Source organism: Coffea arabica, chromosome 2c, assembly GCF_036785885.1.
Source record: "Coffea arabica cultivar ET-39 chromosome 2c, Coffea Arabica ET-39 HiFi, whole genome shotgun sequence".
Classification (NCBI taxonomy): domain Eukaryota; kingdom Viridiplantae; phylum Streptophyta; class Magnoliopsida; order Gentianales; family Rubiaceae; genus Coffea; species Coffea arabica.
The window spans coordinates 32,262,263-32,334,351 of record NC_092312.1 but is presented as its reverse complement, the minus strand read 5'-3'; the positions used below and the strand labels follow the sequence as shown (position 1 = coordinate 32,334,351).

At 35.4% G+C, this 72,089-nt stretch overlaps 1 protein-coding gene across 4 annotated transcripts; it reads left to right on the top strand.

The window, feature by feature from the left end:
• Positions 1 to 40,972: 40,972 nt before the first annotated feature.
• Positions 40,973 to 53,194, top strand: LOC140035310 (beta-glucosidase 11-like). Of its 4 annotated transcripts, XM_072075763.1 has the most exons (15): positions 40,973 to 41,296; positions 41,441 to 41,510; positions 41,764 to 41,819; positions 43,008 to 43,083; positions 43,175 to 43,246; positions 43,424 to 43,511; positions 43,639 to 43,894; positions 49,138 to 49,378; positions 50,600 to 50,735; positions 50,876 to 51,096; positions 51,360 to 51,388; positions 51,469 to 51,556; positions 52,065 to 52,155; positions 52,463 to 52,718; positions 52,984 to 53,194. In XM_072075763.1, exons 1-14 carry the CDS (start codon positions 41,120 to 41,122, stop codon positions 52,710 to 52,712), a joined length of 1,851 nt encoding a protein of 616 aa, XP_071931864.1. In that variant the 5' UTR covers positions 40,973 to 41,119; the 3' UTR covers positions 52,713 to 52,718; positions 52,984 to 53,194. The 4 variants fall into 4 exon arrangements, with proteins under 4 accessions (XP_071931864.1, XP_071931863.1, XP_071931866.1 ...); XM_072075762.1 differs by lacking the exon at positions 52,984 to 53,194 and having other exon boundaries at positions 52,463 to 52,975; XM_072075765.1 differs by lacking the exons at positions 49,138 to 49,378; positions 52,984 to 53,194 and having other exon boundaries at positions 50,620 to 50,735; positions 52,463 to 52,975.
• Positions 53,195 to 72,089: the final 18,895 nt, after the last annotated feature.

Genomic DNA, 72,089 nt, shown 5'->3' with positions numbered 1-72,089 from the left:
TTCCTTTGGACAGGATTGAAATCGAGCACATAAGCACACAGCAAACATGATGTCAGGCCTACTAGCAGTTAAATAAAGTAAACTTCCAATCATACCTCTGTACTTCTTTTCCTCAACTTTTGTACCTTCTTCATCTTTGTCAAGTTTGGTAGATGTGCACATAGATGTTCCAACAGGCTTTGAATCCTCCATTCCGAATCTTTTCAGCAACTCCTTGGTGTATTTTGTTTGATTTATAAATGTTCCATCTTGGGTTTGAATCACTTGGAGTCCAAGAAAGAAGTTCAGTTCTCCCATCATGCTCATTTCAAATTCTTTTTGCATGATAATGAAAAAATCCTTGCACAAATTCTCATTAGTAGCACCAAATATGATATCATCCACATATATTTGCACAATTAAAAGATCTCGTGAGCTTTGTTTTGTGAAAAGTGTAGTATCTACAATGCCCCTTTTAAAACCATTTTCAATCAAAAATTCACTCAGACGTTCATACCATACTCTAAGAGCTTGCTTTAATCTGTATAAAGCTTTTGAGAGTTTAAACACGTGATTTGGATAAGATTCATTTTAAAACCAGGAGATTGGTCAACATAGACTTCTTGATCTATAAAGCCATTTAAGAAAGCACTCTTAACATCCATCTGAAATAATTTAAAATTCTTGAAACATGCAAATGCTAAAAACATTCTTATGGACTCCAGCCTGGCCACAGGTGCAAAAGACTCATCGAAGTCTATTCCCTCTTCTTGAGTGTATCCCTTAGCCACCAGTCTGGCCTTATTTCTAACAACCTCCCCTTTATCATTCATTTTGTTTCTAAAAACCCACTTTGTGCCAATGATAGGATGACCTTGTGGTCTGGCAACCAGGGTCCAAACCTTTTTTCTTTCAAATTGAGTTAACTCCTCTTCCATAGCTAAAATCCAGTGCTCATCACTCAATGCATCAACAACATTTTTAGGTTCAATATGTGATATAAAAGCAAGATTATCTACTAGGTGTCTAGAGGAACGAGTTCTGACCTTTTCAGATGGATCACCAATTATAAGATCCCTAGGATGATTATGAACAAATTTCCAGGCTCTTGGAAGATCATTAGGAGTAGTGGTGTTTCTCTCATTCACTTCTCCAGCTGGACTGACCTGAGTGTCAGTATCCTTTGAATCAGTTTCTGGTGAGGCAAAGTCATGATTATTGATTGCTAGCTTCTTTAGTTCTTCTTGAACACCTGTATCATCATCTTCACCACAACTCTTAGAGATGTCACCATCAGATTCATCAAAAGTAATGTGTATCGCCTCCTCTATAATCAGTGTCCTACGATTATAAACTCTGAAACCTCTTTTGTTTTCACAATATCCCAAGAAAATTCCTTCATCAGATTTCTTGTCAAACTTTTCAAGATGTTTCTTGATATTCAAAATGAAACATCTACAACCAAATACTTTGAAATAACCAACAACAGGCTTTTTGTCAAACATGAGCTCATAGGAGGTTTTGTTCAAAATTGATCTTAGAAGAACTCTGTTCATGGTATAACAGGCTGTGTTTATGGCTTTAGCCCAAAAATATTTTGATAAATTGCATTCACTAAGCATAGTTCTAGCAGCCTCTTGGAGTGTTCTATTCTTTCTTTCTACAACTCCATTTTGTTGGGGGACTCTAGCAATAGAAAATTCATGAGTAATGCCATTATGATCACAAAATTCTGAAAAATCACAGAACTTGAATTCTGTCCCATTATCACTTCTAATCCTGATAATTTTCAAGCCAAGCAGATTTTGCACTTTGGCAAATAATGAGGTAAAATTCTTAAAGGCATCATCTTTATGAGTAAGGAATATCACCCAAGTATATCTAGAATAATCATCAACAATCACAAAATAATATTTTTTACCACCAAGGCTTGTAGTTTGTGTAGGACCAAACAGGTCAAGATGCAAAAGTTCAAGTGATTTTGAAGTAGAAACACATTTCTTGGGTTTAAAAGATACTTTGACTTGTTTTCCAAATTGGCAGGCATCACAAATCCTGTCCTTTTCAAATCTGATTTTTGGGAGACCTCTAACAAGTTTCTTTTTAGAGATTTCTTTTAGAAAATCCATATTGAAGTGACACAGCCTTCTGTGCCATAACCAAGGGTTCTCATTTGCTACTTTGAGACATTTGAGATAGGAGAAATCAATTTTTTCAAGAACAACTACATAGACATCATTAACTCTTTTTCCTTTGAAGACAATGTTGAACTTTGAGTCAAATATGAGACATTCAAACTTTTTGAACAATGCAAACAAGTTCCTATCACACAGTTGGCTAACACTTAATAAATTGTAGCTCAGATTGTCAACGAGAAGAACATTGTGGATAAAGGTCTGACCATTCTTACCAACATCACCAATACCAACAGTTTTGGCTTTGTTATCATCTCCAACGTTACCTTTCCATTTACTTTTTGCTTGAGTTTAATGAATTGTGATGCATCACCAGTCATATGTCTTGAACATCCACTATCAATGAACCATTTTGATTTTTCAGGAATGTTATCCTGATTCACCTACATACAAACCCACAAGATAATATTTGGTACCCTTTACATGTTAGGTTCTTGAGAGTTAGTCTTATGTCTAACTATGCACATGCATCTCATGCCATTCCTCATGTTTTTTTTAACATAACAGTTGCTATTCATGTGGCCAAATTGGCAACACAAGCTGCATACTGACATTGGATCAATCAAATGTACAGGTTTAATGAATCTGACTAGCCTTCTCCTGTGAATAGTAAACTCATTTGCATTCTGATTCAGTCTTATTTGATGAATGTTAACATAAGGTACAGTTTCATTCTTTTGAAGATGGTTATGTTTCAAATGGTGTAACAATTTACATAAATCATCCATCCTTCTTTTTAGGCTACTTTGCTCACTTCTGAGTATGTCACATAAATTTTTCTTTTTGTAAAGTTCAGCAAGCACATCAGTTTCAGTCCTTTTCAGGTTATCATTTTCATGCTTAAGACACTTGTTTTGTCGAAAAAGATTTGCACTGTCTTGTATTAGAAAGCTAATTTTTTGCTTTAGTTCCTTGTTTTTAACATAGGATTTTTTCAAACTGTTATGCATTTTTTCTAGAAAAGAATTAACGTCATCATCAGATTCACTATCACTATTAGTTTGAGAGTTGCATTGTGTTACCTCTTCATCTCCAATGGCCATGAAGGCCACTTGAGCAGATTCCTCTTCTTCTTCAACTTCTCCTTCTGAGTTGCAATTATTTCAGATAATCTGGAAATTGTTGAACTTTGGTTTTCGTTCAACCTTGCTTTCCTTCTTTTTCTTCATTGGACACTCATTTGCATAGTGTCTTGGTTGGCCACATTCAAAATATTTATCAGTTAGCTTCTTGTTGAACTCCAGTTTTCCTCTGTTTCTGAAGTCATTAGACTGATTTGGGAAGGGATTACTGGATCCGCATTTTCTAAATCTTCTCTTGTTGAGAAATCTTTTGAAGCCTCTTATGATAAGTGCAATATTACTGTCATCACCTTCCAAATCATTTTCATCCTGTGAGGCTGGTTCATCTTCATCTTGTGAAGCTTTCAGAGCAATACTCTTTCTTCCTTTTGCGTCTTCTTCATCCTGCATCTTAGATTTAAGTTTCAGTTCGTAAGAAGTTAGAGAGTTAATCAGAGATTCAATGGATAAAGAGTTTAGATCCTTGGCTTCCTCTATGGCAGTCACTTTACTTTCCCAATCCTTTGATAGAGCATTCAGAATTTTCCTGTTCTTTTCACCGAGAGAGAACTCCTTCTCAAGCACCTCTAAATCCTTGATCAGATCATTGAATCTACAATACATTTTGTCGATGTTTTCATGAGATTCCATCTTAAAAGATTCATATTTAGTGACCAGAATGGACTTTTTTTGTTCTCTCACGTTGTCACTATCCTCATGAATTTCTCTTAACTTATCCCACATTTCTTTGGCAGATTTACATCCATTTACTCTAATTGACTCATTTGAGTCTAAGGCACTATAAAGAACATTCATGGCTTTGGCATTCAATGTGAGATTGGTTCTATCTTGAGCATTCATCTCAACTCTTGTTTTTTGCCGCAACAAACCTGTTTCTGCATCAAGAAAGTTAGCATCATGCGGTCCTTCATTCACAATAAACCATAGCTCAATATCAATGGATTGCACGAAGATAATCATTCTTTCTTTCCAACTAATATAATTGGAACCAGTAAACATGGGAGGCCTAGTGACCGATTGTCCCTCAACAAACATGGCATGATTGGTTGTCATTTTTACTCCAAGCCGCTTGAGCTTAATCTTTAGGAGATCAAGCTCTAATACCAATTGTAAGGATCGAAGACAACCTAAGAGGGGGTGTGAATTAGTTTTCAAAAAACCAACTAAGATATAGACTACCTTTTTTTTTTTTTTTTTACAGTCTACCTTTCTTTTCTCAAAAATCACCCAATGGACCAGGTAACAAGAGAACACAGGTATTCGTAAGATGAAGAGGAGAACAGTTTATATATAAGAGCAGTAAATGAAAGTAGAAAACCAAACTAGGGTTCAAACACAACTGAGGTTTGAACAACACTTTTATATACCAAGTTACTTCAAGTTGAACAAACTTGCAACCAATATCTTGTGTATAAGGGAGGGATCACTTCTTTCTTGTCCCAAACCACACTTGGTCAAGTAAGGAAGTTTTATAAACACTCGAATAACCCTCACTGATCTACACTATTGAATAAGCTGTGTCACACTTGAAAAACCACAAGAAGATTGCACAACTAAGAGCACACGAGTTCTTTTTGAGTTTTCTAACCCTCAAATCACTCACTATCTGATGTAGACTTGATGTACAAAGTTATTCTGAGGTGGTTGACTTTGTTCTTTTTATAGGAGACCAGAAAGTTCTTCAATTAATGCTGTCAACGGGTAGAAGGCAACTGAAAAGTCAACTAGCCGTTGGTGCTGTCGGACGTCCGATGTTTAGTTTTTATGCGTCCGAACGAGATCAATGAGTTCTGGAAGTTTTCTTGAATCCCTTAGGACGTCCGATCATGCGTCCGAGGGCAGGATGCATACTTGAACTTTCTTCTTCAATTCCTTCGGACGGCCGATGCGTCCAGAGTGTTGCGTCCGAAGAGCAGCAACACTTGTCGGACGTCCGATACTCAGGTGTTGAGCGTCCGATTATGATCAGTAATTATAGAAGCACTGGCTTGTCTTCTTCGGACGTCCGAGTCTGAGTTCTTCACACGTCCGAAGATACTCAAAGGATGTCGGACGTCCGATACTCTCCTTTTGTGCGTCCGACATCATCCTCAGCACTTTTCATCCTTTTTGATCTTCTTTTTCTGCTTTAAATCCACAGACCTGTTTGGTGTCATTTCTGAAAAGGATCTCTACAAAAAGTATTAGTAACATTCATTTGTTTTGTAATCATCAAAAGATATGAATTGAGATAAACACCATTGATCCTAGGTTCCAGGAATGTTCGGCACCTATAAAGGGATAGCAAAGGGAGAGCCGAAAATGGGGTTAGAATGACGGCTGGAAAAGAGTGAAGGAAAAGTTTGAAGGCTACGGGGGTTTCTGGGAAAGAAAAGGGGCAGCCGAGAGCAAGAGAAAGAGGGAACCACCTTGCGGGATAGAAAGCTGAGAGTGACGAACCAGCGGAGAAGAGAAAAACTGGAAAGAGAGCAAAGGGACAAGGGTTGCCAGATCTCCATACTTTCACTTGCGTTTCCCTTCACCAAGGTGGCAGCAGGTTTCGTGGATCTATTGTGAAGCCCGATCATCTCTCAAGGAGTCCGCTACTGTTGCTGTCAACCGTAAGGTTCCCTTTTCGTTCTTGTTACCTGTAGTTTTGTTAGCAAATTGATGCGAGATATAGTTATCGGCTCGCCGGTCTCCTGTCTCTGATATTCATGTCTTCCTAAGGGTTCTATCTTTGATGAAAGGGTCAGTCAGGTTGTACATGTTTTTAGTTATGTTGTACATGTTTGGTTTTATGATCTTCATCAGATTTTGATTCTTAATGTTTTGCTGGGTTGCTGTTTCTTTTACGTCTTGTAATGTGATGATGGGTTTTAGCCGTAGAAGGTATGGGTAGCCTGATCTATGTTGGTTTGGAAAACTGGATTGCATAATTTGTGGTTTGAATAATGAAACCCATAGAGGTTGCAACAGGTTTTTGAATTTGAATGATGAAATCCTTGATAGATGTCATGGCTGGAAATTCAAGTTCGAAACTTGATTAAGTTTTGTTGCATTTTACAAAGAGGATTGCAATTCTGAGATTGAAATTTTACTTTGTTTGAACTGCTGAATTTCTGACTAGGCTGAGATATTATAACAATGTGCACAGAACCTGTTCTTTTCCTTGTTTTCTGATTGGGTCTTAAGTCTATTTTGGCCGAGTGAAAGTGGTATGAATGTATGTTGCGGCTGAGTTTCTTTTGCTGCATTTTCTTTGTTGTTTTCGGTTGGAATGGTTAGGGGACAGATTCATGTTTAAAGATGTGTGTGAGTTGATTCATAAATGATGAATGTTGTGCAATGTTCTCGGCAATCCATTCATGTGAGTATCAAGCTGTAAAAAAAGATTTTGCAGCAGGACAAAGGTTACGCACCTACTTGCTGTTTTCCCCACTCCCAGCGGTAACAAACAAAACTGGTTTTTAGACATCTTTTGCTTGTTTCATTTGGTGTTGAAGGGATGAGAGAGAAGGTTTGGCGTTGATGTTTGTGTGTTTGTTTAAGGAAAAGCTTGAAACATGCCTAAACGTTGCTGGAAAATATATCAGCCTGCTAAACTCAATGCTTCATAATCTTAGTCTTTTGTTTGTTTTTTGGTTTCCAAGCTGATATTGCATCTAGATAGCAATGTGATCATGTCCCTTCTTGGTTGGCTTGCATGAATATGTCAAAGATGCATAAGGAATTGCGTGAGAATGGGGGGGAAGGAAAAGAAAATTTCTGAAGTAGTTTGCTGAAACTTGTTTTTCTTTCCTTTCCTTCGTGGATTGCATGTTGTGCATGGTAAATGTCCAAGAAAATTGCAGCTTTACTCCCCTTAGTTTCCATCTATGCTTCAAAGGCCCATTTATGAGTTTTGTTCTTACAATTAGGTCCTAAGTAATTGCAATTTGAACAGTTATTTGGCCTTTTATTATTTTAGGACCTTTGAAGTTCTTAAATGTTTCAATTGGACTCGAATGATTGATTAATGTTTGCAATTGGGTCCTTAGAAGTTCTTCTATCTTAGAAGTGTGGTCAACAATCTACCTCCTTTGAGATTAAGCATATTTTGACTACATTTAAGTCGCAATTAGGGAAGAATTTGGTGATTTGTTAGCACCCTTTTTGAAGTTTCTAAGGTGTTCTGAGTTTCCTTTTTGCCTTTTATTCTACTTATCTCTAAAGTGGTGCGTTAATCCCTTGCTTTGATGGTTTTAACCCAAGTTATCTCTTTTTTTGGTGACTCTAGCCCAAGTTAAGTCTTGTTCACTTTATTAACATCACAAACGAGAAGGTATAACTTCTTTTATCCTTTTTTGTCTCTCCTCTATGTGATCCAATGTGCTAAGTGAGAATTGCATGTCTACTTTGTTTTCCTTGCCTTTCCTTAATTCCTTTCATTTATTTTTGCTTTTTTCAAGTTATTCTTTTATGGGGTATGTGTACACCTCTTGACTTGTAATAGATAGCGTTTGGGAAGCATTTGATGAAGACCTATTGAAGGCGTGTGCCTAGCTAGCAAATGTAATAGGTTTATTAGTTTGATTGCTTGCTTTTGTTACTATGTGTTAATTTGCTTTATTAGGCTCTTGCATTTAGTTGAGCATGCTAAGTGTTATGTGCTACGTGTTTATAGGTGACTAGCATGTCTACTTGCTTTCTATAATCATAGATGAATGTGATGGATGAATGCGTATACCATGGCTAGTCCAATGCTAGTCATGGTCCTCCCTTTTAATCCTCACAAGTCCAACGCTTGTGATAAAGCATTTAGTGAAGGGCTAGTCCAATACTAGACCCAATAGGCCGTCCCCTCTCGTTAGTACATATTTGCATGTTTCACTACATATCATGCATTTTTCTTAGTTTTCTAGCATTTGGCATGCCCCTCCAATCCTTTCCCCTTCATTTTAGGTTTTTGCATTCTCATACTAGTTATAGGGTACATTTGCTTGAGAGTTCCCTTTTGGTAAGGGAAACAAGCGAGTGTGGCTACAAAATAGCCTTAGCATGCTAGTTCTTCCTTCTAATCAAAGGAAAAATTAAAATCGTGAAGTTAGAAGTCATTCTCGTACCCAACTTGATGCATTCCTCTAGGTTCATACACTCTCATTTTTATCATATCACCTCCTCACTTTCTTCATCCACATTTTCTCACTACTTATATTTTTCTCACTCCACATGCCATGTTCACACACTTCTCTTCTTTCCCTATCACTTATTTATTTTCTACCTCACAAATTGCACCCAATTGCACTAGATGCATTTACTACTATTATACCATATTTTTATCCATTTGCACACATACACCTTCATTTTCTCAATTGGCACACATGCACTTTTCTTACATTTGCACACATGCACTTTTCTTACATTTGCACACATGCACGTTTTCTCACATTTTCACACCTGCACTCATGCTTGAGTCTTCATTTGCATCATTCGCGACCTCTATGAGGACTTTCCTTATTGGCCACCACAACTCATGTGGTTGGGACCAAAAAGTCTCGTAAGAGACATTTTAGATTTAGGATTGCATTTCTTTTTCATATCCATTAGTCACATCCAACATGCAACACATATTTTGGGTAGAATAATCAAGAAAAGAAGGGCTAAGTCACGCAACTAGCTTTGGCTAGGGTAAGGGAGTGCCTTAGGCTTTGCCTTTGCCTTCTCCCTTATCAAATGTGACCCCCGATCCCTTTCTTTGGTTACGTAGACCTAAAAAGTTCTTTAAAAGGGTTTGCTTACTTTTTCTTTCAAAAAAATAAAACAAAAATCATTTTTGGGTGACTTGGTATACCCTAACTCCATACCAAGTGGCGACTCCATTTTTCATCCAAAAACCCTTTTTGAACTTTATTTGGCCAAATCGTTGCATTTCACAATCCCACGGCCTTTATTTTCACTTTAGCACACGTTCACATACATATTTCACACACTACTTCCACACCATTTCAAAAAGTGGGGCGCGACAATTTGCATATGAGATGTGCTGCCCATGTTTTGAATTTGATGGTTAGGGAGGGATTGAAAGACTTGGAAGACTCCATTGTTAGGATTCGATCAACTGTGAGATAAGTTTGGTCTTCACTTGCTAGAGCTCAAAAATTCAAATCTTGCATAGAAAAAGAAAGAATTGAAAATAAAAGTCTTGTATGCCTTGATGTTGAAACTAGGTGGAATTTCACATTTTTAATGTTAGAGGCTATTCTAAAATTTTAAAAGGCATTTGAGTTGCTAGAAACTGTAGATAACAAATATGTCGAAAAGTTAATTCCACAAAGTGAGAATGATACTTGTAAGAGTTCTAAGGTGAGGGGTGTGCCAACTAAAATGGATTGGGAGCATGCAAAAGATTTGTTGCCTTTTCTTAAAGTTTTTTATAATTCTACTGTGAAAATGTCAGGCTCACGTTATGTGATAGGAAATGTATATATGACTGAAATTTTTGGCATTAGTGGTCTTCTTAATTCATTTCAAGAAAGTGATGACTTTGGTTTGTCAACTATGGTTGAGAATACGAAGAAAAAATATAACAAATATTGGGATAATGTTGAAAGGGTTAACATATTGATTCTGATTGCTGTTGTTCTTGATCCCCGGCATAAACTAAGTTATGTTCAATGGACAATTGATGAGGCATATGATCCTAAGAATGCTGAAATGTTAAAAGTTAAGGTGGAAAAGGTGTTATATTCCCTATTTGACTTTTATTTTACTGGAAAATCACCTCATAGGGAAGTAATAAGTCAAACTCAGTTTAGAAAAATGGATAAAATGGACATTGATACAATTACAGTTAAAGGGGTATCAGATTACATGCATGCAAAGTATTTCAAAAAGTTAATACATTGGATAGCACTCACAATAAAATAGAATTGGACATCTATTTGATGGAAATGAAGGAAGATCTTCACTGTCCAAACTTTCATATATTGGATTGATGGAGAGATAATGCTCATAGGCTTCAAGTTCTTGCTACAATTGCTAGAGATGTATTAGCTATTCCGGTGTCTATTGTTGCATCGGAGTCTGCTTTTAGTACGGGAAGCCGTGTGTTGGATTCTTTTCGAAGCTCTTTAACTCCACGAATGGTGGAGGCTATAATTTGTGGACAAGATTGGCTTCGCAAGGGTAATCAACCAATTAATTTGGAAGAAAGTATAACTGAATTTGAAGAAATGGAATCGGGTAATACTTTTCATATATTGTTATCATTGCATTGAAAATTTTTATTTGAGTTTCAACTTGTGCTAATATGTTTCTTGGTTGCTTTTATTTTTGAAATTTTTTTTCAGGTTTGACAGAGGAGCATTCTATTATTAATATTGAAAATTGATGATTTTAAGAGTTACTTGTGCTTCTTAATGTGCTGTAGAAGAATGAACCTTTTCTATTGATATTCAATGTTTTAATTTGTATTTTCAGTTTAAAAATTTGTTCTTGAAATACTTTTGAGGTTGTTGAAACATTTTAGAGATTGTAGCTTTTCTTGAAATTTTATTGTATTTGTTGGCATTCAAATTCCAAAGCTGATGGTTGAATTATCTCGTAGTCAATATTATGAAAGTGGTGATGGAGCTATTGGTATTGTTGTCTTGGCTGATGCACTCCTTAATTCTATGCCACAAACACGTGGCCTTTGATTCAGACTTGTATCTTGTATGACTACTTTATCTTCTAAGGTGTAAGTGTCAGGTTACTTCAATCTTTGGTATATTTTTGCATGTCTTCAAAATGGCATGATAGGTAGATGACAGATGTTGTTATTATAAGTTACAGATACCAAACTTGGTTATATATTGCTGGATATTTTTATAATTTTGGTTAAGAAATCATGAAGGTTAAGAAGTTTCTTAGTAAGCTATTTTTTTTTAAATTGGTATTAGGGGGGGTACCCTATGACCTGCCCCTATTTTTCGGGTACCTGAGGACAAGCGGAGCAGATTAGGGTCAAAAAAATAGTGACCCGATATATTAGGGTCGGATTAGCCATTTGCCATTCGGGGCGGGTACTCGAACTGTGCCCACCCCTACTCTCATCCATCTTATTTTGAATACTTCTAACTCATACCCGTTCTACCCAACATGCAATATATTTATTTCTATCTGCCTATAGCTCCCAATCAGTATAGAGCCAAGTATCCGGATGCATAAAGGATTAAACCTTCGTAAACACTACACTGACCACCTCCTTTTTATAAACTAGGAATCCACAAGCAATTCTGAATTGTTCGCTCGATTTCTGCACACTGCCATGACATGTGAACAAGGAAGCCTATATTGCTGTCACTTGCTATAGGAGTATGTTTTATCAAAATACTTTATCGTTTGTGCATTATCCCATTTGTCATCCATACGTTGGCCTGTAACAATCCTGTATACCTCTGATGAGGTATCAAACTCCACAATCCTGTGAAATCCCACTTTCTGATCAGAATTCTTAAATCGGCGCCATATGTTTGGGAAAAAAGGATTACAATAATGTCTAGCATCTTTCCTCCTTGTTTTAAATAACCCAACTGTCTGATGAATGTCATATCAATACAAATATGAATTAACAAATAACGTGCCCTTTTAAATATATTATTATAACTTTCGGATATGTTAGTGGTAAGAATACCCTAACAATGCCCACAGTCATGTATCAAGCACAAATTGTGAGTCAAATGTCAGACAGATAAATCCATGTATCTAAAAACCTGCTTCTTAGTTCTCGCTTGAAGTCCCGCCACTTGTGCAATTGTTTAGCCTTTCTCATTGTCCAACATAACATTTTAAGGTGCGTACCTTTGAAATATGTCATCAAATTACTTTTAACATGTAGGTAAAACCTATGAAAGGCCAAAGGTTCATTTTAGTAGTTAAACTCCATTATGGCATGAATGATATCATTATGACGAACGAAAATGATACCAATAGGGTACCGATCACAGACCACATGTTATCTAAATTGCTCCATGAACCATGATCAACTGGAAATAGTTTCCTCATCGACTATGGCATAAGCAATTAGAATTATTTTGTTATTCACATCTTGCATAACTACAAGTAGTTTGACCTTGTATTCACCATGTAAATGAGTACCATTAACATATATAACTGGCCTACACATGTAAAAGGTATCAATAGCCGATCCAAAAGTCCAAAATATAAATTTAAATGTCATGACACAATCTGTATAGTTTGAATGGTGGAACCACTTCACCATAGTTGTTGGATTAGACTGCATAACTGCATCAAGATACTTTGGTAGTTCGAAAAAATTGGCCTTCCAAGACCCAAATACAATCTCAATTGCTTTACGTATGGCGTACCAAAATTTTTTTCTAAGAAACATTCGCCTTCAAAATTTTCTTAACATAACTTATTATGTTTTTGACTTTAAAACCAAAATCATCTTCAATGCTACGAACTATGTGCTTAGCAATCACTAAAGAAGCGAGGCTTGTATTGCTGTTACTTACTAAGTCACCTAAATAGTTATGGTCATTGACTCATTTGGTTATTTACCACAATCCATGAGTCTTTTTTTTAATTGTTCTAACACACCAGTCGCATATCGAATACGATGAGGCGTTTACAGTGGCAGTGCTCCTATCAAGTGCAGAATTGCATTTGGCAACCCACATATTACTTTTGCTCTTAATAACCTTGAATTCCTTATTATGATTAATGGATCACATCCTAATAGTCCTACTGAGTTGTTGCTTGCTTTCAAATCTCATATGTAGCAGTATATTATTATTCTCCTCACTGATTGTGATAATGAGCTCCAAGTCACCTTCATCAGTAAGGTCATCATCATCTGTGCTTCCATGCTCGGAGAAGAATGCCAATTTGATTAAAACATACAAGAAGTTGCCATAAGCAGTGTGTCGTGCATTATCTCCTCACTCAGCATTTGCATTTATGCTGCCATTAAAGGGTTGTTGGGTCTCGAGATCCATTCATAATCCATAGGTTTCATGCTCCCCATTTGAGGCGCTAGCAGACACATCTCGTGACTCAGACTCTTCTACATCTTCGGTATCAATTTGTAGATTATCATCTTCCTCTAAAGTAGGGAGCTTGCCATGCCCACTGACATATACTTCATCTTCAGCTGTTCTAGGATGAATTGGATCTGGGATGGACTCAAATCCATAAGAAAACAAATGATACTAGAATCCCGAATCTTCAAAACTTTGAATCGAATCAAGGCCGTAAACATATTCAACATTACCCTTGGGCCTTACCGTGATCCTTGGTCCTAACGAGTCCCTGGCCAAATCTCCCTAGGTATATTGGGAAGCCGATGTTATCTCCGGAACTGCTGTACTAGAATGGGATCGCAACTTTGTTGGATCCATACATGTAAGGATAAGTGACATCATCAGACCAACATTTCTTGTTGGTGGAATTAATATGATACTAACTCTAGGAATTTGGACAATTTCCTCGTTCTCGATATCCAGTTCTACTATATATGGAACTATTTCATTCCATAGATCACACATTATGTCCAGAGTTTCATCATCCACCATAGCGGAAACATTTATAAGAGGTACGTCCACAAGGTTGGCAAAAAAACAAACTCAACTTGAACATCCCCCTATCAGCCCCCATATATTGATAAATTTTGTCAACCAACTTCTCATATCTAATTCTATGCTGCAATGTGACCATACGTGATACGCTCCTCGATCAACACGTTTCGAGGCACGTAGCACGATTGCCCAAGGATCTAGAGGGGTTACTCAACCGTTTGGATTGGCGGAACCTAGAACCAAGAGGGACGACTCAACTTGGCAAAAGGCGGTAAAACGACGACTCCAATTGAGGTGGTTACTCAAGTAGATAGGTCAGACGAACAATTAAGGACGTTCCGCGAGATTGCTTAAAAACCCTTGCCAAGCAAGTATGAATGTAACTCTCAAAATCATAAGAGAACAAACTGAAATTTCATTATCAAAGTGTCTACTGAAGGTTCCCAAACTTTGGCTATATATAGCCATACACTTGACAACGTAAAGTGAATTGGATTCACTTAACTAAACCTAAAGTGGTTTGGAAAACCCTAACTTTGGCTAAGCTAGGCCTGTGGGCCGATTCTACTAAGTAAACTACTAACTAAGGTTCGGCCAAGACAAGTTTTATGATTGGCCGACTTTATTACAAAATTAAATAACGAAGATAGTGACTAAATGACTGAATTGCCCTTGATCTTCTAAGCAACTATCTTTTATTTGATTCTTCAATTTGGAGTAAGGTGTATATTGTTGAATCTTCATTCTCCAAGCCTTTAATGATCTAAAAACCATCTCCAACTCTCACTTGAGCATCATCAATTGGGCTTGACTCAAGGTAATCATCCGTGCACACATCAGTCCCCTTCACTTGAGAAGGATTTGTCCTCAAATCTGGATCATCCTCGTCGAGGAATGGGCTCAAGTCCATGACTTTGAAAGCATTGTTGTTGACACAGTGGAGTACTCGGAAAGGGGAACAGATTGCAGCCACTCTTCATTTGACTCAATAGTTTGGAGGATGATCTTCATGTTTGCATTATTCCCCTCCTCTTGAAAGCGATTTGGCCACAAATCAATGGTACGCTTAGAGGACAACCACGTTGGAAAGAAATGAAGGGTCACGAGCCAAGTTAAATGCTGTTTGGCTAGCCTCAAGGGGCTCTCAAACAAGAACATTGTTATTCTTGGTTTTGATGATCACAAAAGTTTGTTTATACAGACCAAGAAAGTGAACACTTTGATTTATCTAACTTTCTTCAAATATGAGTGTTTGTGTTTAGAATCAGGTTCGAATGTGTCATGAAATGCAAAACAGTCAAAAAGGAGAAGCAAAAACAGGACAAACAGGTCGGACGGCCGAAAGGAAACTGTCGGACGTCCGAAAGAAGTAAGAACATCAAGAAGGAAGCTATGTCGGACGCTCACAAAGAGTCATCGGACGTCCGGAAGGTTCGGACGCACATCTCGGACGCACATCAACCGCATCGGACGTCCGAGAAATTCCAAATTAACTTGCCAACTCTCGGCCTAAGCTCGGACGCTGTACTGTCGGACGATAAACACTCATCGGACGTCCGAACGTCAAACTTGCTGTTTTTCGGACGATTGGTTCGGACGATGATTTGTTCGTCGGACGTCCGACAGCCCCAACGGCTAGTTGACTCTTCAGCTGCCTTCTATCCGTTGGAAGCATTGATGAAGCCCATTTCTGGTTCCCTTTAAAATCAAACTGGTCTGAACGAAGTAGGGACTTTTGCTCACTTTGTTTACAAGTTCTCAAGAGATATTTTAGCTAGAAAATAGTCTCCAAAGCAGATTTGTATTAAAGTGGTGTGAATTTCTGTTGAGCATTTCTTTTGTGGTTGAAAGGATCTTTAGTGTAGCTTTGTTGAGGGTTTTCTGAGTGATTGTAAAACTTCCTAGCTTGACTAAGTGAGGCTTAGGGCAAGGAGGAAGAGCTCCCTCCATTGTACATCTAGTTGATCTTCGTTCATCAAAGAGAAGTTGCTCTTCCTAGTGTTTGGTCTTCAAGTTTGGGTAAAGCTTGGTAGACACTTGGTTTGTTTCTCTATTTTATATTTCTGTTTAATAAAATCTTCATTGTTTATCTATACTTGCTTCTCTGATTAATATTGCTATTGTCTTCTAATCTACTTGGTTGATCATTACTAAAAAGGAAGGTAAATTTTCATTAAAGAAAAAGTGCATAAACTTGGTTAAGATTTTAATCAACCAATTCACCCCCCTCTTGGTTGTCTGTGGGTCTTACAAACATTCGCCAAGATAAGGAACACGTAGTTATAGGTGTAAGACTAGAATCACATGCTCAAGATAGTAGTCATAGCTAGAAAATCATAGGTATAAAACTATGCAATAGCTTACCAGTCACGTGCTCAAGATAAGGATCTTCATAATGATGTTCATTGAAACTAGAAAAATCCTGAATCGGGTTGTACAAGGTGGTATAATTCGGCCCTTTTTCACAACATGCAGCTGGAACAAGCATAAAATCAGGTTGCAACTCTTTGGTCAAAGCTGAAAATTTTCAGACAGTTTTACTACCTGCAAAAATGAAATAAGTTTCAGTTTGTTTTGAATCAGAAATTGGATAAAGAAGCAATGGGACATCATTAGCTAAATGGTAAGAAGGTGTAGAACAAGAGTTAAATGTGAAAACTCCCTTTGACACTTCAATGTGCCTTCCACCACTTGATTTAACTTGAGAATCTAGTGCGGGTTCTCTACACTTCTCATCAAAATCTATAAAGGAACGACAAGATTTAAGATGAGTAACATGCTCAAAATAAGCCAAAAATGATGAATGAACCATAGGTAAAGAACAAGAAGTGAAATCTGGGATTCCCCTTTTAAGATGAGCTCGAATCAATCCTCCAATGGTGTGGACAGGTTTGAGTTGACATGGTTCCATGAATTGAGACCAAAGAGGTTTAGCTCTTAGAAGACAAATTCCATGGAAACTCGCAAAGTGTCCAAGTGACTTGGGTATGGAACATGTCATGACCAACTTTACTTGACTTTGTTTAATCTGCACAAAAGAAGAGGTACTAAACAAAACACATGTTAGCTTGTTAGCAAACAAAACATCCACACTTTCAACTTTTGAGAACATGGCCAACACCTCCTCTTTACTCATCAATAAGGTCAAATTATTTTTGCCTTTTACATTCTTCTCGGACCATTGTTCATTCATTGCACTTGAGTTCGGATTTTCATTGTCTAGCCCATGTTCATGACTCAGTTGCAACTCATTCATATATGGCTCTTCAATCAACGAGGGACTAGGATGAATTTTCCCTTTATTACCACCGGTTGACACGTGATTAAGTTGCTCCAAGTGGGACTCCAACACTTGGCTAAGTCTTTCCATCATAGAATCAACCAATGCTTTAGTCTGACTTTGGAATTCATCCTTTGATTCATGAAGCTTTGCCTCAATTCGAGAATTCTCAAACTCCTTGTCTTGATTGTCAAAACACTTCTTAGATGAATCTCGTTTGTTTGAGGTGGACCTCGATTTAGATGCTTGGCGCAAACTTCTTTGCTCCTTCTCATACTCATCACAATCTCGTTTATACCTTCATATACACACGAAGCACGGTAACATTCCATCTCTTCCCGGAGTGAACGAAACTCATGTGTGAACTAGGTTCCATGGTACTAGAGTGCTTGGGAGTAGGCCGCTTGGAACCCCTCCTCTTGAGAGGCTCATCCTCCAAGAATTCTTGATTGTACGAGTAAGAGGCAACTCCCCTAGGCATGATTACGTGACCTGCTAAAATGGTTAGCAAAGAAAAAGAGATTCCTCACGACACACAAGCTCACGTGTATGTGCTCATCACTCGTGTATCACTCAGAGCACTCAAATAAGCTTACCAAAATTCCCTACCTGTCAGTTTAGGTAGTTGAGAAATGCCACACAAAGTCCACAAATGTCACCCAAACTTTCCACAAGAGTAACCAAGAGACAAAGACACGACTTGGATGTAAAAATGGAAACAAAAGTGGACGAATAGGAGGCTGCTTAGGTGTGGACAGAACTTAGGAAGGGCACTAGTATGAATGGAATCAACGAAACCCTAGCTTCCTAATTTGTAGGAGTGTGTCCAAGGGGGAACAAAAGAATTACCTAAGTTGTCTACTTAGTTTCCTAATTGAATCTGGAAACAAGTTAGTTTTGGAAACCTTTAGAAAACCTTTTTTTCTTCTTGAAACAATTTTTATAAACTTCCAAATTCCCTCCAAGAAGGATTGCGCAAATCTGATTGGTTTGGAAAACCTTTTGGAAAAAAACCCCTTTCCTTCTTGTAACAACTTTTAGAAGGTTCCAAATTTTACTCCAAGTAGTATTGCGCAAATCAGAATTTTCGTCCCATACAATTCGGTTGTCCTCTCTTTGTTTTGCCAACCGATTCTTCCTCTTTTTTTTCTCTCTTTCGATTCTGTTTTGTTTCCTTTTTTTTTCCTCCTTTTTTTTTCCTACAATGAACTAACACAACACAAGCCTGGCTGAATGGGATTAATTTTTCAGATTTGTTTCGGCCAATTCACACAACAAGAAACCTTCAAGAACTTTCAAGGAGGTTTTCAAGAACTTCAAGAACTTCAAAATTGTGGTCAAGAAATTCAAGAAACTCAAGATCCTTGTGGGTCCTCTCAAGATTCACAAATTACCAACAAGTTTCACCAAAATTCATATTTGAAAACCAAGTAAAAAAGTTGGATAACTCAAGAACAAGATTGGACAGCAACACACGACAACAATGGAATTTTGTTTCAAAGGTTTCTACGCCTACTACGAACAAAATTTTTTGCCAAACGATAAATACAATTCGCGGGTAGAAATCTCAAGGCAACAAGGACACACGAAGCCACAAGTATGGACAGAAATTTAAGACTCATGAAACGACACGAACAAGGACAAACTTTACGCCAATGGAAAATACACTTCGGACAGATTTTCAATGCAACGATGAGACCAAGACTACGGGCAGAATTTTAACATAAAGGAAACCAAGTTCGGACAAAGCAATTAGCAAGTGAATTTTTAGACAGATTGGTGACACTACTTTGGACAGAATTATTTTTTTTATTTTTATTTTTTCAACAATGCAGCGGAAATAACAACCCTAGACGGACTAGATGAACAAGAACAAAGGATATAATGAATTGATACCTTAACCAACTCTGAAACCAACTGATACGCTTCTCGATCAACATGTTTCGAGGCACGTAGTACGATTGTTCAAGGATCTAGAGGGGTTACTCAGCCGTGGCGGAACCTAGAACCAAGAGGGACGACTCAACTTGGCAAAAGGCGGTAAAACGACGACTCCAATTGAGGTGGTTACTCAAATAGATAGGTCGGACGAACAATTAAAGATGTCCCGCGAGATTGCTCAAAAATCCTTGCCAAGAAAGTATGAATGTAACTCTCAAAATCATAAGAGAACAAACTGAAATTTCATTATCAAAGTGTCTACTGAAGGTTCCCTAGCTTTGGCTATATATAGCCATACACTTGACAACGTAAAGTGAATTGGATTCACTTAACTAAACCTAAAGTGGTTTGGAAAACCTTAACTCCGGCTAAACTAGGCCTGTGGACCGATTCTACTAAGTAAACTACTATCTAAGGTTTTGGCCAAGACAAGTTTTATGGTTGGCCGACTTTATTACAAAATTAAATAACAAAGATAGTGACTAAATGACTGAATTGCCCTTGATCTTCTAAGCAACTATCCTTTATTTGATTTTTCAAGTTGGAGTAAGCTGTATATTGTTGAATCTTCATTCTCCAAGCATTTAATGATCTAAAAACCGTCTCCAGCTCTCACTTGAGCATCATCAATCGGGCTTGACTCAAGGTCGTCATCCGTGCACACATCAATACGATTGAAGGTACAAGGTAAGTAACAAATTGATCTATTCTCGTAATGTATTTTACCTCCCCAATAAAGAAACATTCGCAGAGATCTTTCTACAAACTTATGTGTGATATATATCCCTAATTTGGGGAAAAAGTATTAGAATTAGTAGTATAAGAATCCAAACTAGTTGTTGGGTTAGGACACTCTAATCGTTTTTTACCCAAACCCAACAAAATCTGAAAAAATTTCAATAGCATCTTCCCTAACAATCAGCTAAAACTCTCCATGAACAAGTCCAAATTTTTTTAAGTATCAATGCATTGTAAATCATTACCATTTCTTAGATAGCTGAACAAAAAACTTCAATAATAATATCATGTATATAGAAGAATGTGAAACTACAATAATTTTCTGGATAGTCCCCTGTCCTTCACATACATGCAATTAAAAGATACATTACAAGAAAGGGCCTAACTTTAAATTCATCAAGTCACCATAAAATAAATCCAAAAATATTCAAATGGCCTCTTCTACTAACAAAACTTTAAAAAACTAGAACATTAATTTGACTTCAATTATATTTAGTTGTAAACTAATAAACTTACCCAATGACTTGTCTCAGATTCCAAAGATGCACTTTTGTGGATTTGATCATAGAGGTACCAATCTAAACCTTTTCAAGTGATAGTCGTCAACTTTGTATGCGCCTATGTGAACACAACAGAGATAACGAAGAACCAAAAGAATTAAAAAATTTTAATTGCAACATGAATTTGTCAAAACCAATTAAACTCATTAGTAGAATTTTTGAAAAAATTTCGACAGAGTCTTCCCTATAAATGGGCTAAAACTCCCTGCCAACCAATCCAAGCATGTATGAATTTTGAAAGCTACTTGAATTAATCATCTAAAAGATTAGGATACATCCTTCAAATACTTCCACAACCACAATTTAAATTCGTAAATTTTATTATTCGAAAGTAAAACTGGATAAAAGAGCATTCAAACAAAATAATAAGGCCAAAAATTTGAAGAGATAAGGCAATGCGCATTGAGGTCACTGAAAAATAGGAATGTTAGTGCAACTTACAAAGCCTTCCACAAAGTAAATATTCCATTCTTTGTTGTTATCTTGATTTACTTCTTTGATCAGTTTTGACTGTTGTTCAACTCTTTTATATCTTAGCTTGGATTATGCTTTGTGAAGCATAATATGAGATTGACTGCAGATGAGAAAGTTGCTTTCTTTTTTAGTTGAAAGTATATCTTGTTTAGATGATCTTAGTATATATATATAATAATTAAATTAGTCAAATTGAGCATAAATTCGACAGCAATTACATCTAGGTTTTCAAGAACAAAAGCTACATTATAAATCCATAAATATTCAAACAGCCTCTTCTACCTACAATAATTCAAAAAACTAGAGCATAAATTCGACAACAATTATATCTAGATTTTCAAGAATGAAAGCTACATTGTCTTTTCCTTAGGACAAAATCCAAATTTCCAAGTCACCAGTAATTTGGTCGTCAAAAGATGTATCTCTTGATTTGTCATGTTTGCGACAGTAGGAGGGGTCAAATAAATCGGGAAATTGATTAGAATATAGGTGTAAAAAAGAAAAGTCAGATACTTGCGGGTCTGACAGGGGTCCTGTATATTTCTATGGGTGCCGGGCTGTGTCAGCCCGGTACCTGACACCAAAAATTTTTTTTTTTATAAAAGACACAGCCCGGCACCTGACAAAATCTAAAAAAAGCAGAGCCCGGCAGCCAGTGAAATTGTTTAAAAAAAAAATTTCGGCAGGCTGAAAAAACAAAGTCTGAAAAAAAAAAGCTTCTGCCGGCAACCAGTGAAGTTGTAAAAAAAAAAAAAGTGCGGCAGGCTTGTGGACAAAAAAAAATTGGCTGGCAACTCCCGTGAACGAAAAAAAGCTGAACCAAAAGAAAAAGTTACGTATGATAACTGGACAAAAAAACTATGCTCCATTAGAGTTTAGCAGCTTGTGAAACAATAGTTGTAATTTTTTTTTTTCAAAGAAACTTTGTAATCTAGCCGTCCAAACGGACGGCTAGATTTTACCTGATGCTCTATATAAGCACTGAGGAACTTCCTCATCGTCCGTACCTCTCACTTTCTCCCACTCCGAGTTTACATTTCTCGCTTTTCTCTCAGTCGTAGTTTACATTTCTCAGTGTCTCACACTTTCACGCGAGCACTAATCGATATTTCGACAGAGTTGGGCAAAGAACTGTCATGTGGTGTGGTCCTAATCGTGAGTGTTTGTTGGCTTAGTCCTCCTTATTTAACAAATGATGATTACCTTGTTTGGCAGTAGAATTGGCTTGTGGTCCTGCTTGGTGTTTCTAATAATTACCTTATTCTTATGCAGAATTGGCATCAGGCGCTTGGTGCTGCATTTTTGTTAATCGCCGTGCTGATTAATTGCGGTGCTTCTGTTAAGGTCGCCGGGCTCATTAGTCACAGTGCTCCCGAGGCAATCGATTTTTTGGATTCGAAAGAGGTTAGTGATTTGTATTATATAAAAGTTGTTATAATTTGTCACTTTATGTTAGTGAATTGTTGATAAATATTTTTTATGTTATTAATTAAATATTTAATTTATTTTTGAAGCAATTGTAAACAGATAATGTAATTTACGTATGTTTGCTAATATTAGTTAGTGAAGCACGGTACACGCTTAGTTGAATTAGTTTAGTGATTGAATTAGTTTAAGTACATTAATTAGTTGTTTAAATTTGTTTAATAAATGTATTTAAAGTGATTGATTAAATGAATGTAAATCTATAATAAATACAGTACATAAAATTGATGTCATTAGCATAGCTTAATATCGAAATTAGTATTATTGGTTCAATGCAATTCACTTTACTATGCAAGTTAGTTGATAATTAGTCCACGGTATTTAGTATATGATTAGTTTAATTAGTTTTGTGATTTAATTAGATTAATTAGTTGCTTTTTAATTAGTTGAATGAATTAAATTTAATAGGTTCGATTAAATGAATTTAGATGTATTTGTCGAGGCATGTATTAAGTTTTGATTATGATAGCTATTTAGTGGGGATAATTTAAGTATTAGGGGTATTAGTTTAATGCAATTCACTTTGTTGCGCAAGTTAGTTGATAATTAGCTTGTGCTATTTAGTATCTGATTAGATTAAGTAGTTTTGTGGTTTAATTAGTTAAATTAGGACCTCTCACTCTTTTGTAATTAATTAATTTTAAGAGGTCGATTAAATGAACTTAGATTTATTTGTCGAGGCATGTATTGAGTTTTGATTATGATAGCTATTTAGTGGGGATAATTCAAGTATTTGAAAAAATTGCTACATTTAATACATTAAATGCATAAACATAATGTAATTAGCATAAAATCATTTTAAAATAGGGTTTTTAATATTAGTAAGATATTTGATTAGAATGGTTATTTAATTGACCCAATATGAAATGTAGGTGCATGATAGACTTAGCATAAGGAAAAATTTTTGTAACTAAATGTAGTAATTAAGGTGGTTAATTAGGTTTACTTTGTTATTTATTAAATGATACATTTATTTGTGATAAATGGTTTAATTATTTAATTATAATGCATTTTTTGTTGTTATTTGTTATATTATTGGTTATTATTTGTTACAATTATGGACTCATAATTATTTATTTATTTGTTATAAATTATACATATTTGATTCGATCAATTAATTGATTATTCAAATAAGCTTATTAATGCGATTTTACAATGTTATCAACACTCGTCCGTAATAGGTATAACATGTCAGGTGATAATTGCCTGGTGATACAATTATATTGGGGAGGAAAAATTATATACAAAAAGGGGTCAATTTCATATGATCCTCCTATACCGAAAAATGTGTTGTTCCTGACAGAGGTGGTGGGTTATGATGAATTGGTAGACAGAATATACACTAGTATGGGTTTAGATCGGAACAGCTATAACATTAGTTTGATATATCGGAGTTGTCTCCAAAATGGCAAGTTTGGTGCAATGCCTTTGGTAAATGACAATGGAGTTGCTGGTCTGTACTACTTACAATCTGGTAGTAGACTTGCAACCGAAATATATGTGGAGGTCGAGAAGCTATTGGGTTTAGAAGAACATGGTACCGATGGTTTACAAATTATAAGTGATAATCTTGAGTGAGGCGGTAGCAGTTCCGAACATATATCTTTATTCCAGTCAGTCGGCCATTTTGAGAGTCAAATGACCCAACTAGCTGGAGCAGATGTCGAACAAAGGCATAGAGGGCGAAGAAGGGGTACTGGTCGGCGGACGAATAATGATCCTTCATGTACAGGTGCTCAACCGATAATTCACACCTCAACCATTCATTCTCGAGGTGCGGATATTGAATCGGCACCAATATTTGATGCACAACCATCTACTGACGATTAGTTTGTAGATGTTGACATGGACTCCGAACCGGAGCCCAATCTTAGTGCTTCCGATGATGAGAACCACGAACATGGTACTGACAGTCAAGCAGGGCATCTAGAGGGCACATCTATGGCCCATGATGACATGGATCATGGTGCTCCTTGGATAAATAGTGAGGGTCCACAACTGCGTTATGAAGCTGGTGTTGACGCTGCATTGAATTTTGACCCCCTTGATACTGGGAGAGTGGAGAAGTTAAGAATGTGGAATGAACACACCAGAGATTTAGAATTGGGCCAACTTTTTGAATCAAAGGAGCATGTCCAACGAGCTGTGAAGTTGCGGTCCATCAAGGAGAATAGGGAGTTCAGAGTTCGTGAGACCACGCCAACGACTTGGTATGTCCATTGTCGGGCTCGTAACTCCGTCCCCCCTTGTAATTGGCAGCTTCGTGCAACCTTACGGAGCTCGCACAATATGTGGATGATTGTCACACTTGCTGACGCACATACTTGCGTCCGTGTTTGCTATAGTAACAATCACCGTGGATTGAGTAGTGACATAATTGCCGAGCACATTATTTCCCATATTATGAATGGTCCGGTGTACAAAATCAAGGAAATTCAGGCATCGGTGAAACAAGAGTTTCATTGCGATGTGTCATATAAGAAGGATTGGTACGCTAGACGCCGTGCCATTGATATATTATATGGGGATTGGCCGACATTCATATGGCAACTGCCGACATATATTGAGGAGTTACAACGGTCGAATCCAGGGACGGTAGTTGTGTGGGATCATCATCCATTAAGTACCCCCTCTGCAATAATTTTTGATTATATATTTTGGGCATTTGCTTCACCCATCCAAGCTTTCCGCTATCTAAAACCGGTGATATGCGTGGATGGTACATTTTTAAAAGGGTCTTATCGGGGAAAACTTCTTGTCGCCATAGGGTTTGATGCTAACAATTCAATATTTCCCTTGGCATATGCCCTAGTTGATGAGGAGAATAATCGGAGTTGGCCTTGGTTCATGAGACTGTTACGCATTCACGTGTGTGGTGATGTGGAAAATATATGTATTATTTCTGATCATCACCACGGCATTATAAATGCAATGCGTACACTCGAAGAGTGGCAGGAGCCATTAGGGGTGCACCGATTCTGTTTGATTCATATTCGGAGCAATTTCACACAAAAATTCAAGAATGAGAGGTAAATTGTCTCCGAACCCTTAAATATTTTTTCACCGCACCCTAACATATTAAACATATATTAAACTTATTCTGACGATATTTTATGCTGTCTGGTAGACTAAAAAGCCTGATGTTCGCTGCTGGTGTGGCAAATCAGCCGCGCAAGTATGAGGACATCATGAATGTGATTTACTCCATGAATACAGAGGCGTACACATGGCTAACGGGTGGATCAGTTCGACCCGAGCAATGGGCTCTGTGCAAAGATGGGGGATATTGTTGGGGGAACATATCCACAAATATGGCTAAATGTTTCAATAATTTATTGAGGGACGCTCGGTTGCTTTCAATTACTGCATGTATACGGTTCACATTCAACCAAACAGTTGACCTGTTTGTCAAAAATCACAAGGTGGCATGGAATCAAGTATACGCGCTCCCAAAAAAATGTTGGGATCAATATGTAAAAAATGAAAAAAAGGGAGGGCACATGCAGTTCAAGTGTTCGATCACTAGAGAGGCATTTACTGTATCACAACTGCTTATTGACAAAGCCGACAAGGAGGTAATGCCCAGACTGTCGACATTGGAAGTCGCACCTGTACATGTGGAAAATGGAGAGAACTACGCTTCCTATGTTCACATGCTATGGCAGCGTGTTATAGGTGTGGTATTAGTCCAATGACGGTTGTCGCTCATGAACATACGTTTCCCGCTTATCTCACAGTAGATCATGGTCTTATAAATGTACTTGTGGAGCGTTGGAGGCAAGAGACACACACTTTTCACCTTCCAGTTATGGGAGAGGCTACTGTGACTCTGCAGGATGTGGAGGTTTTGTGGGGTTTAAGCGTTGATGGTCTACCCGTCACATTAGTACAGACGAAACGTAGTCCATTAGACCGCAAACAGTTGGTTAACGACCTTTTGGGATATTGGCCAGAAGATAACATGCTCAACCACGGTCGTCTGAAGTTATCGTCCATATCCCGACGGTTGAGTACGCCACTGCCTGCAGATGCTTCTGATGAGATGGTTCGCCAGTATGCCCGGATGAACATCCTAATTCTATTGGGTGGATTGCTATTTGCAGATTCGTGTCAAAACGTCGTCAGTTTAAGTTGGCTAGACTATGTTCGTGATTTGGATGCCATGAGCTAGTATAGCTGGGGATCTGCGACATTGGCGTGTTTATACCGACGATTGTGCCACGCATCACGTGTTTCTACAATCACATCTGGAGGTTCGTACTTGTTAGTATAGCTTTGGGCATGGGAGCGGATTCCCGTGATTCGTCCTGATGTACTCCCATATTCTGGAATTGGAGATTTTCCTAGAGGTGGTAAATGGGCCGCTGAACGAACTGGGGTTGACCCTTATAGCCGATCCAACACATATTATCGGGAGCAGCTAGCTTTATTGCGGTTGGATCAGGTATAACGTCCTATATATCAATAAATTATATTTTATAGTCCCTCGTTTTTAATTTTGGATCGTATCTAAATTATGGTTATGGTAGCAGTTTATTTGGATGCCATATAGCGATGGCGTACTGGCTAGTCTACCTGATTATTGTAGAAGAGGGGAGCGCATATGGCGGGCAAGAGTCCCTCTAATTTTCTGGCACATCGTCGAAATGCATTGTCCAGATCGTGTCATGCGCCAATTTGGGATGAGGCAGGAAATTCCGGAAGCAGTTGACACTAAACGGGGAGGTTTACACCAATTGGAGATTTTCGGTTATCCTAGAAGAAATTGGGCTCATTTTCATCGGGGTTGGATAGGATTTTGGAATGCGCGTGTAGAAGCACAGGTACTTGGTGTGTCTACAACCACGTTCAGGCCTTCCAATAATTATCTGGAGTGGTATCACAATCACACCGTTCTGTACATTACGCCTCCTATCCAGCAGCAGGCACAAGTTGGACAAATGTTGCATGGAGTTTCGGGCCAGTTTGAGTATTTAGTAAGTTACTACTATCTCCCAAATTTAATTTATTTACTTTTGGACAATGGATGATCATGTTTTCTCCTATTTTGTATATGTCAGATGAATACTATGCAGCGCATTGGTCGGCAATCGGATGGTGCACTTGAACTTGATGACCCTGAAGTCGATTTCATCCACGTTTTGCAACAATTGCTGATGGAGCATATGGATCAATGCAATATCTCCAGCGCTTTGATCGCATGGTTGTTGGTGATTATGATTCTTTCAATCATAATCCTCCTGTGGCACCAGAAATTCTTATCCAACCTCGCGTGCGACGTGTCCCTGCACAAGGTGGACCATCATCTAGTAGAAGTCGACGCCATAGGCATGGGTTGCAAGACGAAGTCATTGAGGAGACGGGCATTCAAATGACCGAGGGGGGCACTCAGTCGCATTACAACCCGACTAGTAATCAATTCACCACATCTGTGCCTTTGCCGATGACAGACATCCACGGTGTGTCACCTGGACAGAATATATCGGCCTTTACCCCTCAGGTGACATCGTTCCCGCACTCACAGCATATTGCTCTAGATGCCACGCCTTTGCCACAGTTTCCACCTTTTGGTGTATATTCCACGCCCTCTCCATATTTGCCTGTATTTGGGGGATGTTTTCCATCCTCGTCAAATAAGCCTCCATTTGGATACGTTGCCACTGCAGCGGCCTCATCTTCTACTACTAAGCTACATCCAATATTCAATTTTCTGAACGAAACGGGTGGTGTCCCTTCCATTTCAGACCTTCCTGATTATTACAGTCTTGGACAGACTATGACCGTACCTGCGTCATCCACCCGATATCTACTACTGCATACGGTCAGACGGGGGATTTTGTCACGTATCGTTCTCAACACGATGGTGATAGCAGTACGACAGTTGAGTCAGATGAAGAGGAGGACGTAGGACCCTATGCTCTTCGTGATCGTTGCAGACGAAAGCCTAAAAGATTTTGCTGTCCGTCTACAACACCAGGTGATAAAGGCAAGGGCAAAAGGCGTACCGACCGTTGATATGATCATTTCAATTGCATGTTTTACAATTTCAAATATTTGAATATGGGGATTTAGCGTTAATTTAATCTTTTTTTATTATAATGCTTATCGCTATTTTTAAATTCACGATTGTACAATGTCATGTTATACATTTTTTCTTCTTACATTGATTTTTTATTGCATAATTTCAAATAATTATAAAATCTTTATTTCAAGTGAAACTTAATAAACAACTACTTGAAATGCCAAAAAAAATAACAGCTTACATATTATGCAATCGACTTAATGCTATATAGTTACTTATATTATAATAGATGTTACATTATGATGTACTTCTACGCTGTGTATAGTCTAGGGTTTAGGGTTCAGGGTTCAGGGTTTAGGGTTCAGGGTTCAGGGTTCAGGGTTTTGGGTTTTAGGGTTTAGGGTTTAGGGTTCAGAAATGCATTCTTCGGTGGGGTTTGGGGTTTGGGTTTCTGAAAACATTTAATTTGTTAAAATTTATCATTTGTTTATCATTTGTTTTATCATTTAATTTGTTTTAACAAATGATAAAACATGCATCATATATAAAAGAAAATTTAGTGAAAAAGAAAATTTTAATTTGAGTATATAGTAACTTTAGTTGTAAATAGTATTATGTATTATAATCGGTTATAATCAGGTATTATGATTAAAATAACATATAAAGGTGATTACCAATATAAAGAACTCGCATTAATTTTTAAAAAACTTCTTGCCATTTCTTCTTGTCTTTCTTGCATATTAAATCAAATATTTCAATCATACAATTTGTTCATCTTACATTTGTGTTCATCTTACATTGTTTTTTCATCTTACATTGATTTTTTTATTGCATGATTTCAAATAATTATAAAATCTTTATTTCAATTAAAACTTAATAGACAACTACTTGAAATGCCAAAAAAAATAACTGCTTACATATTATTCAATCGACTTAACGATATATGGTTACTTATAATATAATAGAATATTTAATTAATTATTTTAATTTACCAAATATAAGTATTGAACAGTAAATAATGAATAAATTTTTAAAAAGACTTTTATTATAATTTTAGTATATATAATATTTTTCATCCATGCATAATTCGTTTTTTCGAGTGTCCAATATACTTCTTTATGCGTCTCCACATTTGCATTGCTTGTGCTTATTGTACGCAGAAAAGTGAACTTTCCACCATAGAAATGTAACCAATGTTTAATTCTTACCTCCACTTTAATTTCGTGGATGGAAGAACATTGTCAGAAATGCATTCTTCTGTGGCTAATTGATTAGAATATAGGTGAAAAAAAGAAAAATCAGACAGGTTTAAAAAAAAACAGACAGGTTCCTTTTTTTAAAAAAAGATATCAGCCCGGCACCTGGCAGATTCCCTTTTTTAAAAAAAGATGTCAGGTGCCGGGCTGGGTCAGCCTGGCACCTGACAGATGCCTTTTTTTTTAAAGAAGATGTCAGGTGCCGGACTGGGTCAGCCCAACACCTTAATTCAATACATTTAATTAAACCTCTTTAAATTAATTCATTCAATTAATTAAACTAATTAATCCACTAAAATAATTAAAATAATTGTATACTAAAAAACGTAAACTAATTATCAACTATCTTAACAAATAAAGTGAATTGCTTTAAACTAATATCACTAGTTTTGAAATTAAGCTATGCAAATTTACATTAATTTTATGTATTTATTTTATTAGCATGGATATTATTTCAAATACTTAAATTGCCCCGACTAAATGGCTATCTTAATCAAAACTCAATTGCACAAATTCGTTCAATTAATCCATTCAATTAATTAACCTCGCCAAATACATCTAAATTCATTTAATCAGACCTCTTAAAATTAATTCATTCAATTAATTAAACTAATTAATCCACTAAACTAATTAAAATAATTGTATACTACATAACGTAAACTAATTATCAACTATCTTAACAAATAAAGTGAATTGCATTAAACTAATATCACTAGTTTCGAAATTAAGCTATGCTAATTACATAAATTTTATGTATTTATTTTATTAGCATGGGTATTATTTCAAATATTTAAATTGCCCTGACTAAATGGCTAGCTTAATCAAAACTCAATTGCACAAATTCGTTCAATTAATCCATTCAATTAATTAACCTCGCCAAATACATCTAAATTCATTTAATCAGACCTCTTAAAATTAATTCATTCAATTAATTAAACTAATTAATCCACTAAACTAATTAAAATAATTGTATACTACATAACGTAAACTAATTATCAACTATCTTAACAAAAAAAGTGAATTGCATTAAACAATATCACTAGTTTTGAAATTAAGCTATGCTAATTACATTAATTTTATGTATTTATTTTATTAGCATGGGTATTATTTCAAATATTTAAAATGCCCCGACTAAATGGCTAGCTTAATCAAAACTCAATTGCACAAATTCGTTCAATTAATCCATTGAATTAATTAACTTCGCCAAATACATCTAAATTCATTTAATCAAATCTCTTAAAATTAATTCATTCAATTACCTAAACTAATATATCCTATTGGCTAATTAAACTAATCATATACTAAATAACATAAACTAATTATCAACTAACTTAACAAATAAAGTGAATTACATTAAACTAATATCACTAGTTTCGAAATTAAGCTATGCTAATTACATTAATTTTATGTATTTATTTTATTAGCATGGGTATTATTTCAAATACTTAAATTGCCCCCACTAATTGGCTATCTTAATCGAAACTCAATACAAAAATTCATTCGATTAATTAATTCATTCAATTCATTAACCTTGCCATATATATCTAAATTCATTTAATCGAACCTCTTTAAATTAATTAATTCCACAATTAATTAAACTAATCATACACTAAATAACATAAACTAATTATCAACTAATTTGCATAATAAAGTTAATTGTATTAAACTAATAACACTAATATCGTTAATTAAGTTATGCTAAATACATCAATTTTATGTATTCAATTTATTAAATATGTCAATTCTTTCAATTACTTAAATGACCCGAACTAATTAACAAGTTTTCATAATCATAATTCAATACTGCATAAATTACATCTACATTCATTTAATTAGTCTCTTTAAATCTATCCATTAAACAAATTTAAACAACTAATTAAATTACTTATACTAATTCTATTACTAAACTAATTCAACTAAGCATGTACCGTGTTATCTTATTGTTTCATCTTATTGAAATAATTTTCACGGGTTTGAATCTTGTTAATTCTGGAAAATCCAAACAGTTTTGAGGTGGGTCTTCACTCAAGTATTCAGGTTTAACACAATGGGTAACTGAAAAGGCCTCGGTTGAGATGAATTTATTGAAGAGCTTAGCGCCCATCAAATTTGGCTGTAGAATTACTGCTACCTGCAGAGGTAATCAAATTTATTTAGTTTTTATTTATTTTATGGGAAGTTAAGCATAGCCCATATCCATGTTTTGTTATCTATAAATAGATATATCTCAAATAGACGGATTTTAGAATTTAAGTATCTGTGTCTGCATTTTACTGCTTATTTTGTCCAAAGTTGGCATAAGTATTAGAGTTGGAATATGCAGCCTGGTAAATTAGAAGAAAGTTTCTGGCTTTTGCATTTGGGAAATGATTTTATGGATGTTTTTCTAATTATTATATCCTTGTTATAGCAGCATGCTGTTCTTTAGTAAAATGGGTCAGGTGCCGGGCATGTTTTATCCTTGTTATAGCAGCATGTTTTTCTGTAGTAAAATGGGTCAACCCATTTTTTTTAAAAAAGCCTTTGTCAGGTGCCCGGCTGACAAAGCCCAGCACCTGACATATTTTTTAAAAAAAGACCTTTGTCATACAGCCCGGCACCCTGTGTCTTTTATAAAAAAAAATTTTGTTGTCAGGTGCCGGGCTGTGTCAGACCCGCAAGTGTCTGACATTTTCTTTTTACACCTATATTCTAATCAATTAGCCAAATAAATCCTATTTGTTCAAGTCAAATGAACTTGTTCATATAGTTGGACAAATATCATAAATCTGGACAAATATCATAAATCTAAAGGAAGGTGATATGAACCCAACCATGATTGGCGAACTCGTATTCCAACTTCAGATTTCAAGAACAAGTAGCGACCAGATTTATATATTTTGACTTGATCAGCTTCAAGACTCAAGGCAAGACAATCAAGACACAATTAAGGTAAAGAAAACACAGCAGCAACAAGAATTAGAATTCGGACAGTAAGGAAACTAGATAAATAGACTAGAGACTCAATGTATTTTTTTTTTATGCACGAATCTGACTTGGAAACAAAAGTATATGACTCGAACAAAAGAAAAGAAAGATATAACTTGGCAGTTGTTAACTAGCTCTGATTACCGGATGATATGACCCAATCACGATTAGCGAGCTCGTATTCCAACAAGAAGGATCTAGACAAGCGACTCCAAGGTTTGGATATGCGGAACCCTAAACCCCTTTAGAATCCCTTGGATGAGAACTAAGAGTGATTCTTAACCCTCAAGAAGTGATTAAAGGAACCTGTGGTGTTTGATAGAATGATGCCACAAACAAGTGTGATTCTTACTTGATAAACCACGTAGAATACTTAGAAACAATCTAAGATATTCAAAGGATATTCAAAACTAAGAGAACTCGCTCCTTATTTCTGAAATAATAATAATAACTTGATGTCAAGTGACAATCGGCCAAGCCTTATTTATAGGCTTCACAAATTCTATTCCTAACTTATCTTGGAAAAACCTCACTAACTCAAAATAAACCCTAAATTACTAGCTCCCCTCACGGCTATAACTGATCAGTTAAGTGCTCAACATGAGCTAATTCGACCTTATTTCCATTCGACTAACTAACTTCAAAAGCAAGTAAAATTAGCAAGCTATCCATGTTGCTCTTATGGACCCGTGATCTCCTCATTGGCTTGGATCAGATTCACCAATGTGTGATGAGTTTCTTGAATCCGTCCTATGCGAGAGTGAATTACTTGTAGGAATGCTTGAAATGACTCTCGCAGCTTCCTTGCTCTTGCTCAAGTCATTGGCCCAAGGTTCATTGTTGGTGCATATAAGGCCTCACTCGAGCCATTTGAATCCGCAACTTGGAGCCTTGGTGGTCCCTCATCAGAAGGTAACCTTATTAAAGTTGTAAACTTATAAACTTGTCTAATAACTAGTCTCAAATTTCAAAGATACACTTCTGTGGATTTGATTTGATCCTACTGGTACCAATCAAAGTCTCTTCAAGTGATAAACTTGTGTCACCAACTTTGTGCTCACCTATATGAACATGACAGAGTTAATGACGAGCCAAAAAAAAAAAAAAAAAAATAAATCACAACATGAATTTGTCAAAACTTTTTAAACAATTTAGTACTTTTTTTGAAAAAATTTTGACAGTCTCCCCCATAAATGAGCTAAAACTCCCTATCAACTAATCCAAGCACATGAATTTTGAAAGCTACTTTAAGTTAATATTCCCTAAATGCTCCAGTAACAACTCATAAGGAACTAATGGGTACAATGAGAAGTCAGCAAAGTGAGAGTTGGACTGTTTAAAAGCTTGTGGTTCTAAATATAAAGGACACTTCAATGACGTGTGGTGTCTGGATGAGAGTTACAATTGGAGCCAATGTCAGTTTATTTGAATAAGTATTCTAAAAGTAGGTTACTACTAATTGATTAAAATAATTTCCAAGAAAAAATAGCTTTGCAAGATAGAGGAGAATGTTAAACCATTGAATTACATTGTGTAATTCCTTTTCGGATCCATTTGAAAATTCAAAAAATTGACTCTGGTCTTGCTATTAATATTCTACATTCTAGAACTATTTATTGGTTTTCGACAAAAACTGCTAGTGGGACTAGATGCTTAATGTCTTCCTCATTATACCAGTGACTGAACAAATCACAACAATTTAGAACACTGCAAACTGTGATCTCTTACTTTGCTATAAGAGTTGATTGCAAGGCTAAAAACTGAAAATTCTGCTAAAATGCCTGTATTTGTTTAATTATATGGTAGATCTTCTCGGATTAGCAGATGGGTCAATCTTCTCAACTTAGACAAACTAATATACTTTGCAACATTAGAAGCTAAAAAAAAAAAAAAAAAGGTAAAGTAAAAGTTTCACTATTTCGTCACCATCATACTCTCTAGTTTTGATCGGCCAACACAGAAACAAAAACAAACCGGCTTCTTCTTCAAAAAAATATAAAAAATGTAAAACAAAGACCCATTTGTAAGTTGGTTCATAGGAAAATACGGGCTCTAAGAATAGAGGGGACAATTGCGCTGTAAATACACTGGATGGGGTGTAAATATGAACAGAAAAATCATTCAAAATATCCTTCACATTTTGTAAAATAATTTTTTTCGTCTCTCACTTTTAAAAGTGTTATTTTACGTCCCTTACAAATTTACATTGGTTAAATTTGGTCCCTACTTAGGTTTCCAACTAGTTTTTAGTCGGAATCCACCATGTGTATTGCACGTGATTATTTTATAAGGGCAAAATTATTAAATCAAAATTTACACAATCCGATCCATAGTCTCTCACATTTTATAAAATGAATTTTTTCATCTCTCATATTTTAAAAAATAAAATTTTTCGTCACTAATATCTCACAAATTGTATTTTTTCGCCTCTCACATTTTACAAAATAAATTTTTTCATCCCTAATTAATCATATGTATGAATAGCTTTCTTTTTTAAACCCACGTATATATCTATGATTTTACCTGAACAATATGAATAGCATGTAATATATCTCTATTTGATTTTACTTGTTTAGCCGAAATCAAATAGATGTATATATGAGTTTAAAAAGAAGTGTTAGATTTTCACTCATATTCATTTTCTTTTACTCAAAAATTGTAAACAAAGAAAACATTTAATCCTAAACATTATTGAGTATTTATATCTAATTAAATTTGGACAGAAAAAATAAACAAAGGAAAAGTATGACAAAAAGAAGTAAGTGTTTAGCACTTTCAAATTTTAAAACAATCACAAGGCAAGTAATTTAATTATTGGTCTTAAAGGTGGCGAGTAGAAACTTTAGATTTAAATTACAATTTGTTAGCATGACTATTGAATTCGAGTTAGGTAACCTTATCATACAACTCAATAAATGAATTATTACCAAAAAAGAAAAGGTCACAAATATTGAATAGGTTCACATGGTGAAATCAAATAGATATATATGTGGGGGGTTTAAAATAAAATTGTTAGTTTTAAACCCACGTATATATCTATTAAATAGCATGTGTATAAATACAGTTAGGTTATTTAGGTGAAATCAAATAAAAATATATTACATGTTATTTGTACTGTTCACGTGAAATCAAATAGATATGTACATGGGTTTAAAAAAATAAACTATTCGAACACATAGTTAATGAAGGATGAAAAATTTTATTTTGTGAAATATGAGGAACAAAATAATTTATTTTATGAAATGTGAGGGACTATAGATTGAATTATGTAAAATTTAATTTAATAATATTGTCCCTGAAAAATGATCATATGTTAGGCATATAGTGGATTTTGATAAAAAAAAAAACTAGTCGAAAATCTAGGTTGGGACCAAATTCGATCATGTGAATTTGTAAGGGACGTAAAATTATATTTTTAAAAATGAGAAACGAAAAAAATTATTTTATAAAATATGAAAGACGTATTAAATGATTTTTCCAATATGAACCATAGGATTTTTGCTATGAGCCATAGGAAAACACTGTCATTCCTCTATAAATACATTGCTATGGGTCATTTTTTCACCAGAAAAAGAAAAAATCAAAATAACATTTGGAGATAACTACGGGCTCCAAGCCATCTTCTTTCAGCTCCGGACAAAAGCATCAGAAAACTTACCTCATTCACCGAATGATACATGTACCATCAACATAATGGTCTCCGTTTTGCAGCTTTTCGGCGCTTCAAATTTTTGGCAAGAGCTTCCGAGGCCGTAGGATGAAAGAAAATTGCTGACCTGCCCTCCAATTTGTACCTCTTCTTGATGGATGTTGCTGCTCCGCAGATTTGAATGACGGATTTGGGATGGAATTTGGGTTCAATTTGCAGTTCCCAATTTTGTCGCTTCTTAGTCTGATTAAATGAGCTAATATGCAAAGAAAGAAAATAAAGAAGATTCTAACATTATCGTATTACTTTAAAGTTGTCGGTATTAGGATTAGAATTGAGTGATAAACAGAAAAGTAAAATGATTTTAAAATAATAAAAATACTTAATTCTTTCTTATTTTTATTTTTTGAAAAAAAATTGACCTCTCTCTCTCTCTCTCACTCCCTCTCCCCCCTTTTAATCTTTATATATATTTTTCAATATTAATAAAATTACCAAGGAAAAAGAGATTAATACTTGCCACTCTAAATTTTTTATTATTCAAAGAGGAGAGTATTTTCTTCTAAAATTTATGATTATTTTGTCTACAATCTCAATTCTAGTTTCTTGAAGTACTATGTTAATTAACTTTATGATTACTCATCTACAAATTCGATATTAATTTAAAAGTCACCATGTTACATATAAGATTACTTATCTAATTTCTAAATTTAAATTAAAATCTACTTGGTCAATTATGTCATGATTCTAGTTTCTTGAAGTACTGTGTTAATTATGTTTCTAATAAATCATCTATAATTTTGATTCTAATTAAAAAGTTACTATCTATTCAACATATAAAGTTAGAGAGATCGCAGTTAGTGTAAATTTTTTTATGTCATTTTTAAAATTTTTTATTTTATCCTTAAAGAAAAACTAATTTTTGCTTTGACTACTTAATCACATTTTGCCAATATAACTACTGTAACTACTCTAAACAATGGCTGTGTTTTAAATGGGTCTCACCTTCTTACTTTATCGTCAAGTGTATTTGTTTGGATATGTATATTAATTTGAACACAAGATTGTAATTGACATTTGTCTAGATATCGTTGCTTGCTCATCTTAAGGGGCTAACGGCAAATACTAGTATAAATTGGGTTGGGTAGTCAAATGGATAAAGAATGTCCCAAACAGGACAGTAAGAGTCATTATTAATTTATGATATGAATAGAATCAAACGGTTATATAGGATTTTCAAAAAATTATTATTTTACTATTTTATCAAAATTATTAATTTAACTCGTTAACCAAGTCAAAATCAAAAACTTATTATTTAATAGAAGTTATTAACTCATCGAGTACTAATTTATAGAGGTTTTAAAGGTCATTTGTGAAAATTTTAAAGGTCATTTTAAAGATCAGTGTATATAAGATTTACTCTTATAAAAATTAGTTTCTGTAATGGATATTTATGATATGGTAATTTTATACAGTGTTTTGTTATTTGGTACTTGATTTCAATTGGATAATTACTAACATAAATTAAGTTCTTATTTAAAAATAGAAAATAGAAGGGTATGTAACCAACTAATTAACAAAGCTACCCTTGAATAGGGATGTAAGCGAGTCGAGCCATGCGAGTAACTTGGTCAACGACTTGGCTTGAACTCGGTCAAATCGAGTTCGAGCCGAGTCTCGAGCCACTCGAATATACTTTCGAGTCGAGTTCGAGTCAGGAATCTGCAGCTTGTGGCTCGACGAGTAGCTAGTTGAGCCGGATATATTTAATTAATATATATAATTTAAATAATATATATGTATTATAATTATGAAATGACCGTTATGGGTATAATTTATACTGAATTTACAAGTGTACATTTTTTGAGTCAAGTCAAAAAGATTGATTAGACTCGACTTGATAAGACTTGCATAAAAGTCGAGCCTTATCGAGTCGAGTCTCGAGTTTAAAGGGAGTTCATTGAGTCAAGTCTCGAGTATCGATTATTTGGATTCGGTCGAGCTCGAGCCTAGGTACATATGAGTCGAGTTGCACTCGAGTATAGCAATACTCGACCTTGACTTGATTCGATTACATCCCTAGTATTTGAGAGAAAATAATTAAATACTCTAAGGATATAAATGAAAGTTTAGAAAATATTAAATGTGTGTTGACACGACACCATAATGCTTCCATCCTTTGACTTTATAATTTATATAGATAGTATAGAAATGGTCAAATCTTTCCTCTGCTAATAATAGATATACTAGTTGCGTGGATGCATCACATGTACAAATTTTCAAATTAAATTCAAATTTAGATTACATGTCATGTATCACATGTTCAAAATTTAAATTGAATTCTAATCTCAGTGAGTTTTGAGTCAGTGGATTCGAATGACTCATTTAAATCTGAATGCATATTAAAACTCAACTATTCATGGGGTTAAGTAAATCCACTAAGTATTTTTAAAATTTGTTAGACACATTTATTGTTACTTTGTTTTCTTTTTTACTTTTCCCCTTCTCTTTTTTTCTTCTTATTTTGAAAATTAAGAAACCTTTTCAATTGTTGTGTAAATGATTTCTCATGTTAATACACAAATCCATTTTAACTCTTGTAATATTTCATCAATTGAAACTCGCCACAATTACCATTTATATTATGGTACAAATTTTCATTGGGTCTTTTCTTTTTGATTTGGATAAAAAATTTATTTACTAAAATAATATGTCTTTAATTTTTTATTTTAATAAAATATTATTACTTATGTTTAAACAATATACGGGAACCTTTTTTTTTTTTTTTTCCTTTTTAGATCAGATGGTAGTTCATGTATGATAATTTATCATAAAATGCATAATAGGTAGATAAGGACCATAAAGTTGAGACCCAAGAATTACAGATCTTAGATTCAAATTCCTCTGCCCACCCACTATTTCTTAAATCCTACCCCTTTCCTATTAAATTTTTTTAAATGTACGGACTTAACTCTTACATGCATAAGCAAAATCTAATTTTCATCCAATTTCTAATTAAATATTTATTCATAATACTAACAACTTATTGCTTTCGTCAGTTATTCATATACCGTGTCTTCCTAGTCGAGGGAATCTGGAAATCCTGATGCAATTAATAACTTTTTTGCTTCATGAATTACTTCTCTCATTTCATTTTCCATTTCTCTAAGATTATGTGATTTATATACAAAATGTCATGCGAGAGTAGGATAAACTTACATGTATATATAAGCAAGTGTGTGTGTGTATATATACATATGCTGATGATAAGTCAAACAATCCTAAGGCTCTAGAATTTAGAATACAAAGCTTTAATTTAAAGGCGCTATCATTTAAATTCGAAATTTTCAGTTTAGAGTCCGAATTTTCAATCTAAAGGCGTCAACATTTAAAGAAAAAAATTTCGATCTAACCCGCAACTACCAAACTCCAAATTTTCATTTGAAAAGGCGGCAACTAGAGCTGTTAAGTCAATCGAGTAGCTCGAAAGCTCGTTAGAGCTCGGCTCGTTAAGGATCGAGCTCGAAACATGCTCGTTTAGTTAACGAGCCGAGTTTTTGATACTCAAGTGGCTCGTTTAATACTCAAGTAACTCGTTAGAATTCGTTAATGAAGGGCATATTTATCATTTTAGAAATCAAAATTATAAAAATTAAAAATTATAGGTTTTTATTAAGGTTAATTTGCACGAACTCGAGTTCAAACTCGTAAAGCTCGACTCGTTTATGATAAACGAGTCAAGCTCGAGCCACATGTACATTTAACGCCGAGTTCGAACACATTTTAAAGCTTGTTTTTCTAATGAGCTCGAGTCGAGCTCGGCAGCCAAATACTCAGCTCGACTCGACTCGATTAACAGCTCTAGCGGCAACTACTAGTCCCCCAAAATCTTCTATTGAATATTGCATAGATTGAGAAATAATTGAACTCCATTATTGGATATACATAATCGTTAATTTTGAAAAATTTATTTATAATGGATAAGTACCACCCCGTAACTTGAAATAATAATAAAAAAATTTAAATACTCTTTTGTGTAAAACAAAAGGCATATTGAATAAATTTCCCAAATTGGTGATCAGAAGTGAGTATGGAGACAATATTTAAAAAATGGTCTCAGACAAGTAAATTTTAATAGGTCAGCGCAGCTCGGGTGAGGAGTGGAGATGAACATACATTTGAACTCGGACAACAACTGGGATCAGCTAGGCAACAGGTGGATTTTGCAATTTGTCTTCCGAGCAAAATGCACTCTTATTTTTTGATTATTATTGGCACATTGTTCTATCCGGTCTCCGGTATCTCTTTTTCATGTCGTCCCTTTGTTTGGCTCCACAGTGATGTGTTGTCCTCATTTCCTTTGTTCTTCCCACCATGGACAGATGACTCAGCTTCCACCGCCGATGAAACCACATTGACATCATGTATTTTGCTTACAAATTGCGTGTCAGAAATTTTAAACTTTTGTTGACAAAGCACTACCTACCCCATCATGCACCCTAAGGGCAGTAAGGGGCACACCGCAGAACAACTATATATTACGTTAGTTTTAGAGATTTAAAATTTGAACTAGCACAAATTGATTTACTTGATAAAAATGAAATAATTTCTTACAAAAAAATCATGTGTAAATTTTTATACATGACATAGAATTTCGAGGCAAATATCTTGACTCATAACGGTGATTAAAGTTAAACCCACCCATACTATTGAGTTGTCATAAAAAAAAAAAAAAGAGCTGCAAAATTTGCGGCACGTCCAATTTGTTAAATCTCCAAAAATTTAACTATTTAAGTGGGCAGCTGAGCATAGGAACTGTGTTTCCTTGGTGTCCATGCAGATCCGGGAGCTTGTGCAACTAAAATATTTTCCTTCAGTTCTTAGAAACCAGAGAGTTGACAAGGTAACAACTCCTCCATACTAGCTCTGTGGAGTGTAAACTTAGACACCATGTGGAAACAGAAACAGAGGAGTCTTATGGATTCTTCTGCTCCTCTGATTATACTGCTAATGTTGCTAATGCTGTTGCAACTTCTGGCTGTAATGGCAATAGCCAGAGTGGAGAATTTTACAAGATCAGACTTCCCAGTTGACTTTATCTTTGGTGCCGGCAGTTCAGCATTTCAAGTCAGTGGTTTCTCCGTTTCATTTGATTTAATTCCTTCACACCTAGTTCTTTTTCTTTTTCTTTTTCTGGAACAGGATTAGTAGTTATAGTGTATAATGAATAACATGAATACGGTAACATGATAATCATATGCATATGTATAGGTAGAGGGGGCTGCCCGTGAAGATGGAAGGACGCCTAGCATTTGGGATACCTTCGTTTATGCCAATAAGGGTAAGTTTGTCGAAAAATAAATTTTTTGGGTATGACTATTGGTAGGTTTTAGGTGTTAGCTTTTTTGAAAAAGAAAAAAATTAAGTGTTAAGAGAAATGACTGGGCTTCAAATGGTGAGTTGGACGAAAATTAGGTATACTGAGACGAGTTGGCAGAAGTTAATCAGAAAAACTCAAATTTTGTATTTTTTAAAGTTTATTTATTGTTTTGTTAATTTGTAACTTAGGCTTTAATCACCAATAAAATGTTCAGGGCTTTCTCATGGAGCCTCCGGAGACATAGCTTGTGATCAGTATCACAAATACAAGGTAAACATTTCAGTCATGTTTTAGGCTTTCTGGCCTAGTGGTGGCATTGGAACTTCAATAGCAAATCTAACTTCATCTAATGGTGTTCCTAAATAGCTCTGCTGACAATTAGTGGAAATTATCTCCTAAAATGAATTATGTGAGGTGGAGATTGAAAATATTCTATTGCTGAGAGACACATGGGTGAATTGTGCAGGTGTACATGTTTGTAGTTAGTATCTTTACTTGTTTTCTTAGTATCGACTTCCTTTGTTGTGTTAGTTTCTACATTGTCCTGAGCAGTTGGAAAGACCAATGGCTGTGGCATCTGATCCCCCAAATATGAGACTTAGTTGATGATTAGATGTTTGTTAGCCTGCCCATCTTTTGATTTTTTATAGTAGTGGAAAGTAATTGGTCTTCTATGAAATCCGTTTTTCTAATGGTTAATATTTGAGCATAGAAGCTTTAAGTTAAGCTATTTAAACTTTTTAATTGGCAGCAGATTGTTACACTTAAAACCAGAAAAAATGAGATATACTTTTATGCTTCATATACACCAAAATTAATTGCTGATAATATCAGATATTGAATCAAATTCTTATCTCTCTTCTTTCCACCTCTTCCTACCAAAGCTGAACAAAGGAATCTAAAGTAGTTCTCAACTTTGTGACTTGGTTGGTGAACAGTGTCCTTTTATATTCACTATTATCCCAAGCAGATGAAGCATCTGAATGTCAACTTTGTAGTTTGTACGTACAATTACAAATGCAACCTGTTCTCTTTTCTGATAACAATTCTTTTAGGGCATTATATAGTTGTTTTACTAAGAAGCAATGCAACAGTGAGCAGCAGCATAGCTGGACGTTGCTCTATTCAACCAAAGACAAACTCGTTAAGCAAAACAAAACAACCTGCTACCACTATCATCACTATTATCACACTAAATGTTCATGCCTCGGCTATTCCTGATTCCATCCATATGTATCTCGAACATCCTGCAGTATTACCGAATTCTGCCCCGTTAGACTGGTACTTAAATGTATTTGCTGGTTGAAAGGTGTTACATTGTTAGTTACGTGGATTCAGTAGCCTGCTACTTGAATCTTCTTAATGGTATAAAAATTTTTGTGGATATTAAGTGATAAAATCATTCATTATCTTGTTAACATAAGGATGCAGTTCACTTTAGGAATATATCTGTTTCAGGAAGATGTTCAACACATGGTAGACACAGGTCTGGAGGCTTACAGATTCTCTATTTCCTGGTCAAGACTTATTCCTGGTATGTTGAGTTCTACTGTACTACCTATACAAGACCACTGCACACTTTATTTCTTTCTTCTGATACCTTGTTTTATAATTTCTCTTTTCAGATGGAAGAGGCCGTGTCAACCCCAAAGGTTTAGAATATTACAACAATCTTATTAATGAACTCCTAATGCATGGTAAGCTTATCCTGTACAATGATTAAGCACTTCTAGGGAATCCGCTCATGGATAATGACATCATATTGACAAATCTTTATCTTCCCAAGAACATGGAGATAAACTTCCAAAATGCTGTACAATCTATTCAAATTTCTTTCCATCTTAATGCGACTTTACTGTTGGACCAACGCACAGGAATTCAGCCACATGTCACGCTTTTTCACTTTGATACCCCTCAAGTTCTTGAAGATGAATATGGGGGATGGCTCAGTCGGAAGATAGTGTAAGTATTTAATATTTGTACTTTGATCCATTCACATTTAAGCTTGTTTTATATATGATTTATATTGTAAAGCATTGATGCTTATTTATGGTATCAGATCTAAACACTTATTTGTTTATTATTTCAGGAACGACTTTACCGCCTATGCTGATGTGTGCTTCAAGGAATTTGGAGACAGGGTTCTGTATTGGACTACCATAAATGAGGGTAATGTATTTGCCATGGGTGGTTATGATAATGGAATCGCACCCCCAGGGCGCTGCTCTTTTCCATTTGGACTGAACTGCTCCAAGGGTAATTCCATAACTGAGCCATATATTGCTGGTCACAACATGTTGCTGGCACATTCATCTGCTGTGAAGCTATACTACAAAAAGCATAAGGTATTACTATAATATCCTATTTCATAATTTTTTTCACATAAACAGCAATCAGTATCTTGAAAGCTCTACAACTGCGATTGAAATATGATTTTTGTCACATTGATCCTAATGGACTATCGTTTTCGATAAACTCATAGTCCATGTCCAACCATATACATCTCTGCATGTACAGAGGTGGCACTGTGATTAATAAGTAATCATAGATGGAAACTAGTATTAGTTAGTGGTGTTAACTGGAAAATACTAGAGATGAATTTACAGAGTAGGTTAATCTTCCGATTCACTTTTATAGAGATAGGGATGGAAATGTGGTGGATTTTGTCCAGAACACTGTGTTATCCCAACCTTGTTAAGCTACTACATTATTGATACTCTGTAGCATTGTGAATTTAAACTAATGCTAACCAGTGATGCACCTGGAATGCGCTCTTGTACTTTAATTGTGTCACAGTTTCATTATCACTTAGACAAGCATTGTTGGGTAAATTGTAAAGGACTAGCAAATATTGTAACAAGAATTGGCTTCAAATCGTGATAAATATCACTTTTCTTTAGGCTTTATTTGTCCGGTATAACGTGCAATAACCTTGGACAAATATCCTTTAGGATAAGATGAAGTTTTGTTTGTGTTAAACTTTTGCACAAAGCAAGACAAACCCTTTGTGAACTAAGGAGTGCTTTTTGAGAGAGTAAGGATAGTAGGAAAGTGATTTTCTGCAGCAAACCACTCTCTACTTGATCTCTTTATATAGGAAGATTGTTTGGAAAACACAAGACCTCATTAAACACTTGTATGAATAGATTCAAAGTATTGTGTATGAATAGATTCAAAGTATTGTGTACACATTCATGCACTTTAATTCATGCATCTCATGATCATTAGATCAAAACATGAATCTATCCTTTCATTCAATAATTCCCATATGCATGAATACATTCATAAATGAATGTACATTTTAGAAACATTCACAATACTATACATGTACCAAAAATTAATGAATATACATTAATTACATGTATGTACATCATACAAATTTTGAAAAGTTTCCAACAATCCCCCGCCATTTTCAAAATTAGAAAATGGATTTCTAAAAGGTCACCCAGTAATCTGACACTCATATGCATAAATAATGGTGTCTTTCGATTGAACCACTATCTTAATGAAGGTTCTTTGAAATCAATCCTTCAAGATGGTAGACAAGCTTTGAATCACTTGGACATTGGACGAACCTCATAAACACATCACACACTGAGCAATGCACAACCATAAGTTCTTCAACGATACATTTTACGGCCTTGTATCACTATCTTTTCATGAATGTTTACAAAGTAAAGTCCTTAACTTTGTGGTTTGCCGAAAACCAACATTCATATAGGCGACATCTTAGTGCCCCCGCCATAGATAGCACTTTTAAGATTCGTTAAGAGTCCAATGACTCATCCTTACATTTGCACTGGCGAGAATAACATGCACTATTCAACATTGGGATGTCTAAACTTCACATAGTGCACCAACCACTAGAATGGTGTACTTTCACTCATTGAATTCAAGACTAGACGTTGTATCTAGCGTTGAATTGAGGTTCCACCATTAGTGATCAAGAATTTTGGACTTTAAACCCATCCCCCTTGATGCCTTTGACACCAAATTTCTTGATAATCCTTTTGTCAAAGGATCACTTAAATTTTCATTTGATCTCACAAAGTCAATTGATATGACTCCATTTGTAATCAAATCTTTGACATAACTATGTCTCAAACCGATATGTCTTGATTTACCATTATACACTTGACTATAAGCTTTAGCAAGTGTAGCTGCACTATCACAATGGATTGAGATAGGCGACAAAGGTGTTGGCCACAATGGTATATCACAAAGTAAATTACGTAGCCATTCAGCTTCTTTACATGCCGAAGCAAGTGCTACAAACTCTGCTGCCATTGTTGAATCGGTGATACAAGTCTGTTTCTTAGAACCCCAAGAAATTGCACCTCCACCAAGCATAAAGATCCAACCACTTGTCGACGAGTGATCATCTTTATTGGTGATCCAACTAGCATCTAAAAATCCTTCTAAAACTGAAGGATAACCGGTATAACATATACCATAGTCCTTAGTGGCCTTTAAATACTTTAAAATTCTGGTTACACCTTGCCAATGTAACCAACTAGGATTGCTTGTATATCTGCTCAATATACCAACTGCATATGCAATATCAGGTCTAGTACAAGTCATTGCATACATTAAACACCCTATAACCTTGGCATATTTCATTTGAGATTTTGGATCCCCCTCATTTTTCACAAAATTTATTTTGGGATCCAATGGTGTTGAGGCTGAAATACAATCACTTTGATTGAATTTGTTAAGAATCTTTTCAATATAATGTGTTTGAGACAACATTATATTATTATCATGTTTGAAGATTCTCATACCAAGAATGACATCTGCCTCACCCATGTCTTTCATGTCAAATTTGCTTGAAAGCAAAGTTTTTGTGACTTCAACTTGTTCCAAGTTAGTCCCAAAAATCAACATGTCATCAACATACAAACAAATTATGACACCTTTACCATCATCAAACTTGCTATAAATACATTTATCAGATTCATTTATTTTGAATCCACTAGCAAGAATAACTTGGTCAAATTTCTGATGCCATTGCTTCGGTGCTTGTTTTAGTCCATATAAAGACTTTACAAGTTTACACACCTTATGCTCTTGACCAGGTATCACAAACCCTTCGGGTTGCTCCATATATACTTCTTCATCCAAATCACCATTCAAAAATGCTGTTTTAACATCCATTTGGTGAATGACTAGATTTTGGATAGAAGCTATAGCAAGTAGCACTCTAATTGTAGCAATTCTAGCTACTGGTGAATATGTGTCAAAATAGTCCACACCATACTTTTGTGTGAACCCTTTGGCAACCAACCTGGCCTTGAACTTATCAATGGTTCCGTCGATCTTTATTTTCTTCTTGAAGATCCACTTACAACCAATTGGTTTTGAACCAGGTGGTAAGTCTACTAATTTCCAAATTTTATTACCCATGATTGAGTCCATCTCATCATTAATAGCTTCCTTCCAAATGGGAGCATCTTGTGAGTTCATTGCTTCTTCATAGGTCTTGGGATCAGCCTCAATATTGAAGCAATATGAGATTTGGTTGCTCACTGTATCTCTAGTTCCTTCAATTAGATACATATAAAAGTCCGAACCGAAGTCTTTTGACTTTCTAGCTCTTTTGCTCCTTCTCAATTCAATGGTTTCATTTTCACCATCTTTTGTCAATTCACTTGATTTTGGAATAACATCTTTTATAGAGGTGAACCTATTCTCTTCAAAAATAGCATCTCTAGACTCAATTATGGTATTAACCGAAATTGAATCATTAGGTTCAATTACCATGAACCTATATGCTTTGCTATTTTGTGCATATCCTAAGAATATACACTTCACACATCTTTCTCCCAATTTCCTTTTGAGGTTCTGGGAGTTTTACAACAGCTCTACAACCCCAAACTTTCAAATAGTTTAGGTTGGGCTTTCTTGTAGTCCAAAATTCATAAGGGGTTATAGAACTCCTTTTATTAGGAACTCTATTTAGGATATGACAAGCCGTTAACAAGGCTTCACCCCAAAATCCTTGACTTAAATCAGATTTTGACAAAAGTGCATTAACCATTTCTGTCAATACACGATTTTTCCTTTCGGCTACACCATTTTGTTGTGGTGTGTAAGGAGCAGTCACATCATGTTTTATCCCAACAGACTCAAAATAGGTAATATCATAATATTCCCCACCTCTATCTGTCCTTAGACATTTGATAAAGGATTCACAATGAAGTTGAACTTTTGATTTGTATGCCTTAAATTTTTGCAAAGCTTCACTTTTTTAGTGTAATAAGAAAACATGACAGTATCTACTATAATCATCAATAAAAGTCACAAAGTACTTTTTACCACCCAAAGTAGGAGTACCATGCAAATCACATACATCACTATGAATAAGATCCAAGATTTTAGATGATCTTTCAACTTTAGGAAACGAATTTCTTGTGATTTTCGTTAGCATGCATGTTTTGCATTTTCCTTCAATCTTATCACAATATGGCAGCAAATCAAGTCTCATCATTTCATGCATTCTTTTGTAATTAACATGACCAATCCTATTATGCCACAATTCAAAAGAACACTCAACCAAGTACGCAGAAATAATATCACTCTTATTATTTCTAATAGCAAGTACATTCAACTTAAACATCCCATTGCAAAGATAACCCTTGCCTACAAACATACCATCTTTAGACAAAATAAATTTGTCAGACTCAAACACAAGTCTAAAGCCAAATTTATTTAACAGCCCAGCCGACACAAAGTTCTTCCTAACTTCCGATACATAGAACACATTTGTCAAGGTTACAACATTTCCGGAAGTAAATTTTAATTCTACTTCTCCAATGTCTTGAACCGGAATTGTAGCAGAATTTCCCATGTAAACAACGGCGCTTTCATCCACCGGTTTCATGGACTTGAAAAACGTTCTATTGTTGCACACGTGTCGCGTAGCTCCAGAATCAACCCACCAAGCAAAATCATCTTCAATCATATTGATTTCAGATATCATTGCTACAAGATTTTTGCTTGTGGTTTGGGAAGACTCTTGCTTCTTCTTCTTGTTTTGAAGAATCTTGCACTCGGACTTGTAGTGTCCCTCTTTCTTACAATAGAAGCATTGTCCCTTCTTTCTTTTCTTGGATTGATTCTTGGGTTGTTGGCCCTTCTTGCTTCCTTGAGACTTTTCAGTTTGCCTCTCTTCAATCACATGCACTTTTGAAGTAGAATCTTTGTTCTCTTCAAGGATTTGACTATCCTTCTTTTCTTGCATGCGAATTTCCTCTTCTACTCGAAGAGATTTAGCAAGAATCTCAAGAGAGATATCCTCTTTCTTATGTTTGAGGTCTCTTTTGAATTCTTTCCAAGAAGGTGGTAATTTATCTATTATAGAGCAAACAATAATGGCTTCATCCATGTGTAGATTGTGTTGTGCGAAGTGATTAAGAAGCCTTTCAATCTCACTAAATTGCTCCATAACAGACTTATTATCTACCATTTTATAATTATTAAAAGACGAGACAAGAAACTTCTTACTTGTAGCATCTTCTTGCATGTACTTGGACTCCAATCGATCCCAAAGTTCCTTGGCGGTAGTAATTGAATGGTAGACATCGAACAGGTTGTCACTCATGGTATTGAGGATGTGACCACGGCATATTTCATCGTCGTTCTCCCATTTCTGACGGTTTCGGATGTCTTCAAGAGTTTCTTCATCGGGATTGATCAATGGTTTTGGTGTGGTCAAAACATAGACCACTTTGAGTGCAGTGAGAAGGAAACGAACACGTTTTTGCCAACGAATGAAATTCCCTCCATCAAACCTCTCAAGCTTGACAATATTGGATGCCAAATCTTTCAAGGTACCAGCCATTGTAGAGTATAGATAAAGCCTAAAGATTGTTGGGTAAATTGTAAAGGACTAGCAAATATTGTAACAAGAATTGGTTTCAAATCGTGATAAATATCACTTTTCTTTAGGCTTTATTTGTCCGGTATAACGTGCAATAACCTTGGACAAATATCCTTTAGGATAAGATAAAGTTTTGTTTGTCTTAAACTTTTGCACAAAGCAAGACAAACCCTTTGTGAACTAAGGAGTGTTTTTTGAGAGAGTAATGATAGTAGGAAAGTGATTTTCTGCAGCAAACCACTCTCTACTTGACCTCTTTATATAGGAAGATTGTTTGGGAAACACAAGACCTCATTAAACACTTGTATGAATAGATTCAAAGTATTGTGTATGAATAGATTCAAAGTATTGTGTACACATTCATGCACTTTAATTCATGCATCTCATGATCATTAGATCAAAACATGAATCTATCCTTTCATTCAATAATTCCCATATACATGAATACATTCATAAATGAATGTACATTTTAGAAACATTCACAATACTATACATGTACCAAAAATTAATGAATATACATTAATCACATGTATGTACATCATACAAATTTTGAAAAGTTTCCAACAAGCATCTTTTACGTAAGCGTATTTTTGCCACTTATTGTATATACTTGTGGCTTTAAGTGTCCAAGCAGATATTTAGATGCTTGTCTACTTGCTAATTGGAGTCATTCTGCTATGTGCTGGCTCTGGTGTAGTCATTTACATTGAAAGAATTCTGTCCTTAAACTCATCTGTCACCTCTTCGATATTAATCAAGGAAATCACAATTTACTCTGAGGTAAATTATCAACATTCTGTCAGTTTACATTTGTCTCATAGGGAAAAAAAAAACGATTGGTTGCAAGTGCTCCTGGGACTTGGTTTAGCTGGAAGAATAGAAAAATAGCTTGGAATAGAGACCAAACACGCTTCAGATCACCTGTCGGGATTGGAAAATGGGCAGCTTAATAGGTCTGAAAATGGAAAGGCAATTCAGTAATAAAGCACCTTCTGCCACTCCCACTAATGTGTGTAGTATCATGCAGTTTGATCATTGAGTTACCACCTTGCATCTGCCAAGGAAGAATAAGACAATAGGACATTGATGCTTTTGTTTAGAATTCTTTTAAGTGGTTTTTTTTTTATCTTCATATTTGGGAACATATCAGGTGAAGTAAGTCAATTAACAGATGTTGAACCTCTATATCAGGCGACTCAACATGGTTTTGTGGGACTAAACATCTATGCTCCTTGGTTTTCTCCATATTCTAATGCTACAGAAGATAAAATTGCAACTCAAAGAGCCATTGATTTTTACATTGGTTGGTGAGTAGAGAATCTTTGGTAGATAAGTGCTTTAATTATGCATTTCATCATTTCTTGTTAGCAGCAAGATGCTTTCTGCATTTTTCTGCTTTAAGTAAAATATAAGCTTGCTTTATCGTATACCCACAATTTGACTGCAGGTTTCTCCATCCAATGGTGTTTGGAGACTATCCTCACATCATAAAGAAGAATGCTGGCACAAAGATTCCAGCGCTAACTCCACGTGAATCTAGGCTACTTAAGGGCTCATTCGACTTTATAGGGCTGAACCATTATTTAACACTCTACGTCAAGGACAGTCCTAGCAGCCTTAATGTGAATATCAGGGACATAGTTGCTGATATGGGATTAAGCACTCTGGGTATGTGTCGCACATGTGCTGTGAGCTTGCATTGTACTTATTCCTTGCTGGATTTGATTTTGCTGGGTGAATCAACTGATCAAATCCTTTTGCAAAGCCTTGTTTATTAGTTCTATGAGAACTAGTTTACAACCTTGGATTCATCTGAGAATTCTTAGTGCTTCTCCTTCTTTCAAAAATCTATATCTCTATGTTGACTTTTGTTTCCCTACAGATATTGTGATTAAATTTACTTATTACTGTGTCTTTTTGTTTTTCTTCAGTTGAGCCAGAAGATGCACCAGAAAATCAGGTTGGGATTAACAGTTTTACTTCAAGATATCCTGCTCTTCATTTTCGGTCCTGTGTTAATTACCATCCGGTTTGGCACAGAATGATGATACATCATCCAGTCTATCCGGAATTCTGGAGTATCTCAGGAATGTATATGCCAATCCGCCTACTTATATCCATGAAAATGGTTCTTTCTATCTCTCTCTCTCTCTCTCTCTCACGCATATCTGCCTTTGCTTGGATGCATTAACCTGCATCTTCTCTAGTCATTTTCCAAATGTTTCTGTACTAGTGACCTGATTCTGACAAATGCGTACCTCCGCTAGACATGATTGGTACTACATCTGTTTTTTCACCAAAAAAGAGAAATGAAGTGATCACTTAACCTGCGAACCTAATTATACCACCACTAAAAATATATTACTTGAGAATTATCATTTCCTTTTGGATTTGTTCCTCTTCGTGGATATATATGCATGGTTTTAGCTCTCTAAGTTTCTAGCATTAAGTTTAGGGTGCTCTTGTACTTTGTGCAACTTTTTTGGCCGGCTGAGCTCTGCCACAAATGCATTCTCATCTGATGAATTTATAATCAGCAGATGTTTGCAACTATCTAGCTTATTTCTCTTGCTCTTTTCTTGTTCAATATGATTGCAAATAGTTTCAGATTCTCGTGGCATGACTGTTTTTGACAGGTAAAAGAACTGAGCGCAATGGAACACTAAACGACACATCAAGGGTGAAATATATGTATTCATATATCAGGACCTTGCTTGATGCAATAAAGTAAGCCTGTGCAACATTGAATTAGGGTCACTTCAACTGTGTGTTTACTGCTATTTGTATGAGCTAAATTTTACATATTCCCCATGTTTTGAGATTTCAATTTCTTCATTAACTTTTTCACAAATCATTCTGCCAAAAATTGGTCATCGAAGCCATGCAGCAAGGAATGTTCTGCTCAACTTTTTAGACTAAATGCATAAGGTTACTGTATCACTGAAATTATTTCTGAAATGACTTTTCTCACCATTTTAAATGTCGACTTTTCTGACCTCCTCTTTTTTTTTTTGAATCTTGAAATGTTGGGAAGAAATGGATCAAATACAAAAGGGTACTTCCTCTGGTCTTTGCTAGATGGTTTCGAGCCAATAGGCGGCTATACAACCAGCTTCGGCCTGTACTACGTTGATTTGGACGACAAGCAATTGAAAAGATACCCAAAGCTCTCAGCACACTGGTACTCCAATTTCCTCAAGGGAAGAACCATCAAGCCTGATGAGATAAATGAAGTTGTAAATGAAATCTTTGTCTCTTCGACATCGAAAGCCTCTGATCAGTGATGACTAGTAAAATCCTTGCATCATTTCTTCTTTTTCTGATTCTTACTTGCACGACTTCGTCTTCCCACGCCTAATTGTCTTTGATCATTTTGCGCTTATGGGGTTCTCTGTTCAAGTTAAGCACAATGTATTTAGTAACTGTGCACGAACTGCACCAAAGGGTAGTGCTAGGATCTGTTTTAAGTATGCCAGTAAATTCTATATGGATTGGATCATTTATTTTGAAGCAGCTTTATATGACAAGGGTTTCAGTTGCACTAAAACATGACAGGAACATGCAAATTTGTACAACTCAAACTGAGAGCCTGAAAGGCTATGGTATATGGGTCAATTGTCCTACCCAGCATACAGTACTGTCAACTAACTGGAAACCCTTCTCATTCGACAGAGGCCTACTAAGTGATTGGTATTAATTGTGTTGATCTTGGTCGATCAATCCTTGGTTTTGATGATTAACAAATCAAAATGTAGATTTGGGCTAATGTTTTTATGTGAGCAATTTGTTAGAACAGATTCTTGTGGCACAAAAGAAGAAGCAAAAACAGGGCACTCATGTGGGACGTCCGAAAGGATGAAGAACGTCAAGAAGGAAACTCTGTCGGACGCACATCGATCGCATCGGACGTCCGAGAAATTTCGCAAAGATTTGATGACTCTCTGACGACGTTCGGACGCAGGGTTCGGACGTCCGACAGGTGGTTTGGACGAAGGGTTCGGACGTTCGACAGGTGGTTCGGACGAAGGGTTCGGACGTTCGACAGGCCAACGGCTAGTTTTGACAGCATTTAATATTTGACCGTTGGAGAGCCTTTTGGAGCCATTTCTCACCTTCTATAAAAACCCCAAAGCACAAGAAGACAAGAGACTTTTGCCAACACAAAATACAAGCTTACAAGTGAGATTTTTGAGTAGAAAGATTCTTTGTTGGTTGTATAAGGGGTTGGGGAAGTTGGGTTGTGAGGTTGCTCAAGTGAAGGTTACTCTCTAGGAGGAGCAAAACCTTGGTGAAGGTGAACCTATCACTTGAAGTGGTAAAACCTTGGTGAAGGTTGCCTCATTTGTATAAAATAGTTCTTAATTGGGTGAGTGATCTTTCAAGTGTAGGTTGTTGAGGGTTAACTAGAATTGTTGTAAAACTCCTTGGCTCAACCAAAGTGTGTTTGGGGTGAGGAAGGAGTGAGCCTTCACTTGTACATCTTGGTTAGCATCGCCATCTATTAAAGAGGCTATTGGATTGATATTTGGTTTGCATTTCTTATCTTTTCTCTTTAATTAAGTTTTCTTTATTGTGCTTAAATTTGATATATCTTTGTGCATCATTGTGAATTTGTTTGTACTCATTGGATTGCACCAGGCCTTACAAATTGGTATTGGAAATACACAATTTCCCTGGATTGTCTTGGATTTCTCTTTTGCTGGAACAGATCGCCTTTCGTTTTAGGCAGCTTAACTGATCAAGAACACTAATTTTACTGATCAGGAATTCAAATTCAAGATCCTCAACTACATGTTTACATTTAAGAATAGAGCAACTCACGCACCCGAAAAGAAGATAACTTCATTGAACTTTGATTTGTATTTCCACTATACTGATACACATAAAGCTTACCTCAAGTCAATTATTGTTTACAATGTTTGCCCTGCCAAAGTTTTTGCCCCAGCTTGAAACATCTCCCTAATATCATAAAAATCTTCAGTAGCCTGATTATGGTAATCTGGTGGGCATATATGGCTTGCAATAAAACCATCGATACAAGCAGCTTCTCTATCTCGAGCATTGAAAATTCAATTACGTACTTACCTTGCCAAGGAATAGTGTTGGTAGTATTATTGTGGATGCAATTATGTAGCAGCAAACAAGTCGCAGAGAAAGGAAATTGGGAAAACGACCATTTTGGTGCCTATTTTAGGGTCTTAGCAAATGTGGTCTCTTATCAATCAACTTTAACAATTTAATCCCTCATTCTTGCCAATCTAGAACTCAAAACAGAAAATTTAAAAAATTCTGATGGAATTGGTTACGTGTAGGGCATGTGGGCCTTTAAAAATGACCAACTTCAGTTGTATTTGATAATTCAATTCAACATTTAAACTTAATTGATTTAAATCTAAACATGTTCAAATGTATTTGAGAATGAAAATTAGAACATGTGAATTAATTAAGTGGTGCTAAATTTTTTAGACAAAACTTGTTCCAAAAAATAAGTGATAAATTATTCACTTTTTAATTGATGTGATATACATTTAAATGTATCAAATTTAGTATTTAACAATTCAGTAACTTAATAGGATAATATTGTAGTGACTCATCGTCACCACACTTTTGAATATTTTAATGATAAAATACTAAAAGCATTGGTTATAAATGGTCCTCGCAGTCTAAACTAGTACTTTAAGCGAGCATTTGGTTACAGTTATTCAGGTTTCCAAGTCCCAGAAAAAGTAAGGTAAGGAGATAGCAATAAATTTGACCATAAAATTGGTAAATTTAGCCCTAAAAACAGTAGGCTTTAATATCTTATGAGAATTACATCTTCACTGCAAAAAGTTACCATTTTTGCAATGAAAGTTACAAATTCTTTCACTAATTTTACCAAAAAAAGGTGTCACATGTCCTCTTAAACCATCTCCGCTTATTAAAAAAAAACAGATTACTGTCGAGTCCCACCATTTCCCCACTCCTAAGAAAGTAATAAGATCTAGAATTAGATGCTCTAGTTGAAAACATGGGATATTCTCATGAAAAGTTTTTATAATGTAAAATGGTCATCTTGTTTATTCTTGGTGGTATTATTGATGAACTCATATAATTTGGTATGTAAATTGGAGAATCAATTAATTTTTGTTATAACAATGACAAGGTTTGTCATTAAAGTACTAAGTTCTACCAAAATAAGAAAAAAAATAAAGGTGCCAAGATGCTCTTACACTTGATGTTGTTTGAACCCAACTCTTGAGATTTTTTTTTCACTATTTTTGTTTTTCCCAAGTGCCTTTCCAAAATTCCAAATGTTTGAAAATTTATCCAACTTTTGGTTAATGCATAGAATATTAATTTAATATTCCAAAACAATTGTTTATATGGTATACTTGTTAAGATAGGTTTAAGTATTAATATTTTGGTAAGAGTAAAATTAATTTAGGAAAGTTTCCAAATGCGGAGGACAATAAAAGTGAGTTTGTATATTCATATGATAAATTAATGAACTAAGTTTCTGATTTTGTAAATCAATGAAAATTGTATCCAATTTAGCTATTAAGTTCCATTTGCAAGAATAACTTAAAAAGAAACTATCCAAAACTACTAGTAAACTAGTAACTTTTCCAACAATTTTAAAATTGAGAGAGTCTAAAAGAATTATCACAATACTTTCTTCTCCAACTTAAAAAGAATACATATCCCCAACAAAGCACCATGACAGTAGTCTATCAACAAGATAAAAACTATTGTAATAATTGTTTATTAAATAATAAATATAGGTATTGAAGATGTGATACTTCTTCTTTATATTTGTTCTAAATATTGTATAATTATTTTGAAAAGTAATATAAACTTTATAAACTTAGGGCATTTTAGAGTGTTCATTTAAATTTTTGGTCAAGTCTAAGTTTTAGTTACAAAAATTGTGAAATCAAGGGATGTAAGTATAATTTTTGAAATGTTAAAGAAGTTCAGTGAAATTGTCCTAAACTGCAGGGGAGATTTATGAATTATCCCTATAAAATATATATCATATATAATTATGTATTTAATTATGAGTTTGGATCAAATCCAATTTGAACCCAAAACTCATATAACAGTGCGAAAAGAGATTGAACCTTTTAATATTATTAGCCTGAAACCCGAAATCCCATATAATTTGTGAGTTGAACTTGAGCTTGCTAAAACTTAGACTCAAAAAGTCCAATTGCACTCCTAATTAAATTGCACTCCTAATTAAATGACCTCCGCTAGTCTTCATGCAACTTAAGCGGGAAGTAAGAGCGCACGGGTCTTGCAAGTGCCATTTCGGGCAATTTAACAAAATGATGGCGTTTTAATTGGAATTACCAACAACGTCATTTTGAGACCAAAAAAAAAAAGAAAAACAAAATGCTGCAAATTTGACCAGCTCCATCAGTTCATCTCCGTTAAACAATCTAAGTTGGGAGGTGAAGGATTTCTTAATTTGCCGAGAGCAAAAAATGCTACTGTTGGATTTTGGAACGAATAACAAAATAATTCAAGTTTTCAAAAAAAGTGTTTTAGCGCCCGTTCAAAAAAAGTGTTTTAACAAAAAACGTGTTTTCAAAAAAAGTGCTCACCCCTTCTTTTTCATGTGTTGCTTTCCTCAGAAGTAGAAGAATTGCAGCAAAAAAGGCGAAATTCCAATTGCACAACACAAAGGGTATCCGATGGAGGATGCAGCAGCCACACCAAAAACAAGTTTTGCTGAACGAAAAAGCGGTGAGGAAATCAACTCATCTCCAGAGATTCAACGACAAACGTGGTGCTGAATGTAAGATTTTCAGGATCCCAATATCAAATATTTGAATATAACTGTAATATAAATGTTGAAGCGTACCTGTAGTCATGTTGACAAACTGGCACTTGAATCCTTGAAGATTTTAGAGCGGTTTTCCAGGTCAACATGTATTTACCGATCCTTAAGAGAATCCTTTAGTTTCTCTCTGGTATCTTTCCTAACGATGGGATATCAGGGAAGAGCTATATTTTGTAGTACTGGAAAATACGACAAATAGAATGATACGTGTGACATGAGGATCATAATCCTATTTATAGGTAACATTCCTGTTACCTTTTGGAACCCTATTTCAGTCCATCATAAAAATAGGAGCCCTTAAGTCTCTACACATTAAAGGCTCACATCCTATTAGATACATCAAGTCCAAACCATATTTGATCACTTTAATTGGACTTAACCTTATTTGACAGTTTGCAACCCATAATTATTCACATATAAGTCCAACGTTGGATTAAGGATCCAACAATCTCCCACTTGGACTATATGTGTAACCTTATAATTATGTTTTGCAATTAACCGTATGAGTTCAAATGTACTGTCATTACTAAAATATATTTGTAGTCAATTCAATCCATCAATCACACCAATATAGGATCAAAGCGGCCTTTGTTACAATTTCGTAACTCGACCCATCAATGGTCACATATATCGATACAATTGAATGACATGAATCATGATGTGGATGTGTAGCATGAAAATTTTATATAATGTGATCAAAACATGCCTATTTCCAACTAGTCCACCTTAAATTTTCGTGAGATCAAACCATACCAAAGTCAGATTATAAATAAATCCAAACTTTATTTATGCATAAAATATCCTTAAATCCTTAATAACTGAAAATATCGTAAGAACATTTGAAATAACAAACTCCCACTAAAACTGTATATCATTTAATAACACGACACCCATACGAGCAGTATACTCATAAAATATTTTGGGTAGCAATCTCTTAGTAAGCAGATCCGCAACCATGGAGTTTGTCCCGATATGCTCTATCGATAACTATTCACTTTGTACTCTTTCTTTAACAGACAGAAACTTGATATCTATATGTTTAGATTTCGTTAAGCTCCTGTTTTTATTGGAATATAGGACTGCTGACTTATTATCACAAAATAATTTGAGTAATCTTTCAATACTATCCACTACACGTAATCCTGTGACAAAGTTTGGCAGCCAAATTTCTTGATTGGATGTCTCATAATAAGCAATAAACTCTGCAGCCATAGTAGAAAATGCTACCAGGGACTGTTTAACACTCTTTCAGGATATGACACCTCCAGCCAACAAGTAGATATAACCTGACGTTGATTTCATGGTATCTTGGTATCCAGCATAATCGAAATCAGTATACCGAATGATCTCTAACTCATCTGATTTCCGATATGTGAGCATGTAATCTTTTATTTTCTATAAATACCGTAAGACCCTTTTGGTTACTTTCCAATGATCTAATCCTGGATTGCTTATATATCTACTCAACATTCCAGTAATGCACGCAATATCCAGACGCGTACATATTTGAGCATACATTAGACTCCCTACTGCTGACGCATAAGGAATCTTTTGCATCTCTTTTTCCTCAAAAGCATTCTTAGGACACTGCTCAAGACTAAATTTGACTCCTTTAGCCACGAGAGTGTCACTTGGTTTACAATTTTGTATGCCATATCTTTTGAGAACCTTTTCGATATAGCACTTTTGTGATAGTTCTAAAATACCCTGAAATTAATCCCGATGTATTTATATGCTTAACACAAAAGATACATCACCAAGATCTTTCATCTCAAAATTCTTAGTTAGAAATTTCTTGGTTTCATGCAATAGACCAATATCATAGCTGGCAAGCAAAATGTCATCAACATACAATACTAGAAAAATATATTTGCTCCCACAGAACTTATACTATATGCAATCATCTACTAAATTCATCTCAAAATCAAATGAAATGATCACTTGATGAAATTTGAAATACCATTGTCGAGACGCTTGTTTGAGCCCATAGATGGATTTTTTAAATTTGCAAACCATATTTTTTGGATTTCCTGATACAAAGTTTTCTGATTGCACCATATAAATTATCTCATTAATGTTACCATTGAGAAACGTTCCATCTAGTGTAATTCAAGATCGAAATGCGCCACTAATGCCATGATAATTCTAAAAGAATTCTTTGAAGAGACCGGAGAGAAGGTTTCTTTATAGTCGATACCTTCTTTTTGTGTAAATCTCTTAGCGACAAGACGGGTTTTGTATCTTTTCACATTACCTTTCGAATCCCTCTTGATTTTAAATATCCATTTACAACCAATGGATTTTGCACCTTCTGGCAATGGGACAAGATCCCAAACATCATTGTCTTTCATGGATTTAATCTCCTCATTTATGGCATTGATCCACTTTTGAGAATTTAAACTTTTCATGGCTTGACGGAAGTTGATTGGATCATTTTCCATCAATCCAGAGTCATTCTCATATTCTTGGAGAAAAACAATGTAATCATTTGACACTGTACTTCTCCTTTCTCTAGTGGATCTTCTTAATGGCACTAGTTCTTGGAGAGAAAGAGTTTGTTCTTTAATAATAGTTTATTTTTCGACATTGACTTGATTTGTCATGTCATGATCTTGATCAGAAATAGGATCCTGAACAAAATCAATGACACCTGTGGGAATATTAATATATTCTTCTTTAAAGATAATATCCCTTACTGTATTTTCTCCCCCAAACTCGATATCCTCAAAGAACGGGGCATTTCCTATCTCAAAAATTGATTTAGTTATGGGATCATAAAACTTGTAACCTCTGGATCTTTCAAAATATCCAATAAAATAACAACTAATCGTTCTTGAATCTAGTTTCTTTTCATTTGGCCTATAAGACCTTGCCTCAACTGGACATCCCCAAATATGTAAATGTTTTAAACTGCGTTTTTTCCCTGTTCAAAACTCATAAGGGGTTTTGATTGTTGCTTTAGTTGGAATTCTATTAAGAATATATGCTGCAGTCTTAAGTGCTTCTCCCCAGAGTAACTCTGATAAGGTAGAATGGCATATCATATTCCTTAACATGTCTTTAAGCATTCTATTTTATCTTTCAGTTACACCATTTATAGTGGGTAAACCCGGCATAATGTACTGTGGGACAATACTGCATTTCTCTAGATATTTAGTAAATGGTCCTGGACGTTGTTCACCTGAACCGTCATATTTACCACAGTACTCACCACCACGGTCAGATCTGAAGCTTTTAATTCTTTTATTGAGTTGATTCTCAATTTCAGCCTTAAAATTTTTGAACACATCCAGTGACTGTGACTTTTCAGAAATGAGATATATGTAGCCATATCTTGAAAAATCGTTTATGAACGTTATAAAATATTATTGACCATTCCAAGCAGATGTAGAAAATGGCCCACAGATATCTGTATGTATAAGTTCTAAGACGTCTAAGGACCTATTGGTTTCAAATCTCCTTTAATTGGTTTGTTTCCCCTTTATACAGTTAATACAATCATCAAAATCTATGAAATTCAAGGGGTAGAGAATTTCATTTGACACAAGTCTTTCTATTCTCCGTTTGGAGATATGTCCTAATCTCTTGTGCCATAATGCGGCTGAACTGTCATTGGTTAATTTTCTCTTTACTCCTCTAGTACTCAAATGCAGAGATTCATTAAATGAGACAATTGTATCCATTAAATATAGATTATCGTAGTGCATTAAAGAACCAGAACCAACCAATTTTAAATCATGAAACAATTCAAATTTTCTATTTTCAAATGAACAAAAATAATCAAATTTATTCAAAATAGAAATAGAAATTAAATTCCGTCTAAAAGACGGTGCAACAAATGTCTCATAGAGATCCAAATAAAATCCGGTCTTTAACAATAATCTAAAAACTTCAATTGTCTTAACTTGAACTGTTTTGCCATCACCCACGTAGATATATCTTTCATTATCATTAGGCTTTCGGCAATTCAGACAATCCTGCATAGACACACTAATATGAGTTGTTGGACCAGAATCTAACCACCATATGTGTCTAGGTACCGAAGTTAAATTAATTTCAGAACAAACCAAATTAAGAAGCATACCTTTCTTAGCACGCCAAGCATGATAGTTGGTGCAATTCTTCTTTTTATGCCCTTTAGTTCCACAGAAGAATCAACTATTCTTTCCCTGATCATCTGATTTCTTTTGTTGTTTCTTTTGTGGTGTTGTACCTGCAGCTCCTTTTTCCTTCTTTCTTTTAAATCCCTTACTTTTATTATTAGTGATTGACACCAGATAGGTACTGTCTGATCTTGTTTTAACCTTTCCTCTTTCTCTACACAGTGCGAGATAAGTTCATTTAGAGACCAGGTCTCCTTTTGATAGTTGTAACTCACCTTAAACTGGCTAAACTGTGCAAGAAGAGATATTAAAATCAAATACATTAGTAACTCTTCAGAGAGTGTCAATTTAAGTGCATTTAATTTTGAAATAAGATGAGACATTTCAATAATGTATTATCTGATATTGCCTTTACCACTATATTTCATTGAAACAAGGCGTGTCAAGAGCGTACTAATTTCACTCTTTTCGTTCTTGACAAACCTTTTTTTAATGTCTTGAAAGAACTCTTTAACGGTTACTTTTGTTTCTGACATTGTTCTTCTGAATGCTTTTGGAACGGCCTTCTTAATGATCATCAGACACAAGCGATTTGATCTCTCCCACCTTTCCTTATCCCTCTTTTCATCAGATATACTCTGATCTGTAAGAGGTGGAGGAGAATCATTTCTTAATGCAAGGTTGAGATCTATTATTCCAAGTATTATCAAGAGATTTTCTTTCCAAAACTTGAAATTTGTGCCATTCAATATAAGAATATTATTGATGTTAGTAGTAATATTCGTAAGATCATTTGCAACTGAACAGAAAATATTAAATAATTAAAACAAGTTCACATAAACCAAAATAATAATAAATTTAAATAATGGTAGTCTCATCTCAAGATACCAGTATTCCATTAATATTTTGTCTTTGGACAAAAATATTAACTTTTAAATGATATTTTGGTGCAATAATAAATACTGATAATAATAACATGTCAAAAAATAAATTTTTCTTTGGGTCAATTTATAAATCACATGTAAAAATCCAAATAATTATCATGTATTTATTACCACAAGTGCACATATAATTTTATTAAATATTGGCATTCCTTTGGGCCGATTAATATTTATAAAATTACAAGTACCTAATTAGTTATATTTTAAAATAAATTAATTTCTATAATAGATGTCACTTTGGTGGCATATTATTTCAATTAATTTATTCCAAAATATATAATCATATTAATATTCAAATTTAAAATTATACAAATTAAACAAAAATTTTGATCAAAGTCAACTTTGATCAATTCTGGTCAAACCAGTTAAATCTAGTCAAACTAGTCAATTGGATCAAAGACTTATTGGACTAAAAGTCCATATCCATAATTTGACCCAAATTTATCATGCAAGCCCAAAATTTTCTTGAAGTCCATAATGTCTTATAAAACTATATATTTAGTGGGCAAACATATGAACTTTATAGGCTTGAATGTCTTATTTAACTTTATTAGGATTTATTCAAATTAAAGAAACCCTAATTTCCTTAACATAAATATATGCACATTAGCTCTATTTCCTAAGAAAATAGGTCAAATAATTCAAGTATTAATCAAATTAATTTCATGGACAGAACATTGAAACTGAGGATGTTTTCTTGTCAATTTTAATCCTTAAAGTGGAGAAAAGGACAAATGACTTCCTGAAGCCAGAAAACAAATTAGCTTACATCATCATGCGGATCCCACAAACATTATGCTATCCGATTGAGAGTTTCACAGAATTACATTCATGCATTCTTTCTTATCAATTTTGATCCTTAAAAAATAGAGAAATTAAAAGAAACCCCATGTCTGCCATGTGAGAAACCAAAACGGAAGCCGAAACATGAAAACCAAAAAAAAAAAGACTATAGAAAACATGTACCATCTGGCCTATAATGACTTTTGCAATTAGTCAAGAACATAATTTACAAAACTACGTCATGACTGGATTCATATCATGCGGGGGGACCACAGATTCATAGTCAAAATCAAACACAACCATTCATGAGTACAATAACCATTGAATAGTCAAAATCGAATACAATTGGCCATATTAGAATCAACGAGGAATCCGTGTACTCATGAATAAGACCAAATTAATTACCACCTTAAAAATTCAAATTTTGATATTGGGGAAAATCTAATACCACTTGTAAAATTTTCAGGATCCCAATATCAGATATTTGAATATAACTGTAATATAAATGTGGAAGCGTACTTGTAGTCATGTTGACAAACTGGCACTTGAATCCTTGAAGATTTTAGAGCGGCCTTCCAGGTCAACACGTATTTACCGATCCTTAAGAGAATCCTTTAGTTTCTCTCTGGTATCTTTCCTAACGATGGGATATCAGGGAAGAGCTATATTTTGTGGTACTGGAAAATACGACAAATAGAATGATACGTGTGACCTGGGGACCATAACCCTATTTATAGGTAACATTCCTGTTATTTTTTGGAACCCTATTTCAGTCCATCATAAAAATAGGAGCCCTTAAGTCTCTACACATTAAAGGCTCGTATTCTATTAGATACATCAAGTCCAAACCATATTTGATCACTTTAATTGGACTTAACCTTATTTGACAGTTTGCAACCCATAATTATTCATATATAAGTCCAACGTTGGATTAAGGATCCAACACTGAAAACAAAGGTAGGCATTGAATCCCTTAATATGTTGAACACCGACATTGAAGAGTTTGTAACAATAAGAACAAATGTTGGTGGGGAACATCTCTAGCTTATTTTTTGTACAATGCAAGATTCACATTGATAGTAGTTAAGTAGAGAGCTTTACACGAAAACATAAAATTTCTAGGTTGGGGTCCTTAAATACACAAATATATTGAACAATCATGTGGGATTGACCATGCCAGTACATCTCTTAATTGTGAATGATAAGGACTCTGTTCACTCAACAAGAAAAGCCTTCACTTACTGTCATTGTCTTAAAAGTCAGGGAAAAACTCAAAATATAGAAGCCATGGCGTGTGCACATGTGGATGTACTTACATAGAAAATTCGTCATAATACAAAACATAGGTAACCAAGACGAAGTAAATCTTGTACATGCAAAAACCTAATGAATGATAATGGTGGTTCAACTAATGCGTAAGTTGTGAATCTTGGGATGAGTTTTGTTTGTTATGGCATTAATAAAAGGCCAAATTAGTAAGTTTGCATTATGTTATGCATTGGCATAAAGAAACATTTGGTGTCTGTAACTGATTTGAAGTGTTGCAAACAATTATGTGAAATCTAATGTAGTAGCATTCTTGCTGAAGAGATTGCTGAATTTTAAGACATATTGTAAAACTATTACGAATGTAATAGTATTTTTTATATGAAATTCAAGGAGATGGAGCTTGTGGAGGATAATGGGCAGTAGATCTTCAACTATAGCATTTCGAGTGTTGGAATGGAGCTTGACTCCGAACTTGATGCCTACAATTACTATAATTCTTATGCTGCAATGACAGGGTTTAGTGTGTGAAAAGAATATGACAACAAAGACAAGAATGGCTTTATTACTTCAAGATGATTCACCTGCACAAAGGAAGGCAGTAGGTGACTAGACAAGAAAGACTCGAAAAAAATCTAATGGAACACAGAACCTTGTATGCATGAAGGAGGATATCAAGAAGCACTTAAGGATTATGATGCAAAGGAGCCTAAACTATGGTAAGGTGAGACAGGGAGTTTGACATGGTATTTCACACAGGAGCTTGCCCAAAATCCTTCATTTGTATATTTCTTGCAAATGGATTGTGAGGAAGTTGTGATAAATGTATTCTAGATAGATGCAAGGATGAGAGTTGATTATTCATGCTTCGGGGACGTCATTACATTTGACACAACCTATAGGAATAATAAGAAATATAGGCCACTCAGAGTGTTTACTAGCTTCAACCATCATCACCACATGGTTGTTTTTGCTGTGGCCCTCTTATATGATAAGACTATAGAGTCATTCACATGGTTGTTGGAGACACTCCTAATCATTTGAGGATGATACTTATAGATCAAGGCCCTGGCATTGTTGCAGCCATTGCACAAGTTATGCAAAAAACCCATCATGGACCGTGTACCTTCCATATTCGGAAGAATTTTGTGAAACACCTAGGAAATCACTTCAAAACCGAGTTGCCGCTTTGAAACGGTTCATGGACTATATGCATAGGATAGAAGATGAAGATGAATTCAGCAGTGCATGGTATACTATGCTTGCTGAGCACAACGTTGGGCACAATAGTTGGCTAATGGGTTTGTTTGATTTGAAAGAAAAATGGGCAAAGTATTATACAATGAAAGAGTAGATTGCAGGAATGCAAAACACATAGCTAGTGAGAATTCCTGAGAATTCCAATGCTGAAATTAAAATCCATTTGAAAGCTAACCATGATCTCCTAAAGTTCTTCACTCACTTTAACAATGTGATGGAGAAGAGGTGACAGAAGGAGGCCAGTGCAGAGTATGAGGCAAGATAGAAGTTGCCAACACTTGGCTTGAAAAGGTCACCGATGTTGAAACAGGCTGCATCCATTTACACTGTAGATATGTTTGTTGAGTTTCGTAATGAATACGACGTGTCAAGCGCTTTAGTTGCTGAGCAAAAAGCAATGAGTAAAGAGGGTGTTGTGTACTCAGTCAGCAAGTACAAAGGGAATGTTATTGGTTAGTAACACACAACTCTTCTACTTATGACCTGTTTTATAACTGCAACAAGTTCCAATCGATTGGCATTTTTTGTTTCCATAGTCTCAAAGCCTTCCATACCATGGATGTGAAGGAAATCTCAAATGTATGCATTCTTATAAGATGGACACGCCGTGTTAGGAATGGCATGAAAATCGATGGTAAGGGACTAGAAAGTCATAAAGAACCAGAGTTGAAAATGTTAGAGCAATACAGATTATTATGCCCAAACATGGTCAAGGTTGCTACAAAAGCAATAAGCTATTCTAAGGTAACAGCACTACTTATCAATGGTATTGTCGAACTCAATAAGAAGATTGAACACATTTTGTTGTCCTGCACGAGTATAGCTGAAGGTGTCACAACAACATCATATAATGCTACTGAGAATGGTAACAATGCTGAAAATGTTTTACTCTGTGCATCAAAGAAAAGGGCATAAAGAAGTGCATGATCAATAAAAGAAAAAAGAAATACAAAGTTGGATTGATAAGCGGAGTAAAAAGAAATATCAGAAAGAAATGTGGGAGACAGAACTGTAACGGTATACCACTAAAACCATAGACGATGCATTGATATGAACTGCACAGTGATATGTTTAGAACTAATAGGGATGTTTTTCACTTTCGACAGCCTAAAGAAGATACAAGACCACAGACCACACCGGATAAGGACAAGAGGACACGCTTCTCCTCACACGATTCCATTTTCATGAACATCCTATCACCCCAAAGTGAGTGCTTTCACTACCAAATTGATATTTAAGTGGTATATGACTACTTGTGCTCTCACCGAGTGAGTGCTATCACATGTCATAACGGTATAATCAAGGATTTAAATAAATTATTATTATAGATTTTGGTGTCTTGAGAAACATCTACAATATCAATATTGGGATGTTGCTGCGATATGTTTAGTAGTCAAAGAAGAGGTGTGGAAAGATGGGGGAACAAGAGGAGTAAGTGATTGTAGCCACAAATAGTAGGGAAAGTGTGTTGGATGGGCACGTGTAAAGGTCTTTTGTGACCTGAAACTTGAAGACTTGTTGGACATTGAAGTTAAGCGAAAAAAGGATAGGAAAAGTTGAGGGGATTCCAAAGCATAAATGTGAAGTATGAAGTGCCTAAAATAAGTAACTGCCAAAGTGAGAGGGTCGTAAGCGAAAGTAAGGGCAGCAAAAAGGCACGAAACTTGGCGGAGAAGCTAAACACTGTAGGCATATAAAATGAAGAAGCACAAAACCGGACCAAGAAGAATAGCAAAAGATAGGATTTGTTTTGGAGCTGGCGGCTGAAATAGATGCTTCGGATATGCAGTGGGATAGTGAAGGAGAAAGCGAAAATCTGGCCTCGCTGATGCATAAAAGTGGAATAGCAACGAATTATAAAAGTTGCAGCAGTGAAAGGAAGCCGCTTCGGTGGACGGCGTAAACAATGGTAAGCCATTCAACTCATCCCGTGAAGAATATGATGGATTGCCTTTTGGATGAGCAACAGCAGGCTATTAAAGAGTTTGGGTTCGTGTCAATTCTGAATGTGAAGGGAGTTGAGGTTGACGAAGAGATGTTCAACTGGCTGGTGGATAACTTTGATGTAGATCGGAGGACACTGAACGTTCATGGGTACTGTCTACACGTGACGGCCGAGGATGTAGAATGTGTATTTGGCTTGAGCAGCCATGTGAAAGATATTGAAAGCAAAAAGTGAAGGCAAGAGATGGATACAGAGTTAGAAAGAGAATTGAATACCAGATTAAATAGCGAAAAAATTGTAATGGAGGAATTAAGGGATAGTCTATGTAGTTTGCATAACGAAGGTTTAGAATTCAAAGTGAAGTTCGTACTATTTGTTGTTGGTAGGGTGTTAGCACCAACTCTGGATGATACAGTGAGCAGGGATCTTGTGGCTGCAGTGGGTAAATGAGAGAATATGAAAAATTTGAACTGGTCAAAATTCATACTAGACAATTTGGTGAAGAGTATTCGTAAAAAAGATGGCAACAGAATAGTGGGATGTACACTTTTCTTGATGGTATATGAAGACGTACCTTTTACAATAGAGCTAGAAATTGCTGGAATAATTAAATTTAACTTTGATATAAAGGACCAGTAAATGATAAATGGAATTTTTGTTCGTGCAGATTTATTATCTGGAACGATTCTATATCGAAGGTGAGAACGAGTTTCGCAAGTTCCAGCCAAGAGAGCTGAGGATAAGATTTTGAAAAAAGTACGAGATTAATGAAAGCGTGCGAATATTGAGGAGGAATCGTATATTTGAGGGGGAACAGGTAATGTAAAATGGTCTTGTGTGAATTGTTGTTGAAATTGCAATTGCATTTTGTGACGTTACTAGTAGTACAAAACTGAAGGGTTGTATTGATAGAGCAATGTGCAGTTTTACAATAATGTAACCTGTAAAGAAGACATTGATAGAAGATTGATTGAAATTGAATGTGGTAATAAAGATGTGAAGGACAGTATTGGTAGAATAGAAGCAATGATTGATTCTCGTTTTGAAACACTAAGGAGCATGCATGAAAGTGGAAGGGTGTGCAAAAAAATCGGCCACTTGCTGTGGAGGGTGGGCAGAAGGACGATTGGTGTGGTATTATTAGAAGTAGCGGTGAAGTACATAAATTTAGTCCTAAAATATCAGGTGTTACGTCCAAAAACAGGAGTGAAAATGCTAGAGTAACTAGGAATACTACAATAATGGATGAAAAGATTGCATCAAAAATTAGAAAGTGGAGATGTAGAAAGAGACTAAGGATGGACAATACAGAGAAGCCTGTATAGGAAGACAAACAAAACAGAAGGCAAGGTAAAAGAATAAAGGTATGTGAGCAATTGCCAAGGTATTTCGTAGCATTACAAAAGTAAAATATAAATTTTACTTTTATGTACAGATGGATAATAGTGGGATAAACGAGTGCCAAATGAAGATGGTTGTTTTATTGGCAAAGCTGAGTATTCCAACCTTCCATAATTACTAAAGGAAAGAACTATAGACTATGAAAGATGACATATTTTTCTGGTAAGCAGGAAACTAGGCTGGCATCTGTCGGCGAAAAATTGAGTGAAGGACGAGCAAAAATACTGAAGTTCTTATTTGACATTCAACTCTCGCAAGCGTATGTATTGGATCATGAATTTGGTAAATCATCAGTTGTATTTTGTTTGATCCTTTATTTTAAATTCCAATAACAAAGGGGAAGCAAAAGTAGTTGCAATTATAAGTTTGATTAAATAGGTACTATGATTATCCCCACAGGGGAGGGGGCATGGGAACGAAAATTTTGGAAATAGTTAAATTTGTTTTACAAGTAAGCGGCAAATTTACAATTTGTGTACTGTCAATCATGTTTCCTTATATAAATAGCAAGTGTAGGTAAGATGCTTGCATATACAATATAAGGTGAGTATTTAATATATTGACTATGGAACTAGAATGATAATAAACTATAATAGTACTGAACCAACTTATGTTTTTCGCACATGACCCTTATGCTCATTGAGTTAGCCTAAGAAAGTTCAACGTAATTGATGGTTGTATTAATGAGGAAGAGTGAAACTATTCCAACGTGTTTACTCGAGTTATTGAAAATGATGATATCAAATTTGTAGATTATGAAAACTTAATATACATAGTGAAAAATTTTAATGTAACTTTATAATAACATGGAAGTATTGGTGTCAATTAAGGGGCAGATAGCAACTAGAAATGCAATGGAGTCCTTGCTTCCGAAAAAAGCCATGGCATGTGATGTGAATAAATTGAGGGATTAAAATTAGGTGGTGTTTATGCATGACGAAATGATTTAACGTGAGTTTGGTGTTGATAATAAATTGCTATTGTGCAATGAAAATAGCAAGGCAGCAAAGACGTGCAGTAGATGAGTCAATTCGATGGTGGTTCATGCCAACTTGGTTTCAGGTACAAGTGTTCGTCCAAAGTTGGGGGGTGTAAGTACCTCCATTCATATAAAAATGACATTTAATTTTTTTGTTGTAGTAAGAGATTTTGGAGCTCAACAAATCAGCAGACGAGTTGTATTGTACATATATGCAGGAATCTAAAGTAGGAGGTAATATCAAAAGGTGTGAGAAGGTACGACAAGCCACCTGGTTTTGTAGCATAATGGAATAGATACAGAATCCAATAATGATGACTAACTAAGCGCTGTTGTTGTCAAATATTCGTGCCAATGTGGCACGATGAACATTGGTATATGTGTGTGGTGGACATGATAAGCAAAGAAGTATTAATTTATGATTCAATGAGAGGACACGAGCAAACGGATATGATTAGGCGCGGGTCTTTGGAGACAATGGTAACCAATAACAAATATTTGGTTTGTCAAACATTTCATGAACACAACCATCACCTTTTAATTGGTGCCAGTAAACTTGAATTTGCCTATGTTTAACTCCTATTGCCCTCAGATTGAAAGGTTGGAAGCAGCGCTGACTTATGATTTGAAAGAGCAATATTCGTCATGCCTTTGGTTGTACAAAATAAAAGCTACAGCCACATATCCACAGCAACGGAATGTGAAAGTTCAGTGTATATAGGTTGGCAGGTTTTTACATAGTTCATCAAGGGTTGTGTCTAAATTTGTGGTTATGGTTTGTAATGCAGGTGGGATTGTGGGTTATTCATGCTGAAGTACATGGATATGTTATCAACTGTAATTGGAAGCTGGAAATGGAAACAGGTAAGGAAAATAGAATGGCGTCGTGTGCTTTAACAGCCAGTGTCTTTGGTTACGAATGATGAAGATAGTAACTAATGAATCGGTGCAGTACAATTCAGAACAAGAGCATCGCAAATTAGCACTGTGTTTGGTTCTGGATGATGCCAACGTTGTCTGTAATCAAATTATGTGCAAAGCGAATATGCATAGGAGCTTGGAGTTGGGGTATAGGTGAGTATGGATGAAGGTGGAGAGAGAGAGAGAGAGAGAGAGAGAGAGAGAGAGAGAGAGATTGGCTATATGGGAGCCAAATTTCTTTTGGGCCCAAGTATGAGGCGTATGTAGGAATTTGCCAATTGGCAGTGCCATCCCCTCGAAAGGGGCATCTATGTGTCTATATACTCGGATGCAAGTTGTCGTAGCTCAAAACCCAGAAGAGCAAGACAGAGATTCCACAAACTATAATAGTAAGACAAGTGGTTAGTGTGTATCTATCATATCTATTAGAGGCAGGGAAAGCAATTTAATCAATGGCGAAGTTGAACTTGAACCCAGCAAAGTCGGCGGCGGTGGTGTTGGGAGCCCTTGCCATGGGGTGGCGGACCATAGAGCTCGCTTTCAAAGCCTGGCTCTAGAGAGCTCGAGCGGCCATGGACAATTCTGATCCAGCTCGTGACCTTGATGACGTTAGCGACAGTGCTGAGAAAACGGTCGAGTACCGCAACGAGCCTCATGCACCCGACGCCGACAAGTGATTACTTCTCCACATACTTGTTGTTCAACATTTAACTCAATTTTCTGCTCTAATCTGCTTATAAATGTTACTGCAACTGGTTCTCTAGTAGTATTAGTCTAAACAAAAGGGAAAAAAAAAAGATCATAGCCTTCTCTGTTGTAGGAGAGATAAGATAATCAGTACCACCGCAGAATTTCCATTAATACTCACTAGCAAGTCTAATATTTTGGATGCATCATTCGCTGTTCTGGATTGCCTTACTGAGTAATTCATAGAATTTGAATTTCTTTGTGTTGGCAATCTTCTGTGTGTGTTTCTCGACTAAGTCGATCCTGTGCATACTTGTTTTTAGGTTTAATTATTATTCGACTTTGTTTATTCAACATGTTGTGCCAATGTTGGGATGAGTAAATGGGCCGGTATAAGCTGCTCTAAGCTCTCAAATCCACCTAAAGTCCATATCTTTGGCAAAATAACCACTAGCAAAATCCTCATGTGCTCGAGAGTTAAGAGAAGATTTCTGGTTCGTTAATACTAGTTTTATGTTCCATGCTTTGCACTAATTACAAATAATTT

Bases quoted from the DNA above. Each gene is read 5' to 3' on its own strand.
- LOC140035310 (XM_072075763.1), top strand. From the start codon at position 41,120: ATGTGGAAACAGAAACAGAGGAGTCTTATGGATTCTTCTGCTCCTCTG. The intron at 43,512-43,638 runs GTAAGTATTTAA...TTATTATTTCAG, and splicing joins TGGCTCAGTCGGAAGATAGT to GAACGACTTTACCGCCTATG. The intron at 52,156-52,462 runs GTAAGCCTGTGC...AATGTTGGGAAG, and splicing joins ACCTTGCTTGATGCAATAAA to AAATGGATCAAATACAAAAG.